This window comes from Zea mays, chromosome 5 (genome assembly GCF_902167145.1).
Source record: "Zea mays cultivar B73 chromosome 5, Zm-B73-REFERENCE-NAM-5.0, whole genome shotgun sequence".
NCBI lineage: Eukaryota > Viridiplantae > Streptophyta > Magnoliopsida > Poales > Poaceae > Zea > Zea mays.
The window spans coordinates 213,900,078-213,961,025 of NC_050100.1; the positions used below are offsets into that span (position 1 = coordinate 213,900,078).

Below are 60,948 nucleotides of genomic sequence, written 5' to 3' on the forward strand. Positions count from 1 at the left end.
CATGGATAAGCCACTAAACCAGCGACCACCAGATTCTTACAAGTCATAAAGGAAGCTTTACTGAATTTTCACATATATGGTTTGATTCGCTCATGCAAACAAACAAATAAGATATGACTCAGGTACACATTGCATAAGGGGCAAAGAAATGGTCCTAGTTTTACTACACCCGTAGTGAATCTTTTCCTTTTCCAGTAAACAGGCCTATATGACAATCCAGTAGGTACTATAGCATCAGCACAATATACCCAAGAAATGAGTATCACAATGATGATCTAAAAGAAACACCAAGAATCACAGTACATAAATCCAAAAGAAAACTGAAGATAACTTACCTACTAACCAGTTGACACATCTGGCTTCCATCACAAGAACAGTTGCTTTCTGCTACCAATGTCGAAGTGTATTAGAAATGGTTCTATCAGGAGAGCTAGACGTGACTGCAGCCAAATAGTTGCATGATGGGGTATGCTTTGTGGTATCGGTAATATGGGGAATCCTTCCAACAGTTATGTCCAACTTCATGAAGTTTGAAATTATGGTGATTATGCATACAAGTATATTTAGCATCACCCTAGAATTTTTCACTGCTTCATCTGCAGATTGGTCTTCTGCAGCCAGCAAACAGTTCAAGTTTTTGAGCTGAGCAACAGCAGCTGAATATGCCAAAAAAGGAAGCTAATGAGATATAATCCATTAAAAAAGACTCACAGATGTTAGTTAGAGAAATGATAAGCTATATGTAATGATGTACATTTCACTGAACAGCGAAGAGTTATATATACAATGAGGTTGTGAGAAGCTCAAATCCCAATGAAACAAATAAAACAAAACATGATGGATTTGAAACATGAAGCCTGAGCTTCTGAGAGGGTGGCAGAAAACTGCTCTCAAGTATGTTCATTAGTTAAGAAATTAGCAACTTGAAGTTCTAAGAGCGTACATAAGAGGGTTTAGGGTTAATCAACTGTTCAAAGTGAGGGCGAATACATGATGTGAACTGTTGCTTAAAAATACGAGATGTGTAATTGTTAACTTGAATATGCAGGAGAGCTGTGAGCCATTCCATTAAAGAAGAATGGTTAAAAGGACAAGACAAGAATCCAGTGGCCACACAGTTCTCAGAATGGGTGACCAGCAGCTGACTGACTCCTACCTTTTAGTAGAGAAGTAATCTTCAGTACACCACCATAGTAGCTGAATACTCTACAGTTATGCAAGGAGCGAGTCAGAATTAACATATTTAAAAGCACCAAGAGAAAATGAACATATTTAAAATCATGGTACCAAATTAACATGTTAATTTAACTGAAAATCGAATGAGACTATGTACAGTTTAGTACTATGAGTAGCATCAAACACTGAAATTAGCTGGAGCATGAGCAAAGAGCAGGCAACAATACAAAGTCTAAGAAATAAGTATAATGAACATGACACTTGAATAGACAAAATTTGCTATTTCAACATCTGCAAAACTAACCAAACTCGCATGCAGCATGTATTGAGGGCAATAAACTAATCATTTTCAACTCATCAGTCATGAATGTTAAAATACAAAAGTGTCTCAATAAGTAACGGGGAGTACATACAAATGTCATTTTAATCTCAATCAAAATGCATCAAAAGACTTATTCAGACAAGCCAAATGCCCAAATTTAACCAAAATATCAATAAAATCAGGATGTTTAAACTTGGACTGCAAATGATATAGTCACTACCCCGACCCCCAAGCCATGTCTAGTTATGGGTCCTAGTACTCCAGCTTTCAAATCATCAAATTTTCCAAGCGTTTTCTGGTAATATCAAATTGTGTAGCTATAACATTAACAATTGTAGCGTGTAAACATGACTTGATAATACACCAGACCAATCAAACAGAAGATGAACATCATCCTATGTAATACTCAAAATTGTATACAAGGAACATATAGTGATTTCCTTATTTTATGTGCCTCATTTGCATCATAAAAAAACATACACAAAATTTAGAGATTAATCCAAACAAATGATAAAAAATGCATCATGTTGGAATTTATATGTTTGTGCATTAAATAATAATGTTAATCATAATAATATAATAATTACTAGAAGTGGAATTAAAACCCTAAATTTGGCAATAGGGTTTTGAAAATAAGAGGAAGAGGAATGATACAAAAATATAAATAATATAAATATCCTTAAACTTATTACTTTTAACTTCACAAATATAGTGTAAATGATGAGCCATAAAGTTTGAATTTAAACTTGAATTCAAAATTGGATTTGAAAATAGAGAAAGAGGGAATCAGAAAAAGAAAAGAAAAAGAGAACTTGATGGGCTTGGAAAGACGTTTTTGGCCCATTAAACCTTTCCCCCGCCGTGGCCCAAACTGATGAATCCGTGCGCGCCTAACCTCTCTGCAGACAGGACCCACAGGTCAGCCCCTTCCCCTAAATTACGCGCCTGCCATCACCGTGTGGGGCCCTTTGGTCAGACTCCGGGGGCGCGCTCTGGTCATTCTCCGGGTCGCCGCAATGTGGGCCCGTGTTCCCAGCTCGTTCCCTGGCCGCCAACGTCTTCGATCCGCGTATGGCGGAACTCCTTCCGAGCAAGTCGGACCCGGTCACCTGGGGATAAAAAGGACTCACCCACGGCCGTATTGCCTCGCGCCCAGCTGTGAGATCCTGTCGAGTTCGCCAGTAGAGAGGGAGCTTCTATGGCGCCGGGATTGTGCGTCATCGACCGTCCACCGCCGCAATGTCGCATGGTGTCGTGGACCGGTGATTTCACTGCGTGTTCACCAACGGGGATACTCGCGGGAAGTTCGCCGGTGATCAGGGATGGGGACCGTGCTCTCACCGTCCCGGATTACGATTCAGGCCGCCGCGGAATTGTTGGGCACCGTGGGCGGAACTCGGTCCGCCGCCGCCTGCCTATTCCATCGATTGGTGCGGCTCAGGAACCAGGGAGGGGTCAAGGACGTTCACCAGCGACCGGGGATCCTGCGCGGGCTGGCAATCGGGCGTGGGCGTCACCTTAACCCGACGAATAGCTCGCCGCAGACTTGCTCCTCCGGCCGAACCGCCATTCACCGTCGGGCCACTCGCGCCGACACTCTCCACCGTTGGTATGTGGCTTATTGTGTTCGTCTCTCCTTGCTCTTTGTTAATCACGGGTGTATGTGGGGGATTCGAGATCGAGGCTCCTGTTGACCGTAACTCCGGCATGGTCTCCACCGTCGGACCTGGGCGCCGCCGGGTACCGTGACCGGGATTGGGGATAGTAGCCCACGCCGTAGATCATCGCATGGACGGCCTCAATTAGATCTAGGGATACCGGTTCGGCTGGATGGCATCAGTGCCGTTGGATTGTAGACGTGTGGCCAGGATTAGATCTAGAAGATGAGTGTGTGACCCTCGGATCTGGACGAATGGTTCAGATTTGATCCAGCGTGAGGCATTGTTCCGAGCCAATTCGGACCGTTGGATGCGATCTGTTCGACCCCTATTAGATCTCACTTCATAAAACCCTGACCATCGATCTTTAATCGGACGGCCGTAGTTTAATACCGGTTCATATGGAACTCCATCTAATCCCGCGCGTCCGATTTAGATCGTGCGGCTCACATACCACGATACCCCTTCGCGGGTACATTTTTCTAAAGAGACCCCAAGTTTTCGCAGAATCAACCCGCCATCCCACTCCACTGTGCGCTGGGTCTCTGGTTTCTTGCGCCGGGAACCCTGCTCTTTCTGGTATTTGAGGCGTAGTCCAGGAACTTGGGAAATCAGGAAAAAGATATAGAAAATGAGTTTTTAATGTGAAAACAATTCATAGAATTTGTATAATTCATAGAAAATGCATATGAACTCCAAATTGGTCCATTCCAGTTCCTAAATTTTTGTAATATTATTGTCTAACCATTAGTGCCTCTGTTTTGACATGAAAGTCTCATTAAAATTTATCTAGTACTTAATCTTTTATTAAATACATAAAACCTTCGAGAAATCATAACTCCTCAACCATGACTCCGATCTTAGTAGTTCTCGATCCCGCGATCTCGTAGCAACGTGTAGATTATTATTATGTAGTTTATTCTTATGTTTGGTGTGATGTTAATTTTGCCTATACATGTTTGTTTGTATTGCTACGACTAGCAGTGAGGTTACGAGGATCTGAAGTTCATCCTGTCACCTGGAATCCCAAGTCACAGGCAAGTTGTGCCCTTGATCACTTCTTTTTACCTACTCATGTTCTGATTAATCATAATGATCTGCATAGGTTAATTTTGATGGGACCCAATAGGTCACCCTAGTTTGTTCATCCTGAATACCTTGTTTACCCCTGAATCACTTGGGTAGTTCTGCTACTGCTTTATATGGTTTTGGGTTAATATTTCATTACATCTATGTTCCAATTATGTTGTTATTCTATTTGTGTTCATGACAAGATCATTAAATGTTAATTGGAACATAGAGCTTAACTTGAGAAACATGTGCCACCACAAGGGTTTATGGACGCCCTTGGCTGATTAATTAGGAAAGCTAGTGGAGGACTACCTTACCCGAAAGGGGCAAGGGCAGTAGGGGAGTGGTCACTGTAGGGAGGCCCTCGGGAGGATTTTGCTGCGATGGCGGTCCTGCAAGGGATTCCTGCATTGGAACTTCCCATAAACTGTAGCGGGTTTTCTGAAGCTAGTGGAACTTTGTAAAGGCCTCGTAGTGTTACCCTGCCTCGCCTCCTCGGTAGAGGTGTATGGGAAGTCGCGATCTCTTGGCAGATGGGTAACATGACTTGTGGGTAAAGGGTACCACCTCTGCAGAGTGTAAAACTGGTATACTAGCCGAGCTCACGGTCATGAGCAGCTCAGGACTCTCTGATGATTAAATTATGGAACTTAAACTCAATTTGTCATATGCATTGCATCGCAGGTGATGTTGTTACTTCTGTTCTACTACTTAATTGGGTTGGTATTTACTTATACTTAGTAACCGCTAATAAAATTTTGACCAACTTTAAAAGCAATGCTCAGCTCTAACCATCCTCTTTGGTAAGCCTTACACTTCACGTGAGCTCCCACCTTTGGCGAGTTCATGCACATTATTCCCCACAACTTGTTGAGCGATGAACGTATGTGAGCTCACTCTTGCTGTCTCACACCCCCCCACACAGGTCAAGAACAGGTACCACAGGATGAGGCGCTTGGAGGATGCTGTGATGTGTTCGTGAGAGATCTAGGCCGTCGTCTCCCAGTCAACTTTGGGTTGCTGGATCGTTTCCTCATATGATGTAATTATTTAATTATTTTTGTACAGAACTCCTGTTATATAGTAAAGATGTGACATTCGATCCTGTGCCACTATGCATCATATGTGTGAGACTTGGTCCCAGCACACCTGGTGTTTATGTTCGCGCCCGGGTTTTGGACCCCCGAAATCCGGGTGTGACATCCTATTAGTTTGTTAGCTGAACACGTAGCCCTTACCATGGGTCTAGTTTGTTAGGACCTCCTTGTAGACGATGTTCTTGGTGCATGTCCCACAATCTATTGTGGGGTTCTTTTTTACGCCCTTCCTCGACCTCTTCTTCACATCGACGGCTGGGATGGCAAGGATCTTTATGTTTGATCGAGCTGTCGCTCTAGATAGAGCAACATATAGTTGGCCATGAGAGAAAACCGGTTCGGGCAAGTACACTCCAACATTGGGAATAGTCTGACCCTGTGCTTTGTTAACCATCATTGCAAAGCTAAGGCGTACAGTAAACTGCTTTCTTTTGAACTGGAAAGGGAACATCTCTTCATCGGAGGGACATAGAGGTATACGCGGCAAGAAAATCCGTTTTCCAGCGTGTTGGCCCAGCACAATTTCTGCGTCAATGCTATTTCTTTGGAAACCACGAACGACCAGCCTGGTGCCATTGCAAAGTCCATTGGCAGGGTCTATATTCCGAAGCAATATAACTGGGCATCCAATCTTGAGCTTCAAAACATGTGGTGGCAGCCCATTAGGCGTCAATGTGTTTAGGAACTCAGGTGGGTAGTAGTTATGTGGATCATCCATGGCGCTATCGAAACTATGGTACACCATATGCTCCCCTTGAAAACGTTCGATCATCTTAGCATTTATCATATCCACCCAGTCATTCCGTGTTGACAGTATCGCCCTTGAAGTGATGTAGGTCGAATCAGACATATTTTCGTTGAGATTTGGGAAAACGAAGTCTATTAGGTTGTCAAGATCGCTGTCACTCCCACTATAAGGCACACATACCTCGTCAGGAAGACATATATCACCGTCACTATTTGTGTCCTCAGTTCCATTGCCTAGGCGCAGCAAATACTCCGCAAACCAAGGGTCATTTTTTGCCCTCATATTGCTAACAAGCTTTAAGTGGGACATGGACTCCCATAGGTAAGACATCCGTAGCGAAGAAGTGACCACTTGAGCCCTTGACCCTTTACGAACAACAGGCAAGACTTGTCTAAAATCCCCACCGAAGACAATGGTTTTACCACCGAATGGTAGTTCGGGCCGACCCATTATATCGCGCATGCTATTGTCCAGTGCCTCCACAGCTTGTCTCTTGGTCATAGAAGCCTCGTCCCAGATAATGAGAGATGCTTTCCGTAGCAACTCTGCGGTTCCACTCTGCTTCGTGAAGCTACATACAGCGCCATCGTCAATAGTGAGAGGTATTTTGAAGCGTGAATGGGCGGTTCTTCCTCCAGGCATTATGGAAGCCGCAACGCCAGATGTAGCTGTTGCCACTGCAATCTTGCCCTGGCTGCGTAGCGTCGCGAGCAGCACTCTGTATAGATAAGTCTTCCCGGTGCCACCAGGTCCATCCACAAAGAACAATCCGCCCTGATCAGTGTCAACGGCAGATAGAATCTTATCGTAGGCGGCCCCCTGTTCCTTGTTAAGAGAGTCTTTGAGAGCCACATCTCCCACTGTCGGTTCGATACTTTCCTCCTCGTAAACCTCCTTAGCAGTACCAATAGCATCGTCATACGTGTCGATGATAGGAGGAAGAGGGAATGTCTTTATGTCCTTTCCCATTGACTGCAGCATGTTCCTAATGTCAATCAATACCATCTGCTCAACATGAGTTTTACTCTGACTCCTGTGTTGATAGTCCTCAGACATAGCATCTAGGTGTCTTTGCCAGAGTACCGCCACGTCGCTTGGCTCACAATACACCAGTATTGTGGCAAAAAGTCGTCGCAGCGCCGATGGCATCTGGAAAAGAGCACGTTCAGTGAGACACTCATCCAGTGTGTTGTCCGACTCAAGCAGTCCCCTTCTCTCTGCTGCCTCACGAAAAGTTGGTAGCGTGACACCATCTACTGTCCTTAGATCTACATAGGAGGTGGCGCAAGTCACATGGTTTAGGAGAACACGGAGATAGTAGCGCTCCCCCTCAGCGGGATGAGCAGAGACTATTCTACCGACTTGTCCACCCGTATCACGCTTCCTCTGTTGCCATACTTTGCCCTTACCACTCTGCCAAGTGTACCACTCAGGGAAGTCACGATACAGAATGCCACGAGCCCCCTCATGTATCCTATTCGCTTCAAAATATGCCGTGAGCATTGACCTATCAGCACCTGGACGATTGACGACTTGCTCGACCATTTGCCGTTCGTGAAACGCCACCATGTGCATGTTTGGAAAATGGAGTTGCAGTTGCATCACAGGTGGAGAGTTTTGACTAAGCTCAAAGCCGTATATCCTCCATAACGCTTCTGGAGGAGTCACCCACCTTGCATCTCTGTATTGCTTGATCTCATCTACATCATCATCTACCTTGCTCGCATCTCTCATAACAACAGACGCGCGATCATGGCCTTTGTATATGTACTTGAACAGGTATTTAACAGCCTTGATGCTCCCACACGCCTCAACATTGATGTGACAGTTGAAGAGACGAAGGAGGTAAGGGTTGTAAGGGACAACCCATCTATTGTCCAATTCGCACCCTCGAACCTTTTCCTTACGCCCATCATCACGACGTCTGTAAATCGGGTATGAGTCCTTCCCTTGCAAGGTTGTGTCACTGAAAGGCCGGGGGTAATGATTCTTGCATGATGCATGGCCCTTAGTGCATGGGCAGTTAGGGTTTAGCGACCCACACGGACCATGCATCATATGTTTGATAACCATCTTTCGTAGTTCAGGGTACTTGTTGTGTGGGATCTCGGCTGAGATCAAAAGGTCATACTGCTCAGGGCACATTAGCTTGTACTTCCTCTGCATGATGAGTAGAAAATGGGCATGTGGCAAACCCCGCTTTTGAAACTCCACGACGTAGACGTAGGCCCGGACCTTACCGAGAATATCATGTTTAGTCAGCCTATGCTTTAACTCCTGTAGCTTCGCATGAAAGACACGCACTACAAGATCAGGACGATCTTGCGGTGTTTGGCCAGGGAGAAGCTCCCTCCTTATCTCATCCCAGTTGGGGTTACATGTCATGGTAAGAAAGATGTCCGGTTTACCAAACTTCCGCACCAGAGCCATAGCATCCATATACCGACGTTTCATGTCACGAGGACCGCCAATAAACGACGTAGACAGCACAATTCGCTTCCCGACCTTTTCTGCTCTGATATCTCCGTCTAGCATGCTATCCACCAAGCCCTGGTATAGGTCTGCCCTTAAACGATCTTGATTCTTACGTATAAAATCTAAACGAGAGCTCTCAATCTTGATGTACGTGTCGACAGCGAACTGCTGGAAAAGCCGCTTTCCATGAAGTATTGGATTGAATACACCGGGACGAATCTGGAATTTGTAGCAGTAGTAGTCACGTACGGACACACATAAATGGGTAGGAGATTCTGCATACGCAAGGATTGAAAAGTGAGTGATGTTGAAAGAATAGTTAATAATGTGCAAAAATCCTAAAGTACAAAGAAACAACTAACCTGCATCTTCATCGTTTGAATTGTTTGCCCTATGTGTCGCACGGTATGCATCCACTTCATCCATGGATACACCAACCTTTGGGATATTTGCATGCCATCCAAGTTCACCTCTAGGGAAGAACAGTGGATACGATAGTGCATCGTAGCATCCATGGTATGAGCGAATGCCGTGGCTTGACCTATCCTTCCCATGTAGCATAACACTCTTGCTGAACTGGCCTCGCCGTTCGCTCCCCTCGATCCATACAGCAGCCACCTCCGAAGTGAGAGGCGTGTTATATGTCTTCTGGTTCAAAGTCTGGTCAAGGTTCAATGCGATATGATAGTCATCAAGGTTCTCAACATGGCCCATGCTCCTAAGGTGCTCGGAGTACGGGTTTCCATGGAGTATGCCAACTATCTGTTTAATAACCTCTTTGTCTTTCTGAAGCTGCTCTTCACGACACTTACGGTACCGATGCTCGAGACTGGGATCATCATCGTAAAAGTAAAGCTCTAGATGTTTATGCTCTGACCCACCTTCCTTACCGAATGACTTGATATTGTGGTACATCATGCCTTGTGCTCGGAACGTGTATATACCAGAATCTCGCACATTAGTTGTCATACTATCGAGGCAACAGTACAGAGAAGTGAAAGAGAAATGGCCATTAAAAAACCTAATGTTATCACGAAAGTGCTTAGCATCAGAGTCTGCACTATCCCACAACCTCCTGAGCTGGGGAGGGGTATCCAGTGGTGCTAGCTCAACCTTCCCACCACAGTAGCAAAACCCAGGTGGCTCGTACTCAAACTTCTTCGCAGTGCAATAACCGCAGTCAGGAACTGGCTTCAGCATATGCGTTTCTTCAGGGAGGTTACTGTATACCTTGTCGTACGGGTCAGGCACATCAGTGCCAGTAGATTCATCTTGAGTACCATCGATTTTAATGTCCTTGTCAGTCTCCTCATCTGATATTTTTTGGAAAACAACGACTAAGACATGTGTATTTATATAAGCCTTGGTATCATAATCATAATAAAATTGACATAAGTACATTGGCCAGCGAATATGTATCTCTCGTCGTCGTCATCATCTTCTCCGAATATGACAGTCTCATCATCATCATCTGGATCGTGAAAATACGAGCCACGTAAAAGACAAAGGCATTCAGGGTGGGGAAAATATGTAATCTAAATAAAGATTTTTTACAATTACCATTGGAAATGACCCTTGGCTTCTCTTGTGTATGCTCCACCCCACTTGCTTGTTCGGTTATGCCTTCACTTCCATTTGTTGGCAAGGTAGCGGCTTGGCATGGAACACTACATTGTGCTGATGGAAACACACGATTAGTCTGACTATATGCTATCGCCGTCGTGCAAGATCCATTTGGATAGTAATTACCATTGTTGTTGGCGTCACCGATAGTATCCCCATTCAAAGTAGTCACGTTCCTTGCAATGGATGCTTGAAATTGCTGGTTTCGACGGGCTAAGATAGCTTGTCTTTCCCCACGCGGCACATGATGTTTACGTTTTATTGCTTCAGTAGACATATCAAATGAACCGACATCCTCGGTCTGTGTTTGAGCTGGTAGGAAAGGTGTCCTAACGAATTCAGGGATGACCCAGTCACAGGCGATAACTGTTGAAGGTTCCGTTGCAGGGTGCACAACCTCAGGGGTATATGTTGGGTCTTCCATGGCGATGGACACAACATTCAAAGTGTCAGCCTGTAGCACTCTACGTTTTCTCATGTACTCTATCTTTGCCTCTTTCCGCTTTGGTGTCTGATTATACAACCTAAGGCGTTCAAGCCTATACTCCCTCACGCCGATACCCGATTCCCCAATGGTACCAACAGATTCATGCACACTGCCTAGAATATGGCATGTATAGGTTCAATTGCACAAAATCTGTTGTTTTTGCCTATTTTTAGTAAAGTGAACAGTCATGTACCTGGTGGCAGAAGGTCTGTCGTTGCGACATAGTCATTTGACTGGAATGTCTCGTTCCGATGCAGCCAGTCGCTATCATCATCTGGATCCACATTTACTTTTTTGTCGCCATCTACGAAATATGAATACAATTACTTTACAATAGTAGGTTTATGAACATACATATTTAATTTAAATTTGACGGGTTTCATCACCTCCTGAAATAGCTGGCATCACATTTTGTCCCTTATTTCGTTGACGCATTTGACGACGCTTGTTATTGTACTCATTCCTTTGTTCAGCCGACATTGTTGCACGCCTTTCTCTATCCCTTTGCCTCTTTCGTTCGATAGAATTACCAGTCGATGGAGTGTTTTTAATAGGACCTACCATAATCATCCTAGCATTAGCCAAATAAACGGTGGTACAAAAGGCAAAATTTGTGATATGAATGGTTCTACAGTTAACTGCGAACCACGATGAAATACAAAATATATAGGATTAATGCATACTAATCAGCAACATGATCTATTGAAATTTATGGCGAAATGTTTGTATACCTGAACCAAGATGCACATCTCGACTTATTTCAACGTTGACCGCCTCACGTGTCTGATTCGTATTAATGTCTTCTTCATTTAATAATTACCCATATAGAAAAGATACATGTCAACTTTGATTTGTAGGGACATGTAGGTATAACAATTACAAAATTTAAATTAGCATCACCTCTAGATGACTCGGACTTTATGGGTAGTCCTTTATTTCGTTGACGTGCTTCACGTCGCTTCCTATTTTTCTCATTCTTTTGTTCAATGGACATCGTGGCATATCTTTCCTTATCCCTTTGCCTCTTACGTTCATTAGCATCGACTATTGGTCTAAGCGAGTTCGATCCATTTTGATCACCTACAATTCAACTTTTTGTATTAGTGAACACATACTTATTAAGTTTCAATCATTAATTGACACGTGTGAACAAAATTTTACCTGTAATGCTTGTGTTCGAGATGTCTATGAATGGTGTGCGACCAGCATTATGGCCCATTAGATTCGTTTCTGTTGGTTCTTTGTTTTCACATCAGAAAATCTGCTAGTTGAGAATGGGCTGGTTTAGTTAGTTTCACACATACTGATTAGCATATTGTCAGCAGGTATCAGTTTGCACATATTTTTTTACGAGAAACCAATTTGTTAAAGTTTCACACAGACCGGTGGAAAGGGAGATATGGCTGCAACCGTCTTATTTTGGTAAAGTGTAGACGGTGCCATTGATCTTTTATCGACAATATATTGATCATAGCACAATTAAAAGAATAATAAAATTATGAGAAGGATTAAGTAGCTATATGTAAATAACACATGATACCATAAGATGTCTATAAAGATCTTTATTTAGTACAACCTGGTTATCCTAGATTCATCATTAAAAGTTAGATTTGAGTCAATTTTGCAGTCAGATTGGAGCCGACAGCACATAATATTAATATATAAACATTAATGAAAGATACCATAAGATGTTGTATGTTTTTTCTTTCTTGTTTTATTTTCTCTATTCCCAAATCTAATTAAATTCATATGTAGTTTTAAATTTCAAATCCATTTATAATGCACAGTTCACTCCATAATTAATTGAAGCAACATGTGCTGGTTTATGGTTAGGTTTAAAAGATGCTACAGCAACATGTGATGTTGTTGCACTTCATCGAAGTACTTGGCATTCTAAAAGGTAAAATCTGGAACTAATAGTCCTTTGTATTTTCGTTAGTTTAATTTAATCACATTTTGAGACACCCAAAATTACAAAAAATGGAAACAATTTAGTTCCCAATGTAGTAAATAAATGCTATCTACCTGTGTTACACCAACATGTGTTGTTGTTGCACTTCATCGAGTACTTGGCATTCATAGTTATTATTGTGGCACTTCAGCTGATTTAAGTTGAGATTACTTATCAGTTAATTAGTTTTTGTGTTTGCTGAACCATCAAGTGTCACAAGTCACAGAACAAATTAATATCAGAAAGTTGTGTTTTTAGTAGTACAGTTATCGATGAATCACTTGCCTGGTTGTATTTGGCAAGACGCTCTGATCGGCAGGGTGTGCTCCAGTCTTAATCTGACCCTGTTATACAAAAAGAAAACAAAAGGACAGATGATACTATGCCTTACAGTCAAATAAAAGTTTGAATTTGCTAAAACCTTTGAACACAACATTCTGTATGTTGAGGTAGAGTTTTATTGTAGGTAAAATGAATTATCTCTCTTGAACTAATGGTACATATTATGTGTGGAGATAAATGTTATATCATTCTAGGTTTTTTTGTTCTCGATGAACTAATCTGAACATTGCAAGAAGACATGCATTATAAGTGTTCATTATCCTATCCTAGAGTACTGCATTTATTTTCCAGTGTTCCATGCTTTCCATGCAGTGGGCCTTTAATAGACAGCCATAAATATAGCTAGGGTTTTTCACTGTTTATAAGTGATGATTTTAATTAATCAAAAGATTTGTTAAAACGGCTCAAGAGACTTAAAACATTATTTGTTTTCAGACAGTTCATCAAAATGATTATGAGCAAGATCCATATGTGAAGGAATTTGGGATCAACATTAGTTCGAAGCTAACCTTGTTGAAGCTCGAGTCTTTCCTGCACCTTGGGTAAGAATAATCTTATGTCACTTTTATTCACTTTTTTCCTTACAGGAGCACCTTACACTATTATACATGAGGTTAATTAGTTGCTCATTGTTGATGCATCGAATTTAAAAAGAGAAAGAGTGCCATTGTGTGTAATTATTTTGTAGAAAGTGATAAATGGATGCAAGGTGTGCCATTGGGCATGTATAACCTTTTCATGGACAGTTCCTGTAAACCACAGCTCGGGGATTTTGCCAGGAATTGGCACAAATATGTTCATGTTTGTGCACAAGACAAAAACTTGTTTAAATTGAAACTGTAAGCATCTTTTAATTTGACTCCCTAAGTAATACAGGAATTTAACAGTGAGGCTGTGATGCTAATATATTCAGCTAGACCAGATCAAGTAGTGAAGGCACTTAAAAATCATAACGTGGACAAACCAACTACGAGCAGCAATGAAGATCTTGAACTACTTTTGGCTATCCTACCTGGCAACAATGGGCACTGTTTCATATTTTCAGACCCATAATGATTGAAACTTCTATATCCTAGATACGCACATAAAGTAAATCATACCGTGGACAAACCAACTGCCAGATCAACGACGAAAGTGTCCTCAGTCTCACCACTATGAGCAGCATATAGTTAACATCAGGAACACAAACTTCAGGGGAGATAAAATCCACAGGGCGCGTCGTAGCGGTGAGACGGCATTGATTTGGGTTTCTATGTATGAGGATATGTAACTATAATCATTGGAGTCTCAGATTTGCATAAATAAAAGAACACACTGCAGAGAAAAGGTCAGGTACCGTTGAGTTTATTTCTACAACAATATTATTAAGCCGGTTGTTACCTTGCAAGGAAATTTAAATGGAATCATTGAAAACAATGATTTTTTAGAGCATTTCTGCAACATTATAAAAGAACACAATATTATTTTGCACACTTGTACATAGATAAGAATGCAAATCATAACTGAGCACACTATGAACTAATACATAAACATAGTTAAAATGTTTCAGTTAGCAATAGGATATAACTCATTGTATCAGACTCACTAATGCATTCCATGAGCATGAAGGTTCGAACAGGAAAGATCATGGTTATGTATGTTCAAAAGAAGAAAATTATAGGGATGCACATAGACACAAGTGAACAGGAACTAATACATTGTATCAGCAGGAACTTTGTGTGACATGCTATGTCTCTAGCTGATAGCTCATGTCCTTTACAAGACAGGCTGGTTAAAAATAGACAAGTTGCAACTTAATTAACTTTCCACATGTAAATCAGCATATCTGAGCATCAAAGGATTGACAGGAAGCATGCACATGCACCACAATAATCCAAACCAAACCTATTGTACATATAGGACTTCAAGCGGCTTGTAACACAATTCATCTATGGAAATACACAAAAATCATCTGGAAACAATTGTGACAATTAAGTAGACAAACCCACAAACAGTCGATAATGTAGACAAATAAACTGGAAAGCCGCCCTAACCGAAAACATATGACTTAGAGAAATACACAAAAATAACCACTGAACAAACTTACCGCAAAGAAATTCTCAAAAGTGAACTCAATATATCCAAGAGACGGGTACCAGAAACACATGAACTGCTACAACACAAGAGAAATGGTAAACACAATGTAGACTCACCTGGAGGAGTGTGAGCGCAGGATTTCCGTCGTTGTAGGAAGGTTGGAGCAGGATGGCAATTGTGACCTTTTTAACGATGGTGGGTGCACGATTTGGGGGATTTGTGCTGGAATCGTTTGGCAAGGCACTTTCCAAATCAGCGTCGTAGATCGTGCGCTTTCCAAATCGGCGACGAAGATCATGCACACAATTGCCAGATCGAGTGCGATTGTTCCGAATGGTGCATTGCCAAATCTGGGGGTCCTGGCATGAAAAATGGCACACACAGGATCACACAACTAATTTTGGTATATTTAATAGCATACAGTAACGTGGTGCGACTAAACATTATTCTAAAACCTATCATTATCGGCTTGAAAGTTATAAGTATTATCCTTGCCCCAAGGTCCTTATAGTTCTGTTATTCGCCCAGCAGAAGAACATGATTTATTCACACATTTGTTATCAACTACCTGCCTATCGCTTTTACTAAATATCGAAACACTTTGGATACTATTCTTTTGTGATGTGGTCAAAAGCATTACTTTATTGTTGTGTAGTAAATTGAATAGGAGCTTTGTGGTTTGTGCTAGGCCAGAAAGGTCAGGCCACTCTAGTTGATTCCTTGCAATTTAGCAGAGCGAAATATTTTTGCCTTTCATTTGTTGTGTATCACATTATTATAACATAATCTGATCAGCATCCTTGACATAAGCCACAAGTATTATGTTGTTTAGTTGTGATGTCTGATATAGACCTCTACATATGCATCTGCAATTTGCCTTTCATGCCTTTTATACTGATCAAGCACTCTTGGGCAATGGGGCTGGGGTGACCATGGTGTTTCTGTTTACCTTAACAGTGTTTGGTGTTGGCACATGTTGCACACACCCAGGCAAGGAACATTTCATGAAGTCAGAGGCTGGGCAAAATGGCAATGCCAAACTAAGCTCATCTGCCAATCTCTACAACTGAAGTTACCCCAGCAGTCTACTTTATGTTTGGCTAAACCAATGGCTGCTTTATACAAAAGTTGCTAGATGTTATCTTATATAAACGTTGGTTTATGTAAGTTGTTTTCCTACAAGTCCACAATATACCATGGTCTGCAACCTAACAGGCTAATAGTGATACATGAAAAGTTCAAGAATACAACACCAGTGTATTTCTACATCGTTAAGAAAGCAAAGCAGAACTAAACACACTATGAACTAATACATAAACATAGATTAACAACAACTCGGAAAAAAAATCTGTACCAGCAGGAACCGCTAGCACATAAGAAAATTGTATATCTAGGTTCGAACAGGCAAGAACATGGTTATGCATAATCATGAACTGCTAGAGAAGCTAGTGAAATTTATACCTCTGAACAGGGGCAAATGAGGAGTAGGCTCCTGCTTGGACGTTCCTAAGTCAGCTGAACCAAAAAGTGAAGAACCAAACTTAGAATCTACTGAACATATAGATGTTGGCACACACATGAAAATGAAGGACCAGCGCAGACTCACCTGGTCGTTGGTGGGCGCGACATTTGGGGGATAGTTGTTGTGATTGCAGTACCGAGATCGTGCTTTCCAAATCGGCAATGTAGATTGTGCGGTTTCCAAATCATGAACGCCATAGCCAAATCGGGCGCCATTGCCGCGGCTTCCAAATTTGTGGGTGCATTTTCTCGGATTGGTTGCTTGACCGCGGAGGGGAAGGAGAGGCGGGGTCCTGACGGGTCAGGCGGTTGCACGAAGGAGAAGCCGAGGCGAAGGCATGGTGGATCGTGCGAGACGGGGGCATGGCAGATCGTGCGAGGTGGTTGCATGGCAGTTCGTGTGGATGCGCGGAGCTTCCACATTTGTGGGTGCATTTCCTCGGCTTGGTTGTTTGAGCGCCGAGGGGAAGGAGAGGCGGGGTCCTGGCGGGTCGGGCGGCTGCGGATCTGCGTGAAGGGCTAGCCGAGGCGGGGGCATGGCTGTTTTGCGGCGGGTCGGGCGGCGGGTCAGGCGGCTGCACGGAGGGGAAGCCGAGACGCTGGCATGGCGGATCTTGCGAGGCGGAGGCATGGTGGATCGTGCGAGGTGAGGGCTTGGCGGTGGGGGCTTGGCGGTTGGAGTGGCTGCGCGGAGGGGAAGACCGAGGCGGGGCGGGGGCATGGACGCGCCGGTTGGTGTGGCTGCGCAGAGCGGGGGCATGGCCGCGCCAGCGCCCACTCTCGAAGCTTAATTAGTTGTAGGGAAACAGGGAGTAGACTCACCTTGCTCTCACCGTGGAGCACTTCAGTTTTTTGATGTTTAACCGCGCGGGAGTGATTTTTTGCTAGGAGCGGAGATATTAGAGCTCTACCTCTACCAAACGCCACTGCTACATGAGCTTTATGATACTGGCCGAGTGGTGAACTAATATTGATCCCAGTTATTTACGGAATCCATCTATTACTCACTGGATCAATGAAAACACCTAGACAGTGAAGTTGGACTAGGTTTCCCAAAAAGTCGGTTAACCTATCTATTAATCTACGATGTCTAGATCCACCAAAGAAGGTATCATACCATTACCTACAGGAATAGTGATAGAAAACAACAATATCCCAAAAATAGTGATATAAAACAACAATATCTAAAAAAAGTCATATAAGGCAAAATAAATATATACTAACTCATATTCACAAGGTTTGGTCTCAACCTTCCACATGGAATGTTGAATGCTAATGGAGGAGTCGCATGGTGACCTCTTCGAGAACAACGTTCGAAAGCTAAAGATATGAGGGTGTCGCCTGACATTGTCACCATCGGTCGTCTAACTAGGCTCTGTTTGGTTGAGTAGTGAGGAGTAATAGAGCGACTCCATTCCTATTTCTAGATGTTTGGTTTCTAAGAGCAAGTTTAATAATAGAGTTTATTGTTGGCTCTAACTCCTTACCATGTCATCTATAACCAACAATAAACACACTCATATAATAAAGCTGACTCTAAGGTTGGCTATTAGATGAATCCCTTGGCTCTTTCTCTTTCATCCTTTTGTCTTGAAGCACATGTATTGCATAACTCTTGCATAAGAGCCAACTACTTCTACTTTTTGATGTCTTTCTCTTCCACATAAGCAAAAATGCCATGTAAGCAGGCTTATAGCCCATTATTGTACTTGCTCTAACGGAAGAGGAATGGAGCGGCTCTAAAGTCTATATATGGTAAATATTTAGAATGCTCTCGCTCTACCAAAACAACCATATGTGAGCGCTCTCGAGGATGTGAGTGCTCTCCTTCCTTTTCTCCACTCTACACTTGTATGGCTCTCCAACCAAACAATGAACAGAGTGGCTCCACTCTATTCTACTATTCAAACAAACGAAAATTAGAGCGATTCTGTTCTAATTGCCAAACACAAAATGGAATGGCTCCATTATCAAAAACTAGAATGGAGCCACTCCATTCTAATTGGCTCCCAACCAAACACATCCTTAAGTTATCTCCAGGAGACTTCTTATTTTGCTCTCTATTTTATATTATACTCTGTGACTGTGAATAGTGTAATTTATAGTGTAAAACAATATTTTGTACGGTCGTCTACATGACATACTGGATATGGTCTTAGACCAACACCAGCAGTTACCACCGTGCATGCGCATTTTACACCGCCGTCAGCTATGGGTCCTACGAGAAACGGATGCATCCGTGGTTCTGAGCATCCACATGCATTGATTCTCACGCCCGCGGTTCTCAGCATCCACATGCATTGATATCACGGGGAGGAGAGAAAAGGCTTGGGGAAACAGAGTGTATATAGCTCTGCCTATTTTGCATGTCGCGATAAAAGAGTTTATTGGGTAGATGAATAGTATTTATGGACGTGCAAAATACGGATACAACACCTTTTACGATATTCGTTAGAGTTGGTCTTATCCTCTAGACCCCACTCTTCAACGTCCTCCGACGCCTCATCATCTTGCTTGTCATCGACCACCACATATTAAACCGTCTTTTTCGCTCTACAGAATAATAGAAATTATTTCGATAATTGAATTAAATAAATTAGTGTAATTATTAAAACATACCTCATGTCTTTGAAAAGCAACACGCTTGGGGATGGTAGCGGGTCGGGTTGTGTTGGGGTATGATAATACCCGACCCGATATTATACCCGGCCCTTATATAAATATCCATACCCACCAAGTCAATCGGGTAAAAAAATAGACCCGTACCCGTACCCATCGGGTATCCGTCGGGTATCGGGTATCCGGTGGATATGCTACTGTAAAATATAAATCTGCATGTAAATTGATGAGCAACACAGTTTATGACAGATGAGAGTTAATGAACAACATCACAACACGTGAAATTGATAAGCAACATCACCAATTTACAAATCATAGTACAGTTCATGACTAGTACACGGACAGGCGCAACTCATGAACGGCGCAGGCGCGCAGCTCGGGCCTCAGGGACGTCGCAGGCGCAGCTCGGGCCTCGGGGACGGCGGACGGCACAGGCGCGTAGGGCGCAGCTCGGGGACGGGGACGACGCAGCTCGGGGACGGGGACGGCGGAGGCGCAGCTCGGGGACGGGGACGCAGGACGTAGGACGCCGCAGGGCGCAGCTCGGGGCAGACGAGACCGCGGGAGCGGCCGAGCGGGGCAGCGGGCTAGGCGCCTGCGCGGCTGGCAGTGGCGGCTGGGAACTGGGAAGTGGGATTTGGGAATTAGGGTGGCGGGTGGCGGCTGCCGAGTGTCGGTTGGGCGCAGGGTGCTGGTGGGTGGGCGGCCGGGAACTTAGGGTTAGTCGGTTCACTGCTTTGGGATTTTTCTTTGCTTCATGAGCCAAAAAACACAACATGTAAAATTGTGAATTAATCTTTCGGGTATCCAGTGGATATCCATGGGTAAAATATACTATTCGTACCCTACCCGACGTATTTCGGGTACCTGACCCGATAGGATCCACGGGTGAGTTTTCCAACTCGTATCCATATCCACCGGGTATGAAACCCGCGGGTATCCATACCCACAGGTCCAATTGCCATTCCTACACGCCCCGCTAAGTCCGAGTCAATGTGCCTCAACGTGCTTTTCACCCTATTTCTTTTTTGTGCGCATCAGGGTGTCGCTTGATCCAGCTTCACGTGGACAACCATGTTTGTGTCGGAACTCTGAGACGACTACACAATACAATCTTTAGACACTAAATCATAAATGCAGCTATAAGACAACATGTATAGATAGTCGTGAATAGAAACGGATGCATCCGCGGTTCTGAGCATCCACATGCATTGATTCTCACGCCCGCGGTTCTCAGCATCCACATGCATTGATATCACGGGGAGGAGAGAAAAGGCTTGGGGAAACAGAGTGTATATAGCTCTGCCTATTTTGCATGTCGCGATAAAAGAGTTTATTGGGTAGATGAATAGTATTTATGGACGTGCAAAATACAGATACAACACCTTTTACGATATTCGTTAGAGTTGGTCTTATCCTCTAGACCCCACTCTTCAACGTCCTCCGACGCCTCATCATCTTGCTTGTCATCGACCACCACATATTAAACTGTCTTTTTCGCTCTACAGAATAATAGAAATTATTTCGATAATTGAATTAAATAAATTAGTGTAATTATTAAAACATACCTCATGTCTTTGAAAAGCAACACGCTTGGGGATGGCAGCGGGTCGGGTTGTGTTGGGGTATGATAATACCCGACCCGATATTATACCCGGCCCTTATACAAATATCCATACCCACCAAGTCAATCGGGTAAAAAAATGGACCCGTACCCGTACCCATCGGGTATCCGTCGGGTATCGGGTATCCGGTGGATATGCTACTGTAAAATATAAATATGCATGTAAATTGATGAGCAACACAGTTTATGACAGATGAGAGTTAATGAACAACATCACAACACGTGAAATTGATAAGCAACATCACCAATTTACAAATCATAGTACAGTTCATGACTAGTACACGGGCAGGCGCAACTCATGAACGGCGCAGGCGCGCAGCTCGGGCCTCAGGGACGTCACAGGCGCAGCTCGGGCCTCGGGGACGGCGGACGGCACAGGCGCGTAGGGCGCAGCTCGGGGACGGGGACGACGCAGCTCGGGGACGGGGACGGCGGAGGCGCAGCTCGGGGACGGGGACGCAGGACGCAGGACGCCGCAGGGCGCAGCTCGTGGCAGACGAGACCGCGGGAGCGACCGAGCGGGGCAGCGGGCCAGGCGCCTGCGCGGCTGGCAGTGGCGGCTGGGAACTGGGAAGTGGGATTTGGGAATTAGGGTGGCGGGTGGCGGCTGCCGAGTGTCGGTTAGGCGCAAGGTGCTGGTGGGTGGGCGGCCGGGAACTTAGGGTTAGTCGGTTCACTGCTTTGGGATTTTTCTTTGCTTCATGAGCCAAAAAACACAACATATAAAAATGTGAATTAATCTTTCGGGTATCCAGTGGATATCCATGGGTAAAATATACTATTCGTACCCTACCCGACGTATTTCGGGTACCTGACCCGATAGGATCCACGGGTGAGTTTTCCAACCCGTATCCATATCCACCGGGTACGAAACCCGCGGGTATCCATACCCACAGGTCCAATTGCCATTCCTACACGCCCCGCTAAGTCCGAGTCAATGTGCCTCAACGTGCTTTTCACCCTATTTCTTTTCTGTGCGCATCAGGGTGTCGCTTGATCCAGCTTCACGTGGACAACCATGTTTGTGTCGGAACTCTGAGACGACTACACAATACAATCTTTAGACACTAAATCATAAATGCAGCTATAAGACAACATGTATAGATAGTCGTGAATAGACATACACTTCGCAAAGAGCTCATCTCTTTTATTCTTTTTCAAATAACCTCTCAAAGACCCCTCAAGAGACCTCATATTAAGGGTTGTACATGCCCTTAGGCCTTGTTCGTTTATCTAGGAATGGACCAAGAATCATTCCAGTTGATCAAAACTTATATAAATTAGAGAAACAATCCGGCTAGAAATTGTTCCATGCCTCCGTTCCGGAAGAAACAAACGACCCCTTACAGTGGTTCCTTTAACCCTGGCTTCTCTCTAAGGTCTTGTTTGGATACTCATATTCATCTCAATCCACACGTATTGAAGTGGATTGAGGCGTAACCTAAACTAATTTACACCATAATCCACCTCAATGCATATAGATTAAGGTGAATACAAGAGTATCCAAATAAGGTTTAAGGACGAAAAGACCGGCTTGGTGTTTGGTACCGCTCCAGTTTCCATCTTTAGCGTGGAGCTCTAGTTTATAATATAAATTTAAATATTTTAAAAATATTTTTAATCTAAATACTAAATAAAATAATTTATCTAAATGTCCTTTTAAAAGTTCACAACCTTATCTTTATGATTTTCTAACATAATAACCTACTATATCAACCTCATCAACCTTAGCTTCCTCTTTTCAGGTACCTTCCACTAGTGGCAGACCCATCAGAGGGACAGAGGGTCAACCAGGACTAGCGCACCCAAAGGGTCAACCAGGACGAGCGCACCCCTACATGCTGCTGGTCCTTCGTACCACCTAACAAAATATTTAGAAGCCTTAATGATAGTATAATCAGCGAACATTCTTAAACCATGATTAATCGTAGAATGCATACTACCGTCCGTTACTACTCATGGCTAGTAAGTAGTAACTTAGTGTCATGTTACATAATGTTTTATTACTATTAAAGTGTTATATATGCTATTTTTTGTTACACTAACATCTCCTTAATTTTAGTCCCGCGTTCGTCACTGCCTTTGACCAAACGTGTCATCAAAATATTTTGGCGCGTTGTTAGGAAGGATAATATAAACGATTAACCCATTCTATTGTCATTATAATACCCTGAACATGCCGCTTCACCGTATTGGTACTTCGAATGCGATATACTGCAAGATGATATTTCTCACCATATTGGTACTTCGAATGCGATATACTCCAGGATGATACTTTGAAGACATGTCCTCTTCCGTCTGGTATAAGTATAACCACACCCGTGAGGCTTTATTTGTGTACTCTAGTATTGACTATAATTCACGTGTGCTATAATAGATTGTGGTGTAAATTAGTTTAAGTTATATCTCAATCCAACTTAATATACATGCATGCATTGATTTTAATATTAGAGTACCAAAACTAGGTCTAAGTGAGCTCCTCATGTACAAGATATACGATCTGCCGTTTTTGCCCCTTCTCTCTAGTTCCAGATTCAAGTGGGGAAACAGAGTGTATATAGCTCTGCCTATTTTGCATGTCGCGATAAAAGAGTTTATTGGTAGATAAATAGTATTTATGGACGTGCAAAATACGGATACAACACCTTTTACGATATTCGTTAGAGTTGGTCTTATCCTCTAGACCCCACTCTTCAACGTCCTCCGACGCCTCATCATCTTGCTTGTCATCGACCACCACATATTAAACCGTCTTTTCGCTCTACAGAATAATAGAAATTATTTCGATAATTGAATTAAATAAATTAGTGTAATTATTAAAACATACCTCATGTCTTTGAAAAGCAACACGCTTGGGGATGGCAGCGGGTCGTGTTGTGTTGGGGTATGATAATACCCGACCCGATATTATACCCGACCCTTATACAAATATCCATACCCACCAAGTCAATCGGATAAAAAATGGACCCGTACCCATCGGGTATCCGTCGGGTATCGGGTATCCGGTGGATATGCTACTGTAAAATATAAATCTGCATGTAAATTGATGAGCAACACAGTTTATGACAGATGAGAGTTAATGAACAACATCACAACACGTGAAATTGATAAGCAACATCACCAATTTACAAATCATAGTACAGTTCATGACTAGTACACGGGCAGGTGCAGCTCAGGAACGGCGCAGGCGCGCAGCTCGGGCCTCAGGGACGGCGCATGCGCAGCTCGGGCCTCGGGGACGGCGGACGGCACAGGCACGTAGGGCGCAGCTCGGGGACGACGCAGCTCGAGGACGGAGACGACGGACGGCGCAGCTCGGGCCTCGGGGACGGCGGACGGCGCAGGCGCGCAGGGCGCAGCTCGGGGACGGGGACGCAGGACGCCGCAGGGCGCAGCTCGGGGCAGACGGGACCGCGGGAGCGGCCGAGCGGGGCAGCGGGCGGGGCGCCTGCGCGGCTGGCAGTGGCGGCTCGGAACTGGGAACTGGGATTTGGGAATTAGGGTGGTGGGTGGCGGCTGCCGAGTGTCGGTTAGGCGCAGGGTGCTGGTGGGTGGGCGACCGGGAACTTAGGGTTAGTCGGTTCACCGCTTTGGGTTTTTTCTTTGCTTTATGAGCCAAAAACACAACATGTAAAATTGTGAATTAATCTTTCGGGTATCCAGTGGATATCCATGGGTAAAATATACTATTCGTACCCTACCCGACGTATTTCGGATACCTGACCCGATAGGATCCATGGGTGAGTTTTCCAACCCGTATCCATATCCACCGGGTACGAAATCCGCGGGTATCCATACCCACGGGTCCAATTGCCATCCCTACACGCCCCGCTAAGTCCGAGTCAATGTGCCTCAACGTGCTTTTCACCCTATTTCCTTTCTGTGCGCATCAGGGTGTCGCTTGATCCAGCTTCAAGTGGACAACCATGTTTGCGTCGGAACTCTGAGACGACTACACAATACAATCTTTAGACATTAAATCATAAATGCAGCTATAAGACAACATGTATAGATAGTCGTGAATAGACATACACTTCGCAAAGAGCTCGTCTCTTTTATTCTTTTTCAAATAACCTCTCAAAGACCCCTCAAGAGACCTCATATTAAGGGTTGTACATGCCCTTAGGCTTTGTTCGTTTATCCAGGAATGGACCAAGAATCATTCCAGTTGATCAAAACTTATATAAATTAGAGAAACAATCCGGCTAGAAATTGTTCCATGCCTCCGTTCCGGAAGAAACAAACGACCCCTTATAGTGGTTCCTTTAACCCTGGCTTCTCTCTAAGGTCTTGTTTGGATACTCATATTCATCTCAATCCACACGTATTGAAGTGGATTGAGGCGTAACCTAAACTAATTTACACCATAATCCACCTCAATGCATATAGATTAAGGTGAATACAAGAGTATCCAAATAAGGTTTAAGGACGAAAAGACCGGCTTGGTGTTTGGTACCGCTCCAGTTTCCATCTTTAGCGTGGAGCTCTAGTTTATAATATAAATTTAAATATTTTAAAAATATTTTTAATCTAAATACTAAATAAAATAATTTATCTAAATGTCCTTTTAAAAGTTCACAACCTTATCTTTATGATTTTCTAACATAATAACCTGCTATATCAACCTCATCAACCTTAGCTTCCTCTTTTCAGGTACCTTCCACTAGTGGCAGACCCATCAGAGGGACAGAGGGTCAACCAGGACTAGCGCACCCAAAGGGTCAACCAGGACGAGCACACCCCTACATGCTGCTGGTCCTTCGTACCACCTAACAAAATATTTAGAAGCCTTAATGATAGTATAATCAGCGAACATTCTTAAACCATGATTAATCGTAGAATGCATACTACCGTCCGTTACTACTCATGGCTAGTAAGTAGTAACTTAGTGTCATGTTACATAATGTTTTATTACTATTAAAGTGTTATATATGCTATTTTTTGTTACACTAACATCTCCTTAATTTTAGTCCCGCGTTCGTCACTGCCTTTGACCAAACGTGTCATCAAAATATTTTGGCGCGTTGTTAGGAAGGATAATATAAACGATTAACCCATTCTATTGTCATTATAATACCCTGAACATGTCGCTTCACCGTATTGGTACTTCGAATGCGATATACTGCAAGATGATATTTCTCACCATATTGGTACTTCGAATGCGATATACTCCAGGATGATACTTTGAAGACATGTCCTCTTCCGTCTGGTATAAGTATAACCACACCCGTGAGGCTTTATTTATGTACTCTAGTATTGACTATAATTCATGTGTGCTATAATAGATTGTGGTGTAAATTAGTTTAAGTTATATCTCAATCCAACTTAATATACATGCATGCATTGATTTTAATATTAGAGTACCAAAACTAGGTCTAAGTGAGCTCCTCATGTACAAGATATACGATCTGCCGTTTTTGCCCCTTCTCTCTAGTTCCAGATTCAAGTGGGGAAACAGAGTGTATATAGCTCTGCCTATTTTGCATGTCGCGATAAAAGAGTTTATTGGTAGATAAATAGTATTTATGGACGTGCAAAATACGGATACAACACCTTTTACGATATTCGTTAGAGTTGGTCTTATCCTCTAGACCCCACTCTTCAACGTCCTCCGACGCCTCATCATCTTGCTTGTCATCGACCACCACATATTAAACCGTCTTTTCGCTCTACAGAATAATAGAAATTATTTCGATAATTGAATTAAATAAATTAGTGTAATTATTAAAACATACCTCATGTCTTTGAAAAGCAACACGCTTGGGGATGGCAGCGGGTCGTGTTGTGTTGGGGTATGATAATACCCGACCCGATATTATACCCGACCCTTATACAAATATCCATACCCACCAAGTCAATCGGATAAAAAATGGACCCGTACCCATCGGGTATCCGTCGGGTATCGGGTATCCGGTGGATATGCTACTGTAAAATATAAATCTGCATGTAAATTGATGAGCAACACAGTTTATGACAGATGAGAGTTAATGAACAACATCACAACACGTGAAATTGATAAGCAACATCACCAATTTACAAATCATAGTACAGTTCATGACTAGTACACGGGCAGGTGCAGCTCAGGAACGGCGCAGGCGCGCAGCTCGGGCCTCAGGGACGGCGCATGCGCAGCTCGGGCCTCGGGGACGGCGGACGGCACAGGCACGTAGGGCGCAGCTCGGGGACGACGCAGCTCGAGGACGGAGACGACGGACGGCGCAGCTCGGGCCTCGGGGACGGCGGACGGCGCAGGCGCGCAGGGCGCAGCTCGGGGACGGGGACGCAGGACGCCGCAGGGCGCAGCTCGGGGCAGACGGGACCGCGGGAGCGGCCGAGCGGGGCAGCGGGCGGGGCGCCTGCGCGGCTGGCAGTGGCGGCTGGGAACTGGGAACTGGGATTTGGGAATTAGGGTGGTGGGTGGCGGCTGCCGAGTGTCGGTTAGGCGCAGGGTGCTGGTGGGTGGGCGACCGGGAACTTAGGGTTAGTCGGTTCACCGCTTTGGGTTTTTTCTTTGCTTTATGAGCCAAAAACACAACATGTAAAATTGTGAATTAATCTTTCGGGTATCCAGTGGATATCCATGGGTAAAATATACTATTCGTACCCTACCCGACGTATTTCGGATACCTGACCCGATAGGATCCATGGGTGAGTTTTCCAACCCGTATCCATATCCACCGGGTACGAAATCCGCGGGTATCCATACCCACGGGTCCAATTGCCATCCCTACACGCCCCGCTAAGTCCGAGTCAATGTGCCTCAACGTGCTTTTCACCCTATTTCCTTTCTGTGCGCATCAGGGTGTCGCTTGATCCAGCTTCAAGTGGACAACCATGTTTGCGTCGGAACTCTGAGACGACTACACAATACAATCTTTAGACATTAAATCATAAATGCAGCTATAAGACAACATGTATAGATAGTCGTGAATAGACATACACTTCGCAAAGAGCTCGTCTCTTTTATTCTTTTTCAAATAACCTCTCAAAGACCCCTCAAGAGACCTCATATTAAGGGTTGTACATGCCCTTAGGCTTTGTTCGTTTATCCAGGAATGGACCAAGAATCATTCCAGTTGATCAAAACTTATATAAATTAGAGAAACAATCCGGCTAGAAATTGTTTCATGCCTCCGTTCTGGAAGAAACAGACGACCCCTTACAGTGGTTCCTTTAACCCTGGCTTCTCTCTAAGGTCTTGTTTGGATACTCATATTCATCTCAATCCACACATATTGAAGTGGATTGATGCGTAACCTAAACTAATTTACACCATAATCCACCTCAATGCATATAGATTAAGGTGAATACAAGAGTATCCAAATAAGGTTTAAGGACGAAAAGACCGGCTTGGTGTTTGGTACCGCTCCAGTTTCCATCTTTAGCGTGGAGCTCTAGTTTATAATATAAATTTAAATATTTTAAAAATATTTTTAATCTAAATAATAAATAAAATAATTTATCTAAATGTCCTTTTAAAAGTTCACAACCTTATCTTTATGATTTTCTAACATAATAACCTACTATATCAACCTCATCAACCTTAGCTTCCTCTTTTCAGGTACCTTTCACCAGTGGCAGACCCATTAAAGGGACAGAGGGTCAACCAGGACTAGCGCACCCCTACATGCTGCTGGTCCTTCGTACCACCTAACAAAAATATTTAGAAGCCTTAATGATAATATAATCAGCAAACATTCTTAAACCATGATTAATCGTAGAATGCATACTACCGGCTGTTACTACTCATGGCTAGTAAGTAGTAACTTAGCGTCATGTTACATAATGTTTTATTACTATTAAAGTGTTATATATGCTATTTTTTGTTACACTAACATCTCTTTAATTTTAGTCCCACGTTCGTCACTGTCTTTGACCAAACGTGTCATCAAAATATTTTGGCGCGTTGTTAGGAAGGATAATATAAACGATTAACCCATTCTATTGTCATTATAATACCCTGAACATGCCGCTTCACCGTATTGGTACTTCGAATGCGATATACTGCAAGATGATATTTCTCACCATATTGGTACTTCGAATGCGATATACTCCAGGATGATACTTTGAAGACATGTCCTCTTCCTTCTGGTATAAGTATAACCACACCCGTGAGGCTTTATTTGTGTATTCTAGTATTGGCTATAATTCACGTGTGCTATAATAGATTGTGGTGTAAATTAGTTTAAGTTATATCTCAATCCAACTTAATATACATGCATTGATTTTAATATTAGAGTACCAAAACTAGGTCTGAGTGAGCTCCTCATGCACAAGATATACGATCTGCCGTTTTTATCCCTTCTCTCTGGTTCCAGATTCAAGTGCGCACACGCTAGTGCTCTCCTCCTCCCTCATGTCCGAGCACCGTCGCCTCCGCCATAACCCCGTTCCCTTCGTCGCCCCCGCATCCCACTGTCCCTAAACAGTAAGAAGTGAGCTTACTGTCGAAGTCGTAGCGGCCGACGGTGCGGAGGTCATCCTCGTACATGGCAAGCAGGCGGCCATTGAAGTAGACGAGTCCGGCGTTGGCGACACCCATGCCGCGGGACGGGTAGACGAGGCCGCACAGCCTGCGCGACCCCGGAGTGGCCGTGCAGCTCGCTGAGGGCTTGGGGGAACACGAGTACACGACTCACCTCAGCGCACACGCTCCTGTCGGAGCTTGACCGTCTCGATGAAGCGACACGCGTACGACTCGGCAGTGGTGTTGCAAAGCGACAGAGCATGTAGCTTGAACGCACCATCTCACTCATGGGGCACGACTAATACGCAAACAACTACTAGATGTAAGCATGCAAACAGATATTTTAATCCGTTAAATATAGATCCAATAGTATGTTATATTTATCGCTTAAACTTTTCACCACCACCTGGTATAGCTTTATAAAAACCCTTAACAAACCACAATTTGTATTTATCATTGTATATAGATCTAACAGACTAAAAAATTGCTTACACGTTTACACCTAGTACTTGCTTGTATATTAGTCGTTGCCCTCACTCATGAGTAGAGATGGACAAACGGGCTGCCCGGCCCGTTTTGGGCCTAGCCCGCCAGGCACGGTTAAAAAAACGGGCCGGAAGGCCGTGGACTCATTTCCCCGTCCGAGCCTGGTCCACAGCGGGCCTAAACGGGCCGGGCCAAACCGGTAAGCACGAAAAAAACGGGATGGTAAGCACGGTTTAGTGCAAAAAAGCGGGCTTAGATGTAAACAGACCGTGCTGAGCTAGCCCACCGTGTTTAGTTTCCTGTCCGAGCTCGGTCCGAGCCCGCATAGAACCGGACCATGCCGGGCTCGGATCAGACCTAAACAGTGGGCTTCGTGCCACTAGCGGACCTCGTGCTTATTGTCCATCTATACTCATGGTCATGGTTATTCCAAACGAAAGAGAAACCAATGTACCATTCTGATCGTGTATCTTATTTGGAGTACCAATGTGGCGAAGCAGCATGTTGGGGTATTATAATGGCAAACAACTCCTTTGACGTATTATGTGCTGCCATCTGAACTTTAAAACAAAGAAATCCGAAACTTTATCTCGTTTCCTCCCCGCCTCTCCCCCTCCCCGGCTCTAAGGGCTCTTCTACACCGAAGCACCGCACCTCCCGCCATGCACTGCATCGCCCCCCGCCTGCTCCTCCTCCCGCTCCCGACCGTCTCCCGCCACGCGCTATCGCCAACCCAGACGCCACCTCTTCCTCCCCTCCTCCCCTCCCGCGCCTGTAAGTTCCACCTCGCCTCGGCGCGCTCGCCGTCCCGCGCCGCCGCTTCGGTTTCCGGCGACGACGAGGATGAGGAGGTTGACGTGGATGACGACGAGGACGACGAGACAACCATCCGCAACGTAGACGATGAATACGACGACGATTTCGAGGACGGGGATGAGGGAGATGAGGGCGATGAGGAGGCGGTGGACGAGGAGAGCGGTGGTGAGTACGAGGAAGAGGCGGGGGAGGACGAGGACAAGCGGGAGGATACCGCAGCGCGGAGGCGGGACTCGGAGGAGTATAAGTCGCGGCGGGTGGCGAAGCTGGTCGCCGAGGTGCGGGAGTTCGGGGAGGACGTCATCGACTACAACGAGCTCGCCGGGATCTACGACTTCCCCATCGACAAGTTTCAGGTATCGTTTTGGTTCCTGACTCGGTGGGCTAGCCCTGATTCTATTTGTTGAACTGTGCAACTCCATCCAATGCTGGGTCGGTAAAGTTAAATGTAGTTTTGATATTTTTGTGGAAGATCTCTCACACGTGTAATTCGTATTTTGTAACGATAAGGTAAAGGTAGTTCTTCTCTGCAGGCCTGCAGCACACTATCTAATTTAGGGGTGTTTGGTTTGTAGGTACTAATTTTTAGATTATATTTCATTTTAGTCTCTAAATTGTCAAATACAAAAACTAAAATTGAGTTTTAATTTCGGTATCTGGTAACTCAGGGACTAAAATGGAATAAAATTGTAGGACTAAAAATTAGTCCATAGAAACCAAACACTCCTTAAGCACTCAAATTTGTGTTCCAAAGAAAGAAATTCCTAATTTGGGTGGATCTACTTCTTTTCGAGCCATTCCTTGGGTGTTTTTTTGGCAATATGTTTTTTTGGGAGAGGGGCTTGTCTACATGGTAATATTGTTTTTTTTGTGGGTGGGGGGGTCAGATGGGACCATGGCGGTCTCATTGTTCCATCACCTTTCCCGGGAACAAAACTTTCACTATTTTGACTGATTTCTGATGACATTGTTTGGGACAAGCTACTCTTGGGATGTTTTGTGAGCGCATAGTAGGCGTGCGAGTTGAATGTGAGCGCGCACAAAAAGTTGTTTCCAGCAGAGCGCACATGCGGATGCGCATATAGACCCGTAGAGGGGTGAGAAGCCCGTAGATAAAGGGTACCAGGAGGCCGAGCGCTTATTTTGCACGTCCTCATCCGCGTTCTGCTGGAAGGTAAATAATGGAACGTGGGCACGCAAAAAATGCATCCGAGCCCCTTTCGGCACGCTGCTAAACATAGCCTAACTATGCAAGCAACAAAAAGAACTGGCATGTCTTCATAAAATGTAGTACTTTACTGATTTAAAAACTTGAGTTGGTTTAACGGTTTTCAATTATATTTGAACTAAGTTTCTAAATTATAACTTAGTTACCAGGCATTGTGATTGGAAAGATAACATACACGTTCCCTCTTTCAGCAATAAATTGTCTGCAAGTCGGATATGTTTTTTTCGCTGAATGTAAATCTGATCATTCAGGAGATATATGTTCCAAAATTTAAGCATTTGTAGCGTTATCCAAGGTCCACAAGTTATTGTACTATGCTTTTCTTACCCTGTTTCCTATCTTGTTGTAGCGCTTGGCTATACAAGCATTTTTAAGAGGTTCATCTGTTGTAGTTTCTGCACCTACAAGTAGTGGGAAAACATTAATAGCAGAAGCTGCAGCAGTTGCAACAGTAGCAAGAGGAAGGCGTCTCTTCTACACAACACCATTAAAGGCATTGTCAAACCAGAAGTTCCGTGATTTCCGGTAAAATGTTGTTTTTTGATTCTTCTACCTTTTGCAAGTTTACTACTCAATCCATAAAAATAAACCATTTATCGAGTAAATTCATTTTTAACACAATCGGTTGTACAATTATTTCAGGAATACCTTCGGTGATCATAATGTTGGCCTTCTTACAGGAGATTCTGCTATCAACAAAGATGCTCAGATCCTAATCATGACAACAGAGATTTTACGTAACATGCTGTACCAAAGGTATTTTAGAGTGATATAGAATGATTAACATGGATGGCTGCAGATGCTCACTCTACATACCAGTTTTGCAGTTTGCCATTTTTAATTATACAAATATTGTAGAAGCTTTATGACGAGAACCATTCGCAGTAGATACTTTTGACGTTAAATAAAATTATTGCTAGCCTTTCCCTAATTGTACACACTGATTTTAAAATACACATTTCTTTTCTTGATAGTTTTCATGTTTCTTAGCTATAAGGTAGTTTTTTGGGAGGTCAATCTTTTGCCGGTAGGTAGTTCTAGGTCGTAAGTAGTAACTGATGTTCCCTGACCTGTTTCTGAGATGTGTCTTGACATCTTCTGTTTGTACTGCAGTGTTGGCATGACAGCCTCTGAAGGTAGATTATTTCAAGTTGATGTCATTGTTTTGGATGAAGTCCATTATTTGAGTGATATCTCACGTGGCACTGTTTGGGAAGAAACTGTATGCTATTGGATTACTCTCATATTGATCACTTGTGTTTATGTTGGCCATTTGACTTGGGCAATTTTACCATGTCTTAGGTCATATATTGTCCAAAGGAAGTCCAACTTATATGTCTGTCAGCCACTGTTGCAAATCCTGATGAATTAGCTGGCTGGATAAGTCAGGTAATGACAAATTTCATGTTTATTTTTTTGTGAGTTGGTCTTCTTACCCTCAGTGATGTTTTCTGTACCCTCAGTAATTACTCGTGTTCAATTATTTGTGAGCTTGACTTCCAACTATAAATTAGGTGTATTTTTTTTACTATTGGCCTAGGATTTTGTAATAAATTACAGTGGGACTGTACAAACACATGCATGCACAAATGTTTTGTTTTAAACATAATGATTTACCTTTATTTGCTCAGTATTGCAAGACATTCTCCTATTTTCTGAAGTATGAAATCATTCTTATGTATCTTTCCTTGTAGATTCATGGTAAAACAGAGCTTGTAACATCGAACAAACGTCCAGTTCCGCTTACTTGGCACTTCTCGAAGAAATATTCATTACAACCGCTTCTTGATGGAAAGGGGAAAAAAATGAATAGGTACCATACGCGCTAGTCCATTTTAAAAGATAAGGATGTGGTTTTGATGCCCATGAGTTTCTGTGTACCATTTCAAAAGTGCATTTTTTAGAGTGGCCCAAATTTTTTCTTGGAGACGTGCAGAACTTTAAAATCAAATTCGTTCTTGATATTAAGGACAAAAATAAAACAAGTGCATATGGATCTCATGAGTCATGGCACATGGGTTTTCCTTTCACACTGGAATTCATATTTGAAAATGGGGGCTGCATTACAACTTTCCTTTTCTTCTATTCATACAGGAAACTGCGGATGTCTAACTCCCAAAACTTAGCATCTCCAAAGAGTGAGTTCTATTATGTGAAAGGGAAGAGGAGGTTTAGAACAAATAAAATTGAGCAAGGTAATAGCAGGCCTTTGGACATATCGAAACAGGTTCAGTTATCAAAGCATGAACTCAGCAATATGCGTCGTTCCCAAGTATGGACTAAAAATCCCTTTTAAGCTTCAGTTAATTGCTTCTCACATAATAGATTTGAATTGCCATATGTTAATTTTCTTTCTAGAATACATGTGGTCCAATTATGTGGCATGCCAGATTGATGCCATTTTCTTGGTACCTTTAACTGCAGGTTCCACTAATACGTGACACTTTATCACAACTATGGGAAAATGGCATGCTTCCAGCTATCTGGTTTATTTTTAGTAGAAGAGGGTGTGATGCAGCTGTTGAGTACCTTGAGGATTGCAGACTGTTGCATGACTGTGAGGCTAGTGAAGTTGAGCTGGAACTTAGGAGGTTCAAGATGCAATATCCTGATGCTATTCGAGAAAGTGCTGTGAAAGGACTCATGCGAGGAGTTGCGGCCCATCATGCTGGTTGCTTGCCACTGTGGAAATCATTTATTGAAGAATTATTTCAACGTGGCCTTGTTAAAGTAGTTTTTGCGACAGAAACCCTTGCAGCTGGGATTAATATGCCTGCCAGGACGGCTGTAATTTCTTCTCTCAGTAAAAGAATAGATGCTGGGCGCCAGCTCTTAACCCCGAATGAACTATTCCAGATGGCAGGTCGTGCTGGAAGGAGAGGGATTGATACAGTTGGGCATGCTGTTCTTGTTCAGACTCCATATGAAGGGCCTGAAGAGTGTTGTGACATCATCTTTGCCGGACTTGAGCCACTTGTCTCACAATTCACTGCATCATATGGGATGGTTTTGAATCTTCTTGCCGTATGTATTTATATTTTCTTTTTATTCCTATCTATTCACATGTTCCTGCTTTCTCCAGGTCCTAATCTGATGGATTGGAATATGTTCTCCAGGGTTCAAAAGTTACACATAAACAGAAAGAATCGGATGATGTTAAGGACAAGCATTCTGGAAGAACCTTAGAAGAAGCTCGAAAGCTAGTGGAGCAAAGCTTTGGGAATTATGTTGGTAGCAATGTAATGGTTGCTGCCAAAGAAGAGACTGAAAGAATAAGGCAAGAAATACAATACCTCTCTTCAGAAATTACTGATGAATCTATTGATCGAAAATGCAGGGAAGAATTATCAGAAGAAGACTATGCTGAGATTTCCCTCCTACAGAAGAGACTAAAGGTAATCTTCATTGTTTAGTTGTTTGATCTATTAAAATTAATAACATACTGATCCATCTAATGTTCTACACCCCTGTTCTTCAGGAAGAGAAGCAGATCAGAAATGAGCTGAAAAAAAAGATGGAACTGGAGAGAATGGCTGCATGGAAAAATCGGTTAGAGGAATTTGAAAGTGGCCATCTTCCTTTCATGTGCCTGCAATACAAAGATAAGGATTCAATTCAGCACACGATCCCTGCTGTATTTATTGGAAACCTCAACTCATTTGCTGATCAAAAGATCATGAACATGGTGAGATACTTTTTTAAAAGAGTAAGCATCGCAGAAGGAAAACTTAAGCATGCTTACTCTTTATTTACTTACTGCAGGTGGAAGATGATTCACTTGTTTCTGGCAAGCCGAAACGTGATAGTGGGGAACAACTTTATCGCCCATCTTACTATGTAGCTTTAAGTTCAGATAATTCATGGTATCTGTTCACAGAAAAATGGATTAAAACTGTTTACAAGACAGGTCTACCTGCTGTCCCTTCTGTTGAAGGGGGCACACTCCCTAGAGAAACCCTGAAACAGCTCCTCCTGCGTGAAGAGTTGGTGTGGGATAAAGTTGAAAAATCAGAATACGGCTCTTTGTTAAGCATGGAAGGTTCTTTAGACACATGGTCGTGGAGTCTCAATGTTCCTGTGCTTAATAGCCTTTCGGAAGACAATGAGGTTAGACCTGCTCCTTGACTGTTATGTGTCCTTGTAATAGACTGCTAGACTTAACATACACTAGAATTGATATTCCAGTATGAATGTTATTATCTTGTATCTTAATAGTAACAGTGCACCTTACCACTGTCAGTCCTATATTAATGCTGATATATAAAAACCAATCACCAATGTCTACACATAATCTCAAATTAGCCATGTTTTGTAGGCATAGTAATTAGTTCCCTACAAAATGATTTCTAGCTTGTCATTCTGTCATCAGTAGAATAATGACATTTTTGGCTTCACCTGGACCCAACCCCTGTCCTCTGTATATGTTAGTTAATATTATTCAAATAATCAATGTCTGAAGTTAGGAGGTCCTTTTCCAACTACAGTTATTTTAAGTTTAACTATCCTTTGTTAAAAGTTTAAACTTATTTTGATGACAGGTAGAACGATTCTCCCAGGAACATCAAGATGCTGTAGAATGCTACAAGCAACAGAGGAGGAAGGTTTCACATTTAAAGAAAACAATAAAGGCTACTAGGGGTTTCAAAGAATTCCAAAAGATCATCGACATGAGAAATTTTACAAAAGAGAAGATTGAGCGCTTAGAAGCTAGATCCCGTCGCTTGACTCGACGAATAAGACAAATTGAACCGACCGGTTGGAAAGAATTTCTCCAGGTTCCATGCATCCTTTTCTACATTCATATACTTTTTCCAAGTATCTCTCCATGCATCAATTTCTTTATGTCCTTTTCTGATTTTATAGCTGAACTACATTTTAGGCATTGCAGCCTGAGCTACTGCATACATTGAAGGCCGTGTTCCCCATGCCTCGCTCTACTCCCCTTTTCCACCAATCATTCTCAGTTTGGGCATTTGGGCACAATGGTGCCTTGCTCTCTTACACTCACACATCATAAGTGGCACTTGATAATTAATATCTGATGGTTTCTACCATGTCTCCACATACATAGGTCACATATGTTCATTTGCATATTGCTAGTCTATCTGTATGTTTGCCATCAATGGACCTTTCATCAGGTATTGATTTGCGGTTCTCTATATGAAATATTTACCAGATTAGCAAAGTCATACAAGAGGCTAGAGCATTGGATATCAATACTCAGGTAATCTATCCTTTGGGTGAGACGGCAGCGGCTATACGAGGGGAAAATGAGCTATGGCTTGCTATGGTTCTTAGGAACAAGGTCCTCTTGGATCTAAAGCCATCTCAACTGGCAGCAGTTTGTGGAAGTTTAGTTTCCGAAGGGATCAAACTTCGTCCTTGGAAAAATAGCAGGTGCAAAACCATACTACCTCTTTTGTTTTTCATGTTTATGTTTTTAACTTGCTACATATGTTTACTTGTTTACTATCCATTCCTGATATATATGATGTGATGTCTACATTTTTTTGAGACCACAAGTAAGCATCTTTTTCCTTTAAGAGGAAAAGGAAGTTACAATACACAGTCCTAGTAAGCCTAGGCTTACCAAGATTGGCATGATCCTTGCAAGACTAATCCAGCACGCATCACCATCAAAGTTCACAATTAAGTAATTACTAGTACAATGCCCGTGTGTGTGGCGACACGCAAGAACAAATATTACACTTTATCTTAGCCAAAGGACGTAAAAGGTATGAGTCGTAAGGGAGACCGATCCCTTTTTTATAGCTTGCTCGGTCGCTCGTACTCCTTTAGATAGTGGGGTGGTACTATGTGGGAGTGTTGCGTTGTATGTGACTTCCTGTCGTGCTGGGCTTGGGTGGTTTCTCACGACCCATGTGTAGGGGTACCAATCCACTAATAGGGGTTGAGTGGTTTTCACAACCTATCTATGTGGTAACGGGCCACTGGTAAGGGGAGGAGAATAGACCTAAGCGCTTCACGCATGACACATGATAACCGTCGAAACTGGTGCTTTATAATAGTAGAGCTATAAAAAACACTTTGCGATTGAATGATGAACAACACTAAGAAACAATAAACAGTGATACAACCAGCATCTAAAGGCGACCCCTCAACTCTAAGCAACAAAAACCACACACAATAAAGTTTTGTTGGTGTAAATGCAAAATTTGTAAAGGACGTTTATGCAAAAGTGAAGAAATAAAGAGTGAGTGTGTATGTGTGTGTGATTGGTAGGATCACACTAAAAGTTCTTCAAAACCGACATGGTATCAGAGCGATAGCTAGGAACACACAATTGTTATACATTGCCACTTCTATTTAGCAGTGATATAATGCCCCTACCAACATGTTTAAAAGTTTTTTCGTTTATAAAATCCTGTTTCCTAGTTTTCCCTTATGAGAAAAATACACAAATATAGAACAATGACGAAAGATGGACTAACCATGTGGGAAATTTGATGTCAAAGAATTAAAGGTACCCTGTAGGCTGCAGTCTTTATTTAAGAATTCATTAACAAATTTTCGTCTGTATATGGTTGATAGTTTTTTTTTTAAAAAAATGTCTTTTCTTAACGATGTCCTGCTGACTGTTTGGCTGTTTGCAGCTATGTATATGAACCTTCTTCTGTTGTTACTGGTGTTATAAGTTATTTAGAAGAGCAGAGAAATTCGCTAATCGATCTCCAAGAGAGACATAGTGTTAAGGTATGGCATATCATGCTCCTGTTTATTAGTGTTGTTTGTAAAATTGTTGTCTTCTCTCTGCTTTCTGATTTGGTTGTTCCTTTGCATATAGATACCTTGCGAAATAGATGCCCAGTTTGCTGGGATGGTTGAAGCCTGGGCTTCAGGACTGACTTGGAGGGAGATAATGATGGACTCTGCAATGGACGATGGAGATTTAGCCCGTCTACTCAGGCGCTCTATAGATTTACTAGCTCAGGTCTGTTGTCAAGCGAGCAGACTCAGAAACTGATGTTTCCCATGGATTATTTATTTTTGATAGCGCACTCTGTCATGATGCAATTGCACTGCTTAATATGTGGCTTGATGTTCCAGATTCCCAAACTGCCAGACATTGATCCGGTTCTCCAAAAGAATGCACAAATTGCTTGCAGCGTCATGGACCGAGTACCGATTAGTGAGCTTGCCGGTTGAAAACTCAACCTGTAAGTACTACTAACAGAGGGTTTACCTGGCTGCTTATTTTCCAATTGTTATAGACTTATAGCAGGCAATTCTTTGTTGTACCATGAAAAATAGTTAACAGTTGTCACAGTGAAATTCAAGAGCAGCTCATATCCCACTGACTAAACATGTTTTTCAAGAAGATCAGCAACTACAGTGATTGGTTCAAGGAATCAACATTCAGAATGATGAACAAGACAAATGATCACATCAAAGGTTCATAGGATTATTCATCCAAAAAATTCTATCACTACCAATTCCAGAATTTTCAACCACGTGACCAATCAAATGGATATGGAGATCAAAGCGCAGCAACAATCTCTAGGTTTTCTCACGGCTTCTAGATGCCTGAACACCAGAAATACTCAGAATCAGAACTGCAGTGTCAATGGATATGACTATTAAGGGCATGTTCGTTTCACCCCCAATCCATATGGATTGAAGGGGATTGAGTGAGTTTCAATCCCTGATAAGGCCTTGTTGGGTTATTCACATCTCACATGGGTTGGAAGGGATTGGAAAATTTTAAGAAGAATTTTGACTTGCTATGGATTTAAACACACCCAATCTCACCCAATCCACATGGACTGACACTAAAACGAACAATTCTTAAGTCAAAATCTCTCCCAATCTATACAAATCTCCTCCAATTCAGGTCTTGTTCGGTTATTCCAATTACACATGGATTGAATGAGATTGGAAAAAATTAAGAAGTTTGACTTGCTTGGGATTGAAACTCACTCAATTCCACTCAATAACCGAACAAACCATCTTCTCAATAACCGAACAAACCATCTTATGGAATGAAAATAACCGAACATGGGTGGATTGGGGTGTATTGAAGGGTATTAAATTCCCTCTATTTCAAATTTGAATACGAGGGAATTAACAAAGTCTAAGTGGGTACTGTGCGACACAAATATGGAAGAAATAGTGCTGCATGTCTTCTTTGGATGTCAATCCAGTAAGTTGTGTTGGCATTGGGTTGGTCTCACCTAGATTAGGTCTCTATCTTTTTTCAGCATGGTGATGCAAGCTGTTCGAACTAAAATTGAGCGCGGACGGTCCGGCCCTGAGGCCGGACGGTCCGCGGTCCGGACGGTCCGCGCCTGTGGGCCGGACGGTCCGCGCGTGCGCAGAACAGATTAGGGTTCCGAGTTTTGTGCTACGGTTGTTAGCTAAAATCATGGGATAAGCTCGGAAATTAGTTTGTAAAGGGTCCAGTCCCCCTCCTCTATAAATAGAGAGGTATACGGCCGATTTGTAATCATCAACAATCGAATCAATACAACTTTTACTCGCATTTTATCCTAGGAGTAGTTCTAGTCTAGTTTAGGTTTAGCCACTCGATCCCCAAATTCTCCGCCTCTCCTCGACTCTACGTCGATTAGAGGAGTCTAGGTCGGCCTGCCCGAGCCTAGACACCACCTAGGATCTCTCCTCCCCGACGGGGTCCCTCCCGGGAGCGAGATCCAGGCGCCGTCGGCGATCTTCCGCCGCCCCTGCGCACGCGCGGACCGTCCGGCCCTAGGGCGCGGACCGTCCGGCCGTCAGGCAGAAGTCCCAGCAGCGCACCAGGCCGCGGACCGTCCGCCCCCAGGCCGCGGACAGTCCGCCCTTGCGCAGAGAGCACCACCGCGCCTCGCACCAGGCCGCGGACCGTTCGGCCCCTGCGCGCGGACCGTCCGCCCCTGTGCAGAGGGCACCGCCACGGTTCTTGTTGAGTGTTTGGCGCTCCGAAAAGGCGTCAACATACTTTTGGCGACTCCGCTGGGGACAACACATATAGACCTATCAAATCGGCCCTCAATGGCCGGTTCAAAAGATAGCTCTGAGGTTTCCACCAGCAATATCATCACACCGACATGGGAAGCCTTGCCGGCTGAAGAACAACATCTGTTCGAGGAGCGCCAGGAGCAGCTGATCCAAGAAGCAAAGGCGAAGTTCCTGGCTGACTTCAAAGTGGACAGGAACAACAAAGTCGTTCGGCAACGGGCGACAGATCTGGCTTCGCTCCAACCTACTACGATTACCCCAAATGTAAGTAGCACCAACGAACTCCAATCTCTTAAAGCTTACATAGACGAACAGCGAGAACAGATGCAAAATATCATAGGGGTTATGCAAAACGATTGTAGGAGACTAGTACGTGCATTTGATAAATCTAGTATAGCAAATTTTCCTTCACACGAGGTTGAATTAGGAGATAATACACGTAATACATCGGCTAAAGGTTGTCACGACCAGTCACAACCCCCTTATGGGATGCCGATGGACACGTACCCTGAGCAAACGCAAATCGGCAGTAAACCAGCCGATCTACACATGTCCGGACCGTCCGCTCGCGAGCACGGACCGTCCGGGTCAGCCACAGCCGGGCCCATTTTTAATGAGTTACCTAGACACGCACCCGAGCCACCACATAGGGCACCGAATTTAAACTATCCAGTCGGACGGTCCGCATACAACGACGGACGGTCCGCATATAATCACGGACGGTCCAGGTACGTATCCGGACAGTCCGCGCATGAGTCTTTTGAGGGGGATTATTACCTGAATCCTCGCCCATCCCAACAACACTTCCCATCACATTATGCAATGCACCAGCCCATTAATTCAGGATCCAGAGCCCAGGAAAGCTTTCCGGCCCCACCTAGAAGGCCAGAAAGAAACGATCAAACATATGAGCCATATAGGGCAAATGGAAATGCACCACGTAGCTCAAACCAATGGGGGGAACGACAACATACTAACATGCAACCAACCCCACCTATGTTTGACCAGAGAGCTGGTGGTCTTGCACCGGCTGCCATTGATATAGTGAGGGAAGAAATAGCCGGGGCGTTTCGAGATAAGCTTGGAGTAAGCATGATCCCTGGGGGGCAATCATATCGGAAGCCTTATGACAGCCGATTTGATCACCACCCATACCCACAGGGAACCAGGATACCCGAGTTTGCAAAGTTTTCGGGTGACCAAGGAAAGAGCACGCGTGAGCACATAGGCCAGTTCCTAGCACAATTAGGAGAATTGGCCGACACCGAAGCATTCCGTGTGCGTTTATTTTCATCATCCTTAACAGGGACTGCATTCACATGGTATGCCACGCTCCCTCCTAATTCCGTTTTGTCATGGGGAGACTTAGAGCAAAAATTTCATGAACATTTCTTCTCTGGTGACTATGAGCTAGATTTAGTAGACTTAGTGACCCTACGACAAGAAAAGGATGAATCGGTTAGTGATTATATCTGGAGATTCCAGGATACGAGAAACCGATGCTTTCAAATTCATTTAACAGATAAACAACTGGCGGGAATAGCCTTTGATGGATTGCGCTATTATTTAAAAGAGAGATTAGAAGGCATCCAGTTCTTTACTCTAGCACAATTACATCAGAGAGCTTCGGCTTGTGAAAGCCGAAGCAAAGAACTAGTCAGAACGGTTCATCATAATGTCCCTATAGTAGAACACAATCAAAGTAGTTCGGACGATGAACCAAAGAAAGTTTACACTGCCGAAATAGTTTGGCCCGAGCAGGCCAAATCTTCGGCTTGCTCCTCCTTGCATTCAGTTCAAAAGGAACGACAGGGGGAGGTTAAGTTTACATTTAATGTCGGCAAATGTGATAAGATATTCGATGAATTACTAAAAATGGTAACATTAAAATTGATTATATCGTTCCACCTGCCGACGAACTAAAGCGTCGCGCATACTGCAAGTGGCACAACTCATTTTCCCATGCCACTAATGATTGTAATGTGTTCCGACGACAAATTCAATCGGCCATTAATGAGGGACGATTGAAATTTCAGGAGGACACGGAGCCCTTCCCAATGAATGTGATCGACTTTAATGGCAAAAAGGTCCTAATTCGGCCCAACACAGCCGATAAGGGCAAAGACAAAGAAGTCATCATCGGCAACGCACGGGAGGCCGATGGAAACAACAAAATTTCTTGCAGGAAAGTGATGGCCGAGAAGACTCCTGATGGAGGGGAGACACTGAAGGTAACCATCAGCGCTGGGGGGCAAGCACAGACAAGGGGGTATGCACGAGAACCCATACTACGCATCGCGGACGGTCCGGTGTCTAGGCGCGGACGGTCCGTAACATCACCGGACGGTCCGAAGTGTTCCGACGGACGGTCCGGCAACGTCGAAGAGCCGCGGCGACCACGTACCTTCAAACCACGACGACCAGAAATAGGTACGTGGAAAACTAACATGTTCAAGGCAACTGGTCGGTTGGTAAAATCTAGCCCGACCTTTGATCAATTATTGTCTAAATATGTGAAAAAGAAGGCTGGCTCTAGCGACCGGCCACCAAAGGGACCTCGCTTACCCACCCAGGTGCGACGACAGGTTAGGCCGATTGGACCACCACACCAATCGGAAAGGACGGGAGGTCATAATGTTCAATTAAGACCTAACGTACCTGCATGGACACCTCCACCACCATATCTACCTATGCCATATTCATACACATACATACCTCCACCATACGTCCCAAATCAAATGTGGGGCATGCCACCATACCCATTTAGGATGCCGCAGTACCCCGCTTGGGGCGCACCCCAAACATCTGTATTCAATAGGTTGACACCTCCAGTACAAGACCGATTGAGAGCCCCTCAATCTGGTCCACGAGCACAGGCCCAGCAAGATTGCCGAACAACTCGGCCCCAAAGGCTGACTAATCCGGCAGGGGGGCATACAGCTACAACCTCCAACAGTACGAAAAAGGGAGATGTCATTAAAATAGGAACGCCAGATGTCGTCGTACAACAAAATAACGAAGGGCCGATGATTTTTGGTGAATCGGCCAACACAAACAAAAAAGAAAGTACGACTGTCAATAAAATAGCTGATCCAAAATACTCCATGCCCCGATGGTGCCCATCGGGACTGACACGATCGCAAAAGCGAAAATTACAGCGCCTCAGAGCAAAGGAGAATCAGGGAAAAGAGGCAGAAAGAATATTCAATGACACGCATCCGCAGTATCCGCCACCGCAAAAGAGATGGAGACCAAAGGCCGTTGAGAAAAGTCAAACGGCCACAAAGATAGTAAATAAAACGACAACTGTGCATCTCTCTGCAGGTATGGTAGACTGTCCGGCTATAAAGGCCGGATCATCTGCACAGGACGCGGACCATCCGACCCCTGAGGCCGAACCATCCGCACTACACCAAGACACCTCCGACGACGTACCGACGCCCATGAAGGAAGACGACCTGCAAGGAGAAGACCTGGTCGACTACGGAGCTACGCCAGAACACTTAGAGAAATAGGAAGGCAAGGTGACGAATTGGTTAGGACCAGTATGACGCTCGGCGATGTTGGGACTGACAGTTCGATCAAATCTAAAGGGATCACGTCCGTTGAGTCAACCATCGAGACCAAGGCCACTGCGTACCATCCTAGTAAGTGGCAAGATGCTTAAGAAAACCGATGTGATAACATCGAGTTAGTTGCTTTTGGTTCGCTCAGCTCCACCAAAAGGCAGGGGGGCATATGTTCGAACTAAAATTGAGCGCGGACGGTCCGGCCCTGAGGCCGGACGGTCCGCGCCTGTGGGCCGGACGGTCCGCGCGTGCGCAGAACAGATTAGGGTTTCGAGTTTTGTGCTACGGTTGTTAGCTAAAATCATGGGATAAGCTCGGAAATTAGTTTGTAAAGGGTCCAGCCCCCCTCCTCTATAAATAGAGAGGTATACGGCCGATTTGTAATCATCAACAATCGAATCAATACAACTTTTACTCGCATTTTATCCTAGGAGTAGTTCTAGTCTAGTTTAGGTTTAGCCACTCGATCCCCAAATTCTCCGCCTCTCCTCGACTCTACGTCGATTAGAGGAGTCTAGGTCGGCCTGCCCGAGCCTAGACACCACCTAGGATCTCTCCTCCCCGACGGGGTCCCTCCCGGGAGCGAGATCCAGGCGCCGTCGGCGATCTTCCGCCGCCCCTGCGCACGCGCGGACCGTCCGGCCCTAGGGCGCGGACCGTCCGGCCGTCAGGCAGAAGTCCCAGCAGCGCACCAGGCCGCGGACAGTCCGCCCTTGCGCAGAGAGCACCACCGCGCCTCGCACCAGGCCGCGGACCGTCCGGCCCCTGCGCGCGGACCGTCCGCCCCTGTGCAGAGGGCACCGCCACGGTTCTTGTTGAGTGTTTGGCGCTCCGAAAAGGCGTCAACACAAGCATGAAAAGATTTAGCTTTCTTCATTCATGGGATTCTTTTATAACAGTAGCCTTGAAAACTTAGAAGCAACAGAATGCACAGTTTTCTTTTACAATAAACCCAGCATATCTTCTCACATAACTGGGATCTTTTTCCTAATTGTCTCTATGTCCAGGTCTTCTCTCTTTTTTGTTAACTTTTTAGCCTTTGTATTTGTACGAAGTATTTACATTTGATTTATGTATTTATATATTTATATATTTATAGATATAGCTGCTGACAGTAGGGGTTCCCCCCTCAAACAAAGATATCATTTTTCAAGCAATTGAGATCTTCACGTCATATTTTTACAAATTTCTTTAGAATTATTTCGGTGCTTCGATATGGATCTTGATTGAAGAAATGGACAAAAGAACCAATGCAAAAATTGCTCTATGTACAGTCTGAAGCTATCCTATACCTCTACAACAAAGAATTCAAAACAACGCAAACAATCATCTACAGCCACCCGTTCAATCTATTCCTCGTCACTACTTGAATCAGAATCTGCACTATCCTTCATGAAGTGCGCTGGCAGGTTTGGAAATCTTGGCATGACCCTCTTTCTTTTGCTATCTGCTTCGGGTGGTTTCTGAGCTGGTGCTGTTTGACCATCGGTCGCTGACGCTGTCGCTGCTGTTGTGGCCGCAGCCGCTGCCACAGCCGCCACGGTGGGGGCAGCAGCTGTGTTTGGCTGCGATGACGACGGCGCTGGTTTCTTCTGCTGCACTTTCCTCTTGATGTCCACACATGCCTGATCAACCATACCCAGGAAGTCCCTCACTACGATGAACAGCTGAAGGGGATGTGCGTTCCGTTCCTTGGTGGCACCGGCATGGTAGTACTCTGTTGTCTTCTGGACCAGCTCAAGTACTCTTTCCTGCTCCCCTCTTAGCGCCTTCAGCTCCTGTTCTGCAGCCCTGACAAATCCTCGCAGCCCCCGCGCAAATCCATCATCACTGCAGGTCTCCAAGAGTCTCTTGATCTCATTGAGTCGGCCGTCTAGAATGGCGCACTCGCTGACAACTGCGTCGTAGTCGACCAGTGCGGCCCTCTTCACGTTGGCGAACTCTGTGCTGAGACCTCCAACAATTGGTAGCCCCAGGTTCATGTATTCGCTCTGCCTTTCCTCCCGCGATGGCCCCTGGCTTGCGAAGCCTGCTGCCGAGCTGCCTCCCTCGTGGCCAGACCTCGCGAGACTGCCCGAGCGGCGGATGCTGTAGTTGCGATTGATGGCGAGCCGCTTACCCTCGGAGCGGACGACTTCCTCGACGACGAAGTGCAGCAACGTGGTGCTCCCATCAGTGCTCTTCACGTCAGAGAGCTTGCGGAGCGCCGTAAGGTTGAAGGCCTGAGCGTTGCCACGTGCCGTTCCGGCATTCATCCTGTTTCCCGCCTTGAGCACTGCCTCAAGCAGCTTAAAGAACAGGCCCTTTGTCCTCAGCTCCTGGCTCGCCAATTCCAACGTCCGAAGCGAGTGCTTGAGCTGCGCGACCTCCGCACCATAGTTCACCTTGAAAAGCAGCGCATTGACGCGCGCGATCGGATTGGGCACGTCGAGGAGGAGGCGGAGGAGGAAGGCCTCCGTGGGGGCGAGCCTGTCGGGGTCCCCGGAGAACCTCAAGATGGTGGACTCTTCTTCCTTGGAGATGTGGAGCCGCGAAAGCTTCTCCAGGACGTCAGTGCCGAGTTCTGTTTGCCCGTCACGGAGAGCGTCGATTATTTCATCCCGCCCCACCGTGAGGGACTTGAGGATGATGGAAATATTGTGTGACTTGCGCGGCTCGAGCAGGAATATTTGCTCCGGTGTGTTTGAGCGCCCGAGGCTGGCCGACGATTCGCCCGATTCCTTGTCTGAAGGTTTCGGCTTGCGGTTTGCTGCTGCAGTGCCGAAGAGAGCCTCGATGATGCCTTCGTCCAAGCTGGAAAGACACCATAATTTACACAGTAAGGAACTTGAGATGATATTCGATTTTGATCCATCACAAATAGGTGTTGGGGAATACTAGTAAATTCATGTGAAATTGCTCGTATCAAAGTTGCGGTAACTAATAGCTGACACAAGCTCGGATTCTTCAATCATGCAAAGAGATGCCGTGCCGTGACAACTGACAGGTGACTCCGACACAAATGAGCAGAGACAATTCGGTTAAATCTTAGACTGGGACTGCTTTATACCCTCGAATCCATGATTGCTTTCTAACAGGGTATAAAGTATCTCCGTCCCTGTCATGGTTTGTACAACAAAACTGTGACAGTAATGTTGTTGCCAGAGTTCTGGCGAAGCGTCTTTATCTGAGATAAATGGAAACATAGAAAACCAGTTCCCCAGCATTGGCCATTTTTTACAACAAAGCGAGTGTTTGTTTGAGATTATAATCTGTCCAGATTATATAATCCGAGTTGTTGTATTATATAATCTGGGCAGATTATAATCCTAAACAAACACCCCAAAAGTCTTACGTTTGATAAGCTTAAATTCGTAACTAAAAGATAGATCAGAGAAGCTGGGAATCTCCGCTACTCTATGCACCGGTTGATTCTGTCAAATAATAAATACTCATACTTGTTCAATGAAAAGTATGCTACACCAACTCGTATACTTGTTCCACGAAATCCCGCATACCCATTCCATTGATCATTTCTTAATCACGAAGCTCAAGCTAGATAGAGAACGCGTTTTAGATTAACAAAAAACTTGACATCTATCTTTGTCGCAGCATGTATGTAAAGTACTCTATATCCTAGAGCATAGTACGCGCACAAAAAGGCAACACAGCACCTGGATTTAGCATCCGATCGAGGATGCTGCGATGTCAGTCCACCGAAAAAGCGACAGCCATGGTTTGCCGATCCCATCGAGGGAACGTGCTCCTACCAAAATGCTATCGAAAAGCCCCTCAAATTTTACTGTTTACCTTTGTCTTTGCAGATTCTGGGGGATTCTTTTTTTCATGCCAACTCTAGTGAACCTGCGTGATTTCTCTCTCACGCTGCTGATAAAATTAGTCCAAGTAACAAAACGCAGTGTCTGATTGATTTGCATGGTACTCCCACATGAACTCGAACTCCAGGTCCTGAATGGCATCCGTCCGTCCCTATATCTTAGTAGTACTCAGCTACTCCGTCCGTCCCTATGTCTCAATACTGTGTTCCTACTGATCCCAGTGACATTTATGGTGTGCAAGCGTGCTCATGAAGCGCCTATGATGAAATTTTGACACCTATCTCCATCGTATAGTGGCACCTACTGTATCTCGATCGTATAGTGGCACCTACTGGACCTCGATCGTATAGTGGCAGTACTACAGTAAACAACAATGGAAATGAGAAGCGGTGTTAAATTCAGAGGGGACTTACTTGAATGAACCGCCGGTGATCTTGTCCCACACCATGGAGTGGTCGGTGGCCTGCACATTGACCTTGTCCCAATGCAACGGCTTAAGCTTCGCCTGCTGCTCGCCGGCACCGGATGGCATGCCCGGCGCTGTCGGCGGCCTAGAAGAGGACGTCGATGCCCCACCTTTTGGAGGAGGCGGAGGCGGACCTCCTTTCTTTCCTCCTGGTGGTGGCGGCGGCGGAGGGGACGGGCCTTTGGGCGGTGGCGGTGGAGGCGGGCCACCTCTGGGCGGTGGCGGCGGAGGTGGGCCGCCCTTCGGAGGTGGCGGTGGAGGTGGGCCCTTGGCCAGTGGTGGCGGCGGCGGCGGCGACGCGGCGGCTGGTTTTGGAGGTGGCGGTGGAGGCGACGCGACAGAGGCAGCAACCATGGGTGGCGCAGGTGGCGGGCTTGCTCTCCCAGGCGGCAGCGGCAGACCCGGCGAGGCGGCAGGCGCAGGCCGCGGAGTCGGGCGGGGCACGGAGCTGACAGCGACTGCCGGGGTCGGCGGCGGCGGACGCGCGGACACGGAGAAGGACGAGCTGGAGCCGGCGCTGGGCGGGTGCAGCGAGTCGTCGAACACAGCGGACGCGGAGTCGAGGGAGCCCGCCGGGATGAGCGGCTCCTGATCTATCCTGTTCCTCCTGGACCGTCGCGGCGGGGACGGCGGCGGCGACGACGACGGCTGGGGCTCCGGCCACATCTCCGCGCGCTGCTGCTGCTGCCGAAGCGGAGGCGGCTGCGGCGGGCGCCTGCTCCCAGTCCCCGTCGTAGGCGGCTTCTTCTCTCGGCCTCTGCCGCCGGCTTCGCCGTCCTTTTCGAACTCCCTCCAGTATATCGCGTCGAGGCCGTTCTCGTCCACCATGCCGAAGCCGCCCCCGCCCCGAGACGGCCGCGTCGGCTCCCTCTCCGACCGCTTCCCCGCGAAGGCGCCATCCAGAGGACGGCCAGGATACCCATTGCCGTCCCCGGCCGTCAGCTCCTTCCTCCTCCCGTGGCGGAGGAAGAGAAAGAAGGCGAGGCCCGAGACCGCGAAGCTGCTGAGCGCCGTGCTCACCACCGCCACCGCGATGTCGCTGCGCTTCACGGACGACGGCGGCGGCGGCGGCGAGGAGGGCGGGACGGTGACGGGGGACGGCGGCGGGGATACGGTCGGCGGCGGCGGGGTGGCGAAGGCCGGCGTGCGGGTGGAGGGGAACGTCGTGAGGATGTTTCGCTGCGGCTGCGCGGCCGCGAGCGGGGAGAGGGCCACGGCGACGGCGACGGCGAGCAGGAGGAGGGAGAGCGGGCACGGACGCGGCGCCATCGCCGTGACGAGGTGAGGTGGGGGGAGATGAGATGGAATGGAAATTTGACCGGGGGGGACGTGGTGGGCGTGACGCGCTGCTGCTGGGCTGCTGGCTACGTTATTGTTGGGCTGTTGGGTTTGGGTTGCGTTGCGTGTGGTGGTGTGTTGACCAATTGACTTGGCCGGCCTGCGGGCTTTGTGTGTTTGTTTACTCGGTCCCGCCGAGCCGGGACGACACGACGGCCGAGAAGACGCGTTGGTGGGGTTGGTGCCTGTGGAACGCAGGAGGGAGAGAGGAATGACCCCGGACCCGGCCGGAGCCAAGGCGGAACGGAAACTGCGCGGGCGGGCGCCGTTGCTTGGGGTTCTTCCGGTCGCTCCATTGGAACGCGTGTTGACATTGACACGGCGTGGTCCCATGTACATGAACCCAGGCGTCGGTTTTAGATGGAGAAAGGGGTCAAAAGGGGCATGTAATTTTCAGGACGAAAGCCCCTGCACCCCTCTCCGGATGTGGAAGTCGCGGCTCCCGGAGCGTCGCATTCCCAGTGTACTCCGGGGGCGGGGTGAAAGCTCCGAATTACACGACTCCCGGCTCGCCTACCTCCTGCTTCCACTCCCCGCCACAGATTGCTGGGATTGGTTTTTTAGGTCAAGACCAACTGATTGCGCGTTCGCCCAACGGCGCACCTTTCCTGCGCTGAGTGCGGGCCGCAGCAATTCCATTCCCTCTGCTGATTGCTCAAAACCCGAGCTGCTAGTGGATTTGGCTCGGCCGCACATGGCCGGTGGCCGGCGCGGCGGGGGTTGCGAGCCGCGTTTGTTGGATTCAGCTGCCAGCTCCAATGAGCTGGTGGTGGTACATCGCCGGCCACGGACACAACGCGTCCAAACTACAAAGCCCACATTAGCGGGCGCTGCTGCTGTGCTACTCCGGGTTTTTTTTACAGTTTGGAGCGAGAGGCTGATGGCTCGCGTGGCCGTCACTGGGGGCTTGCGTATGCCCGCCGAGAATCTGGTTGCCTGTCTGTCGCTCGGGTCTGCTCTCTCGCGTTCGGTGGCACGGCGAGTTGCTCGTGTGCCGTAGGCACAGCAGGCCCTGTCCAGCACGCGCACGGCTTCGTGTGAGCAATCCATCATGCATCACTAGAGTTGTCCTACACGCGGTGACGCGAGCAAAGACAGCTCCTCCTGGCTCCTGCTGCGTCATTGCTATTATAAATGACTGTTTCTTTGATTACTTTTGGATGTCCATACTGACGATAGCCATGGAATTGAATTGCATCTAATACTAAATCTGAATGGTAATTGAAATGGCCCTCGATCCAATACAAATGTTTGGACGACACGTGAAACTGCATAGAGGAATTGATAAAGTAATTTGTTTTTCCACGCTGTTTCGATGACTTACCTGGGAATTGGGAGACGAGGACAAATTCTACCCAAATCTGAGGGTCAGTGCTTGGTATTGGAAGCAAGGGGCTAGAGGTGGGCATTTTAAAACCGAACCCGAAACGAACCCGAATAGACTGAATTGTCGGTCTATTCGGGTTTTCGAGTTCGGGTTCAGTTCATATATGTACTATATTTCGGGGTATGGGTTCGGGTTCGGTTCCTAACCTTTAAAACCCGAATAGACCTAATAACCCGAAATATAAAAAAGCTCTTAATATGTGATAGTATTATAGTATGATTTATGAACTTATTAGCTAGAAATAATGATATCATCTTAACAATAGTATATATATCTTTGTATGCTAATTTTTATAGTCACTTGTTGTAGTAATAGTATTTTCAATTAATTATTCATTGTATATATTTTAACAAAATATACTAGTCTCTCTATAATTTGGGTATATTCGGTGGACTGAATAGACCGAACCGAAATTGTGAGTCTATTCGGGTCCGGTTCCTAAAATATTTTTGAAAATTTCGGTTCTCACTTTTTAGAACTCGAAATTTCACAAACCCGAATAGACCGAACCGAATTACCCTAATAGACCGAATGCCCAGCCCTACAAGGGGCGGCCACGTATGGTGTAAATAGCTTGCGGAATCGATGTACATTTCCATTTCTGAATTCCCGTGCTGACCAAACACCAATATCCGCGGAGACAAATACCAACTCCGAATTCTACGCTCCAATATTGAGATCCAAATGGGATGTTGCACTCATCACCCAAAAAATGATATTAGTAGCTCCATCGCCCAAGACTAGTTCGTTGACTTCCTAGACAATTCCACGAAACGATTGTTTAGTGTCTCGTGTACCTACTCAAAAAGATTGGTGTGTGAACGACGCTGGTTGTATGTGTTCCTTCGTTTTGAGCATTGTCTTGCGAACGGGAAGGTTTAGGTAGCAAATATATATAACACCCTACATTAGATTGATGAATGTAAATATAAAGAAATTACGTGTTTAGACATATATCGGTATCTCTCCCTTTCCTTTTGGTTCTGGTGAGAGTTCTAAACTCGTGGTCCCTAGTTCACCTCTATTTACCGTACCTTTTGTGAACCTAAGTACCCCTCGTCTAAGAGATTCTATCCAAAACGGAGAGATCGAGATCGATCTTTCTCTATGCTGATCTATTCCTTTATTTTAGAGGTCAAGAAAGGGCAGAGTAATACATGGCTGAGTAATACATGGTTGTGGGTCATAGGCTCAACTATTTATATCTTGTCTTAGATGTGGAGTTATACTCGTGCACACCTTGGACATGCCATAGTGTTGAGCTCGTCATGGTAAAAGGATAGATACATCATATCAGAGTGACAAGTATTGGATACCATGCCGACGGGTACAACATAGTTGGTAAACGACATAGTTGCTTGCACTTTAACTCCCACTCTTGGCCAAGTCTTCAGTGTACCCGCTCGTGCACACCAGACTAAATTATGCTCGGCTGAAAAACTCGAATGTGTGTGTATTGGTTGACACATCCCATGGCACATTCGATGCCAGCACCGGGAGCACAACTCTATCTCTATGCAAGTGTGCTAACTCTCAAATATTTCAGATAGAATATTTTTCACAAAAAACACTTGCTTCCTATGTGTGTCACTATGACTAAATGCACATGCATATAGCTCCAACACTCTATTACATCTTGACTAGTAAAACAAAACACATAGCTTATACATTTTCCTTAAGCCCAATAGCCCATACATTTTGTTTTTCTCTTCTTTTTCAAAAATTGAGCACTTGACCATCACTTGTGGCCACCTCTCATCATCTCGAGGAGTGCCATCATTGATCAATCTTGGTGTGGGCTTAACCTATCACAATCACAACACTAGAGTAGAGGTTAGTTGATCAAAATCACACAAAGGGCTTTCAATCTACCTCTTTTTGATAATTAATGGAATTCAGCCAAAGATAGAAATGAAGTTTAAATTCGAAGCTAGTATCATCTTACACAAGCACAAGCTAGTAACTTGGTTTTGGGTGTGTGTTGTTTACCCAAGCACTTTGAATACTTGTGAATATTTGGATAAGTTTCACAAACCCGATTTAATTTTATTAGCTCCCCTTCCATATGTGTTAGTGTCATATATGTTGGATAAGAGTTGTGGGAGAGGCAATTCTACCTAATGATGCTAAGGCTATGGCCAACATTCTTTGCATATGGCCGAACAAAACATTGTTATGCATTGTACATTGCATTATTTAGAGTGGAGCTTAAAATATGAGATGTGATAAGTAACACTGTTGGAGGTAGCCTAAAATGGATAAAAATAATCCTTTATAGTGTGTACCACTTGAAATACTACATAGAAATATTCTTAGAATCATATCTACTTAGACATTAAAGACACTAGAAACCTAATGAGATCAACATTATAGGCAAGTTTCTAGTAGCACTGGAAAAAGAAAAATACATGTATAGCTTTATGTCTAGCATACACCACTCAAACAAGCAAGATACCACTTTACGAAAACTTTGGTGCCGGATCATTTCTTTTCAAAACTGAACATACTCTTATATTGGTTGTGATCTCCATTATTTGCTAACCAAGTTTCACTATATACAATTGTAAGATAACAAGTCATGTAAACATTGTACTATTAGATTCATTACATGTCTCAATAATTAAGACACCTCAAACACGTACGCCACACACTTCAACTAGTAGTGAATAAAAACTTGGTTTTTGTTACGAAACCAAATCTGACGCACACTCGATTAGCCCATATTTGCTTTGTATCGCAGCATCCAGCCCAATTTATCTGCGTGGTCAACTGGGCCAGTGTTATGCTTGAGAGGATACGTCTGGTCGGCACTCTGGGCCAGGTTTAGAAGGAAAAAGGCCATTTTGTTCACGTCAAGTGGGAGAAAAGGCCGTAGGGTAGGGACGCTGTGGGCCGGGCCGCCAGATAGCTGCTGCAGCTACAAAACACACGCAGTTTTTGTCCAAATGACCAAACAAAAACATGCTTTCCAGGCCCAGCTGATGCCATCCCCTTGTGAATCGCTTTTGCCTTTCTGTCCAGCCCATGAGCATCGCCATCCCCCCTCTTGCTGCTGCCGCTGCTGCAGTAAAGGCAAAAGTGTTGAGAAACCCTAATGAAGGGTTATGTGGGCAAATACCGAATATGCCCCTGAGGGCGATCACGTCTCTATATATAGAACCTGTACCCCTCATATGGAACAGAGATGAGAAAGAGGCCAGAGGCCCAACCCTATATCTTGTGTCCCGTGTGTTTCTTCTGTCGTGATTACGGGAAGGGAGACGGGTCTTCTACAGCTTCTTGCGCCTCTACTGCTGACGGGAGGGAAAGGAGCAGATCTGGTGATCTGCGGTAACGTAGTTCTCAACACGTTATCAGCACGCTCTACCTCGACGTTACTGCGGGATCAGATCTGCATCAACTCTCCGTCAATCCGGCAGGTCTCCGGCCTAGCCGAACTGTCCTACGCGACAGATTTCGATTCCTCTACACAATCGAATGGTACGTCCTTCTAATTATATTTGATCTGCTTGTTCGATGGAGAAGAACATGCGACAGCGGCTTTGGTCGCGCGCTACGTGAATCGTCCTGACAGACCCCTCGACGCCAGTAGACACTACCCTGCCATACGCGCCGCGCCCTGGAGCAGCCTGTAGATGCTCACTAGCGTGTCCTCTTGTCGAATGTGAGGGCCACCGCCCGCGCGGCGCTCGCCAGAGTAGAGCCGGTGGCACGGGTCACGTATGGTCCCGTAGGTTGCACCACCTCGTACGCCCGCTGCTACGATCTATGGGTGAGCAAGCTATGAGTGCGGACCCGTTACCAAGCTGCACGATCACCGGTCTTGAGCCCTCCCTCTCAACCCATGCTCCCTGGCAGCTACGGCCTGCAGCCGAACGCCCGAGCTCACGCGCAGCCTTCAGCCAACACGAATGTCATCATGAACTGGCAGCCTGCATGCCTTCAGGTAGCATGCAACCCGTTCTCCCCTGCTTGATCGAATCGCTTGGTCGGGCTCCTTGCCGTGCATGACGGACGACATTGCTCTTTTCTGTGGCTGTGGACTCGTGGCTGTGACTTGTGAGCCAACGGCCTAATCACTTCCGGTCAAAGCGGCACAAAAAGAGAGAGCAGCACGTGGCTTCTCAACTTGGTTGAGTCAAAAAAAAAAAAAACAGAATGAGTCGTACTGAGAAGAAAAGGGAAAATAAAATTCCTAATTGGATGGCTGCATGCTTGCATGCGTTCAACAGTTTTGCAATTTGTGCGTATGAAGAAAAAAATCGGTGTATTTTTTTAAACGCACACGACTAAGCTATCAGAAAATAAACAGAAAGAATAAAACATTTTATGTTTCAGATTCCACTTTAATTAATTATTTCCAGCAGTAAATAATTAGTAGAAAAGTATATGTTTAAATATGAAAATACATTTTACACCTGATATGTTATGTTCATGCATTAATTTTTGTGTTTATATTTCTATTTTTATTTCCCGTAGTAAATAATTAGCAGAAAAATATAAAATACATGTGAATGCTATGTTGCGTATTTTTATATCGCTATAAATATTTGAGTTGCGTTGAGCTTTTGGACTCACGTCGAGCGATTAAATTGTATAATTGGTACTCAGACACGCCAATCAGGTTGCGTTGGTAATCAACTGAGTTATGACATTAGCTGAATATTGACTGCGCCCTGGCAACACGACGCAATATTTGTGTCGTTCGAACTTGGTTGCGTCATGTGATTGCTATGTCGCGCTCTCCATTAATCGGATCACTCCCGTTGAGTCAGACCGCCATCGCTGAGTCGCGCATTTTTCGCATGCCCTGTAGGCACTGTCTGTCTGCCGTGATCATCGAGCCACAATTGCGCCTGTTGTGCACGTTATGTTGACTTATCGTGTACCCCGATTACCGAGCCATAATTGTGTATGTTGCGCTTATTATGAAGGCTTGTTGTGTTGTCGTAGCCCTGATGGCCGCACACGCGTTGACACCAGACACTAGAGCTTGTATTCGCGTGGATTGTGGTGGGTTGTTCAAGCCCCTGAAGTCAATACGCAACCTTCTTAAACAATTTTATTTGGCTCTATATTTTATTTGACTGTGTTGTGTGGCATCATATTTATATATCGCCAAGTGGCCATAACAACTATATCAAGCTCTATAGTGCTTGGAAATCTGGGAAATTAAATTGAAATACAATGAAACACAGATAAGTTAATTATCTGTTCTCCACTCATGCATAAAGTTTTTACCTGAAGTAACCCGAAGAAATATAATACAATGCATGAAAGCCTTTTTGGCACAGAAAACATCACAAATTGGGATTTTATTAGTAAGCAATAAGACCTTATCAGATGAGTACATGCTAGAATCTCAGTCATACATTGCTCAACCAGATGTTGGCACATTGCTATTTGTCGCTGAACGGCATGAAGCGAACTTTGAGATAAATGGCTAGTACCTTAGCAACACGAAGTTGCGAGTACATCGAAAGGTAATTCTGAGAATTTTTTTCACTATGTTGGTGTGAAAACCATAGTGTGTTCCCGTCGAACCACTTTACTCGTTCTATCTAGAACCTCTATGCTTATGTCGCATACATCTCTCGGAATTGTAAATACTTATAGTCACTGAATTGACTCGGGATAGTCCTTTAACAAGTTTGGTATACACTATAAACTAAATGGTAAAGGTCGGACCTGAATGGACACATACCTTGGGTTTATGTAGCCGAACTACACTGAATTCCACCCTTTGGCATGATTACCATTATCTACCTCTGATCTACCAGAAGTAAGAAGAGTAGACAAATAACTATAAAATCCCACATCACCACAGAGCTTGAAGCTAAATTAGACATTAACATGTTCTTGGTCCTCGGATCCAGAAGAGTCATATGTCTTGACCACTAGACTACTAGTGATGGTAATTTGTGATAGAAATATGAAGATCTTATGGAGACCAGATGTATTCTCCCTTGTCTTGATGACTCCTTCGTATGAGATCAGTATTATCTGTTGTTGAAGACTAGTCCCAGACGAATATTGGTATTCTTTTGCTCTTGCCAAGCAGTTATCTCCATTTGCTTTGTCGAAAGCTTAGGAATCAGATGTTTTTTCCCAGATAAAAGGAATTCTTGGTCTTGACTGTTCTATTCCAAAGCTTCTCTTTTTGCTGAACAATGAAGAGATCGAAATAATGCTATATAGAACAATTTGGTATATAATATGAGGAGAAATATTTGCCCTGCTGGCAATACCACAAATAATTAATTATTGTTATAAGTTCTCTCTCAAAATTATAATACCTAAAAATGTTGCATAAATCGATACCCAATTTCAGAATGGTATGAGTAATTGGGTAACCCATGGGCAATGATAAAAACGAGTTGGACTATACATCTCTGCATATAAAAATCTCTGCTTGGCAGCATTGGCCTGATGCCGTGCACTTTACCACCATTATATATGCGCAAATTCTCCTATGTGCTTGAAAGCACAATGCAACCAATGAATGTTCTTGTGAGCGCTAGACCTGATGGTCATTGTCCTTATTGATCTGAAGTCAACTACTTGCTCCAAACGACAAATGGTGTGCATGAGCCCTAAAGTTTTTTGTTTTTATGACTAACATATTGTTGCGCGTATCAGTCTAAATCCTGATGATTAACTATATATTTGGTGATAATAACAGTAAGTTTGCAGAATTGTAACCATGAAGCAACTTGTTGTTGCGTGTCTCGCTGGATGTTGAGACTAACCCTTCATGTTGAAGGACAAATATGTAGTATTCATGCCACTACACTAATCTAAGTCCAAAGCTCACTGCATAAAACCCCTATCTGTAATGTGCGTAAGATTTCCCAAATAAATCACCACAATAGCATGCATTGCCCACAACTGGATGATTGTGGTTGGGGATTTTATCTGTATGCTTTTAAAACATCTCGGCATTAGGGGGAGGAATGCCCATATAGTGTAATGCCTTAATATTCTATAAAACGCACAAAAGCTAAACTGAACCTGTCGTTCAGTGTGTACTCCTGTGTATATGGAGTTTGCCAGAAATCGTTGAGGAGTAACCATATTGGTCTGAATGCTTCTACCTGATGTAGATGTGGATATACCCGGGATTAATATCATATCCACATTTGACTTATTGGTATTTGATCTATTCTCGGGGACGCCTGCGAATATGATCCATCAGCCTTAGTCAAAGCATATGTTCTGATTGCAGATTCACGTGGTCTGTGATAACTCTCCTTCGATTAATTCACCCTGATGATGATTTGCCTCACGAAGAGGTTCATCTTGATAACGAAATTCCTAGCAATGCGCGCAATATCATTGTGCTGGGAATAGGGAACAATGCATCTTTCGTTTTGGGAAATGACGAAGATCATTATTAAATGTGGGAGACAAATATGTCGACACTTATCTTACCTCTCTAGATTGTAAAGGGATCCAAAACAAAGTCCTAGGCATGAGTGCTTTAAGCTCTCTTATCGGGTCATTGATAAATGCAATCGAGGCTGAACCAATAATCACAAAATGAAAGTCGCGAGCTTGAAGTTCGGACATTTATGGGCACTATTGAAATAATGTGTGGTGAATGCGATGGTTCAAGTGGTCTTGTGAGAGACCCATCCCACATATGTGTTGAATAAACACTGTTCCGCTATGTAATATATCTGGCAAATGGCATGAATTAAAATATGCAGTTAATAGGATTCTGAAGATCCGTCATGAGATCCTAGGAGGACTCATATATTTGAATTATAAATATGCAACATATAAATCTCATACTGAATAATACATTCCTGATGAATGATCACTCTCCTATGTAGGGAGAATATCTCGTAGTTGAGACTATCGTTCCGAGATGGAACCTATCCAGAAGAAACAAAGTCTGTATTGAACACCAAAGTTTGATAATCCCTATAAAGGGATAAAGACCCATACAGACCCGAAAAGGAATAAGATGAGGTACCAAAGGACTTCAAGTTCACCGAATAAGCACATGTGCATTCCATGAGTTTTACTCATGGTAATTTCCACTAGATGTGGAATTACGGTATCCTCTAAAGCCCTGATGGCAGAAACCTATAAGTTTTAGGTGTTACTGGCAAAGTATCCCCATTGTGCCAGAATGACAGACTATAACAATATATCTGATCGATGAAAAATCTCTGGTGGATTACGATCTTTGATGGACTTTTGTTACACCATCATAGATGTTGCAAAGGATGAACGCCTGGAGCGATGTGTCATATTTAGAATATGTACTATTGCAACTATATTATCCCCTAAGTCCTATTGAAGGACATATTATTTGCTTTGCACAACTATGTATAAATTGTGGTGTAAGATAGAAATTGATAGCACCCCAACCTCATTCATTCTCGTTATTCCAGATGAACAATGAGAAATATATCTTGAAGAATATGCTTGAGTTATGAGGGATAACGACTTTGACAGATGTCATCGTCAGGGGGAGCGAATGCTTATATTGATCACAATCGTGAGACAATAAATGTCATATTCTATGCCCTGAAGGCGTGATCTTGATGATCAATATGTGAACCTTTATGGAACTTTCTATCAAATATATAGATCCAGTCGATCGAACACCATCAGTTAAAGTGGCTTATTTATATTAATACGTGCACTTACCTCGTATATCCTAGAAGTGAGTAGAGGTAAAGTTCCTGAAATAGTCCTTGCAAGGATATGCAATCCGTTTGCTAAATCTTTATGTGCATATACTTCCAGAAGAAGATGTTTTGCCTTATTGATACGGTTTTGCAAGGATCAGGGGGAGCATATTTCTAAATTTAGCCCTTGTAGAAGATTCGATGGAATCATGATCCAGAAGATCAAAATATGTCCCGATGACAGTTGTACTCTTTTTCCTTGGTGAGTTTTCCTGAAGTTTCTCACATGAGGTTTTTAACGAGGCAACAAAGTGCAAATGCAATATGCGTCACCATGCGCTCTTTCTCCGTATTTTCCCATTGGGTTTTTTGGGAGTTTTAATGAGGCATGTGTTGGTCGCGGTATTCGCCCAAGGGGGAGTGTTGAGAAACCCTAATGAAGGGTTATGTGGGCAAATACCGAATATGCCCCTGAGGGCGATCACGTCTCTATATATAGAACCTGTACCCCTCATATGGAACAGAGATGAGAAAGAGGCCAGAGGCCCAACCCTATATCTTGTGTCCCGTGTGTTTCTTCTGTCGTGCTTACGGGAAGGGAGACGGGTCTTCTACAGCTTCTTGCGCCTCTACTGCTGACGGGAGGGAAAGGAGCAGATCTGGTGATCTGCGGTAACGTAGTTCTCAACAAAAAGAACGCCATTTCCTTTTGGACAAAGGACACCTGTGTTCGGTTTGGATCTGCTGCCTCTGCTCTTGTTTTCTTCTCACGAGGGATGCCACGTTAACTTCCTTTCCATGGGGGTTTCAGCTTCGCCAAACTCCATGCCTCGATTCTTTACCGATCATTGTGCCTAGCTTTTATTCCTCGAATCGTGTGAGCTCGATCGGTTCGGCAGGACCAGCCTTGCAACGCGACGCGAGGCTTGCATCTGTGACTGTTCCACAAGCTTAGGAGCCAAGCAAGG

The 60,948-nt window shown here is 44.7% G+C and overlaps 3 protein-coding genes across 9 annotated transcripts; 1 reads left to right on the forward strand and 2 right to left on the reverse strand.

Moving 5' to 3' along the window:
• Window positions 1–8,722: 8,722 nt before the first annotated feature.
• Window positions 8,723–17,079, reverse strand: LOC103628843 (uncharacterized). Of its 5 annotated transcripts, none has more exons than XM_035959276.1 (14): window positions 16,633–17,079; window positions 16,488–16,541; window positions 15,143–15,385; window positions 13,460–13,549; window positions 12,894–12,952; window positions 11,819–11,918; window positions 11,558–11,737; window positions 11,389–11,457; window positions 11,044–11,214; window positions 10,851–10,961; window positions 10,297–10,770; window positions 10,108–10,224; window positions 9,947–10,018; window positions 8,723–9,860 (listed from the first exon to the last, which is right to left on the reverse strand). In XM_035959276.1, the coding sequence occupies exons 6-14, from the start codon at window positions 11,874–11,876 to the stop codon at window positions 8,905–8,907; spliced, it is 2,208 nt and encodes a 735-aa protein (XP_035815169.1). In that variant the 5' UTR covers window positions 11,877–11,918; window positions 12,894–12,952; window positions 13,460–13,549; window positions 15,143–15,385; window positions 16,488–16,541; window positions 16,633–17,079; the 3' UTR covers window positions 8,723–8,904. The 5 variants fall into 5 exon arrangements, with proteins under 5 accessions (XP_035815169.1, XP_035815166.1, XP_035815170.1 ...); XM_035959273.1 differs by having other exon boundaries at window positions 11,389–11,460; XM_035959277.1 differs by having other exon boundaries at window positions 14,051–15,385.
• Window positions 17,080–30,286: 13,207 nt separating this feature from the next.
• LOC103627701 (DExH-box ATP-dependent RNA helicase DExH15 chloroplastic) lies at window positions 30,287–39,447 on the forward strand. Of its 3 annotated transcripts, none has more exons than XR_004849704.1 (17): window positions 30,322–30,915; window positions 32,137–32,312; window positions 32,430–32,543; window positions 32,901–33,009; window positions 33,090–33,176; window positions 33,482–33,600; window positions 33,882–34,059; window positions 34,212–34,811; window positions 34,904–35,182; window positions 35,266–35,472; window positions 35,550–35,894; window positions 36,326–36,562; window positions 36,964–37,011; window positions 37,086–37,184; window positions 38,402–38,501; window positions 38,593–38,739; window positions 38,856–39,440. XR_004849704.1 is itself a non-coding variant. In XM_008648001.3 (17 exons), exons 1-16 carry the CDS (start codon window positions 30,406–30,408, stop codon window positions 38,952–38,954), a joined length of 3,528 nt encoding a protein of 1,175 aa, XP_008646223.1. In that variant the 5' UTR covers window positions 30,322–30,405; the 3' UTR covers window positions 38,955–38,965; window positions 39,060–39,447. The 3 variants fall into 3 exon arrangements, 2 of the variants coding, with proteins under 2 accessions (XP_008646222.1, XP_008646223.1); XM_008648001.3 differs by having other exon boundaries at window positions 36,964–37,184; window positions 38,856–38,965; window positions 39,060–39,447; XM_008648000.3 differs by having other exon boundaries at window positions 30,287–30,915; window positions 36,964–37,184.
• Window positions 39,448–45,471: 6,024 nt separating this feature from the next.
• LOC103627700 (formin-like protein 16) lies at window positions 45,472–50,480 on the reverse strand. The gene is made up of 2 exons (XM_008647999.4): window positions 48,561–50,480; window positions 45,472–47,122 (listed from the first exon to the last, which is right to left on the reverse strand). Exons 1-2 carry the CDS (start codon window positions 50,288–50,290, stop codon window positions 45,679–45,681), a joined length of 3,174 nt encoding a protein of 1,057 aa, XP_008646221.2. The 5' UTR covers window positions 50,291–50,480; the 3' UTR covers window positions 45,472–45,678.
• Window positions 50,481–60,948: the final 10,468 nt, after the last annotated feature.

What these genes read in the sequence shown, in the direction of transcription:
- LOC103627700 (XM_008647999.4), bottom strand. Translation starts at nt 50,290, where the DNA reads ATGTACATGGGACCACGCCGTGTCAATGTCAACACGCGTTCCAATGGA. An exon ending in ATCACCGGCGGTTCATTCAA is followed by an intron (nt 47,123 to 48,560) that starts GTAAGTCCCCTC and finishes GTGTCTTTCCAG; the next exon opens with CTTGGACGAAGGCATCATCG.
- LOC103627701 (XM_008648000.3), top strand. Translation starts at nt 30,406, where the DNA reads ATGCACTGCATCGCCCCCCGCCTGCTCCTCCTCCCGCTCCCGACCGTC. An exon ending in TGGTTTTGAATCTTCTTGCC is followed by an intron (nt 34,812 to 34,903) that starts GTATGTATTTAT and finishes TATGTTCTCCAG; the next exon opens with GGTTCAAAAGTTACACATAA. An exon ending in GCCTTTCGGAAGACAATGAG is followed by an intron (nt 35,895 to 36,325) that starts GTTAGACCTGCT and finishes TTTTGATGACAG; the next exon opens with GTAGAACGATTCTCCCAGGA.
- LOC103628843 (XM_035959273.1), bottom strand. Translation starts at nt 11,876, where the DNA reads ATGGGCCATAATGCTGGTCGCACACCATTCATAGACATCTCGAACACA. An exon ending in AGATGTGCATCTTGGTTCAG is followed by an intron (nt 11,215 to 11,388) that starts GTATACAAACAT and finishes TGATTATGGTAG; the next exon opens with GTCCTATTAAAAACACTCCA. An exon ending in CGGTGACGCCAACAACAATG is followed by an intron (nt 10,225 to 10,296) that starts GTAATTACTATC and finishes TGTTTCCATCAG; the next exon opens with CACAATGTAGTGTTCCATGC.